The following is a 72089-nucleotide window of genomic DNA, read 5'->3' as shown; positions in this document are numbered from 1 at the left end:
AGCCAGAAGCTTATTCCAAAATCTTATATTCAGAGATTATAAGAAAACCTAATCTGTCTCCATTCAAAATCCCCTTCCATCATAGTGGCCACACTGCTTATGCAGAATCATTTACTGCCAAATTCTATGTACATGCGAGTAGTTGTGTAGACTCTCAGCTGTTCGCCTTTGAACTAAATATGGTAAAGCTAAAAATAAACCTGTATGGTGGAATTGAAATATTAACAGGGTCTTTAAAAAAAGGAAAAAAACTCATTGCATGTAAATATGATGCTAAAAATGGTCTTGCTAAATATAATATAATATTAAACTCTGGTCTATGATCAAGTCAACCAACTCAAGGTATGAGGTAAAAATAGCCAGCCACTTTGTTAGAAACCTGTCACAGCTCCTAGTGCTGCACATAGCTAATAGTAAATACTATCACATACTAGGATCAAGAAGACATGGCCAGTCTACAGGTAGACAAGAGTATCTCAAACTTTATACTCCTCTACTCTCCTATATTCCCAGTGTAAGTACCTGAACTACCTTCCTCTCAAATCTCCCAAGAAAAAGTCATCAAGGCATTATTCAAGGCCATGAAGATGACTTCTTTGGCACTGGATAACAAACCATGCTGCTGATGGGTCAGAATGACACAGGACGTGTTAGATGTCCCTACTGAGGCTATCCAATAGTAGCCACCAAACAGGCTTTGTGCCATATGAAAAAAGGATAGCAAAAGTCATCTTATTGCACAGAAGTGAGTGTCATTGGATGCTGGTAATTATAAACATGTAAACCTGACCAGCACAATCTATAAGGCTATGGACAGGGTAATTATGGAATTAATAAATAAGGACATAGTTTACCTACAAACTCTTGACCTAAGCCAGTTCGGTTTTGTCAAGGGCAGATCCTGCCTCAAACCTGGCTGACTATTTTGGCAGGTTACTGAAGCAAAGTATAAGGGAAAAATCAGTATTTTGTATCAAGATGTCATTAAGGTGTATGACACCATACCATACTCAGGTATGATAGAGAAACTCTTCCAGCTAAATGTAAATCCTTATGTAACTCATTGAATAGCTAATTGACTCATAATTACATCCCAGGAAATTAGGGTGAGTGGTTCTACATCCTCCAAAAGACCTGTCACTACTGGTGTACCCCAGGATTCATTCCGTGGGCCACTCCTCTTTGGCATTTACTTCTCAGAGGTCAAAGTAATTGCTAAGTGTTTATGTCTGAAGAAGTTTATAGATAACTATAAAATGGGGACCATCATTAGCTCCATACAGGATATCATGATCTTTCAAGAAGGTCTTTCCCAACAAATAGCTGGTATTAAAACCATAAACTAAACTAAAATGCCATTAAATGTATAACAGTATCCTTCAGTAAGCATGACTCACCTTGTAGCTATCAAATTAACAACGCCCCCTTGAAAGTTTGTCCTGCAGTCAGGGATTTATGAACGTTTGCAGACAATGAACTATGTTTGATCAGCATGTATCCATTATTCTAAGGAAGCTCTTTCTCATTGCTCATTTTATATCTAAAGAAATGGTGTCCAGGTCAAAAGATGCAATTATTCCATTGTAATCATCTGTCATTATGCTGACCATTGAGTATAATGCCCATTTCAGTATGTACCTGTCCAAAAACATGTCACAACTGGAAATACTGCAACTATTTCTTACTAAAATAATCAAGGGTCTAAATCATAAAATCTATGTAGAGTATCTTAAAGCTTTGTCTCTCTTCTTAGTATCATACAGGCTGCTAAGAGGTAATCTCTGCCTTGTGTATAAAGACATAAGAGACTCTCTCCTTTCTGATTTATTACAAATTCACAAGTCTAGTGGTAGCATGAACACCCAAATGGGGATCTTAATCTCTTTTGCAATATAAATAGGACATGTTGGAGGGATAGGTATGCATGACAGAGAATATCAACTCTATGGAACCATCTTCTACTCAACATAATAAAGTGGTTCTCCTTCTCTATTCAAATGTAATTTGTTCAAATGGATGGGAAACTGCAAATTTTCCCCAGTTTAAAACTTATATCTCTCATGGATAGAGTCAACCAGTATATGTCATAATGTATACTTGTCCTGTACACCTGTGGATTGCTCATGCATTAAACACATGGCCAGAAAACTGCCATGGGAATGTGAGGCTAGGCTCCTTAAGATCCTCAAAGAGTAATAACCTAGTAAGCACCTATAAACCTATGAAACTATCCACCTATGAACATATTCAGAATTTAATTAAGCAGTAGGTTAGAGTTTGTTGCTAGGCTTTCATTTTTGTTTGCAATATTATAGTCATGAACTTGAACTTCTCGCTGTCCTTTATTATGAACTAGTTTGTTCTGGTAAAGTATTCCAAGCTTAACTTTTAAATGATGCTTTGCTGGAACATAATAAGATATAATAATGGTTAGAACTATTTGTATGACTATTAAGCTTTGGTATTGACCAGTTATATACATATTTTCTTTCCCACATTTGTATAATGGTAGGTACTGGTATATGTCTAATCTCTTTAATTTATATTTATGCAGCTAAAGACATTGCAGTGATTAATTTTAATTTCATTTTATTTTTCTTCTTTTCTTAACTGGGTTAGTGACCTATTTATCTTGGATATTTTTAAACATTTCTCAAGCAAAAAAAGGTTTAAATGCAACATCAACAGACATTTTAGACTAGACAATCAAACAGCATATTTCTGAGAGTTGGGTGGACACTAGTCTATTGGAAAACAGACAAAGGGAGTATATACAGACTCCACACAAACAGTGACCAATGATTAGGCCTGAACCCTCAAACACCTCAGCTGTGAGAATGAGATCTTAACTAATAAGTTACTTAACTTATCATTTGTCAGTATCACTGCCATAACTTGATACGATTGAAACGACATAAATAAAATAACTCGATAATAGCTTACATGGAATAATGCATGCAATTTTGCAAGTTGAAATCCATGGCAGTTTTGTACTTGGTACGCTTGTTTGGAACAAAAGTGTTCAGAATCTGCTTTTATTACCCTTATTTTTTATTAGTTATAGAATTCCACAAATGACAGGATTTCATATGCCACCAGTTTCAACTTCTCACATTGCCATGCAAGTACGATTCAGAGAAATTGATGTCAAATAAGAAATTGCATAACTACATGCAGGATTTTATGAATGAGTATAATGTGACATTAAATGCAATATTTATTCTAGCATTCATTTTCTAATTTGTAAGCATGTGTTATAAGATAAAAGAGAGACAGATTAACAGATATAGAGACACAGATGAAGAGAACAGCATGATGGTATGAGAAAGGGCAAGTATGTTATGATAATTCACGACTGTCATCATATTTAGTGATAATTTTTATATGCAGTCAAATTTTCTCTTATTCTATATTGATATCATAGCTTTCCACCTTCTGTCTCGAGAACATGCAAAACTACTTCACATAATGTGGAACATATAGGCAAAATGTAGAACACATGCTAACAACTTCACCTAGCAAGCTACCAGCATGCTTAAAATGTGTTACTTTATATTTCTTTTGATGAAATGATATAATAAAATAATACTTACCATTGATATTAGTTAAAAATAATGTAACAGTGAAAGCGAGTCAGATATTCTCAATGTGAAACTGTGTGGAACATGGGCTTTTTAAGGCTCAGAATGAGGAATGTTCCACATAATGAGATACGCTTGAGAGATATGGTTTATATGCATCTATGTATATATGCATATGTACGTGTGTGTGTGTGTGTGTGTGTGTGTGTGTGTGTGTGTGTGTGTGTGTGTGTGTGTGTGTGTGTGTGTGTGTGTGTGTGTGTGTGTGTGTGTGTGTGTGTGTTTGTGTGTGTGCATGTGTCTACATATGTGTGTGAAAGAGAGAGTTCATGCTCATACTTCAATGCATAAAATATTTTCTACATTACTATACTACAAAGAGAATGGATATAGGTGAAATAACATTATATTTTCCATAAAAAGTGCCACAGTTTTATTTTTTCAGAGCACCTGACAGCTATTTTAAAGCAATTGCTACAAAAATAATTACTACATTTCAAAATGCCTTTTGTTGACAAAATAATTTGGGGTACTATTGTATAAAAGCATAGGAGATGACAACATAATTGTAGGCATTTCACTTGACAAAATACATGTTGTTGTCTCCATGACTGCAGTCTTGTCAACAGGATAAATCCCATTAATAAAATGCTATTGACAAGATGTATTCTATATTGAAAAACAATCTCTTGTACATCAATGGTAATTAGTCATTTGGGAAAGATATAGTTCATCCACGAGACTGCTAATATACTGGTGACAAGAAAACACCTGACAGGATACAAAGATAATTTCAGAAGTTTAAAAAAGAAGAATGGAGAATGGGTTAATAACCCCTTTTTGTGAACTTCAATTATTATTTTCAAAGAAGAAACTAGAATAAATGTTTAATAGCTCTGCTTCTGGCTTAATGCAGATTCAGACATGCAGTGAAGTAGTTGAAACTTTTGTAGAACAAGCAAGATGTTCTAAAAAATATAATCCAGCCAAAAAACATTATATGTTAGTTATTAATTCATAAATACTTTTTCTGTGCATTGTTAGCATGCATCATCACATTCATGGTGCTAACATAAAATGGTTCACCTCTGTGTAGCTGAGCTCTATTTCTCTATGGTGTGAACTACATGTGTAGGTCTCACCATGCTACCTATTCCTTATGGAGTAAACACAGCAATTGAACAGATCTCCAAAGCTGGGACATTCCAAGGAAGCCAAAGAATGGCCTCTGAAACCATGAGTAAAGTTGCACTAGCCATGCCTCTCACTACCTCCAGCACCATGTTTATACACAAGGTGAGAGTGCTACTAGCAAATGTGGAGTCAGCAGGGTTGCAGTTGGGGCTGCAACTCACTGTGCCATCAGAGCAGATGCAGTCACCTCCCTTACTGAGAACAATACACACCGATACAGATGATGCAGGAACCACCCTTTACTGTGAACCATATGTGCAAACAGAGTGGATACAGTCATCTGCTCATCTGTCTAAACTACAAACATTGAACTATCCACAGCATGTATTATATGCAGTGTGTCAAATAATTGTTCATTGGATGTTGAGTCTAGTCCAAAATGGGACAGAACAGGTGGGCAGACTTCAAGAGATAACCAACAATATATTTCAGATAGGGCTCAGTAAAAAATGTATTCACTGAAGATGAAGTGCTTTCCCTCCAATATTCAGGCTTCATCAGAGTCTGCCAAACATTATTCTCTGGAGCAGATAATTTCAACAAAAACATGACCTCTGGACAGCAAACCAGAGCACCAAAAGCTGTATAAAAATGTGTTGTGTATTTCATGGATCCAGTCAGTGAAAACATAGTGAAAGAGAAATATATGTCTATAGATGTGAGGTTTCTGATACCTTCAAAAATAGAGACATAATCAAGTAAAAAAGAAAGCTAACAGTGAAAGAGGTGTAGGCCAACAGTTAGACTGTGAAAGGAAAAGCCAGCAGTACTTCTGGTGCTCTGGTTTGCTGTTTGGAGGCCATCTGCTCCACCAATAACTAAGAATAATGTCTGGCAGATTCTGCTGAAGCCTGAGTATTGGGGCAAAAGCAATTGATCTTCAGTATATAAAATGTTTTGTTACTGTACCATACCTGGCGTGGAGGTTGAGAATAGCTTGTAGACTATTGGCTTTCTGTTATTCATTGTATGTGTGTGTGTGTGTGTGTGTGTGTGTGTGTGTGTGTGTGTGTGTGTGTGTGTGTGTGTGTGTGTGTGTGTGTGTGTGTATGTGTGTGTAGGTCAGTGTGTGCCCACACACAAGGAGTAGTAGTAACAGCACAATAGGGCAGTTCTGTAGGTCAAAACTATGTTGGTATGGTACATTTGTATATAAATATGCCTTGTAAATAATGTGACCTATGGAAATTAAATAAACAGGCAGGAACATGAGGAAGGGTATAGTATGTTACTAGTCATAGCAGGAAGATGCAAGAAGGTGGAGTACATGGGAAATTACTTCTCTTACTTTAGTAACATGGACTTACTATATTGCGCCTGCTGCTACTAGTGCAGACATGTACAACTTGTATGATATGTAATACATATAGTAATTGCAAAGAGATCAACCCCCACGATATGTATGCATGTTGACTACACAAAGGAGAAGCATTATGTTGCTATCTCATTCTGTCACAAGTGTAGAGTATATGTGCTGTAATGACAACTTCCATGGCTAGGAGGAGCTCTATTTCCATATCTGTGTTGACAGGCAGACATACCTGGTGCTCTGGTGCATATGCCATGCACGTGGCTTTATACAGGTGGCAATGGGTTAATTAGCAGATGGCTTTTTCAATTAAACATTCTCTTTCAGAAAGACACCTGTCTTCATGCTAACTGATGCTGGGCATGCTGTCACAGTATTATCAGTGCAGTGTACTCTTTGCTTACTCCGTCTGTTATGCAACATCCTTTTGAGCTGGGCTGTGATTAGGGGTCTTCCCTCCTCATGTGCAGTACAACTGCAAGTGCCAGTTGGAAAGTTACATGCTATATAATAATTTGTTTTGCATTATTCTTTCTTATGTTTCATCCACTTTGGTTCACCGAAGCCTACAGCACGTATCTGTACTGCCCAGGTAGCAGACTGACAGAATGCATTACACTGTCAATCAGGGATTAATATGTAAAGCATTTCAAGTGCATGTTCAAGGTCATCAGAAGATTTTGTTTGGTTGAAAACTTTAAACTATACTGCAGGAGAAGCATCACACAACAGCTTAATGTGCCTGTGCTACAGTCACAAATGTCTTTCATTTTTATGTAAGCATCACTATTTTGATGTACATATGTTAGGTAAATCATCAAAAGTCCAGCACTAGCCAATCATGTAGTTTCATATTAGTTTTGAAGGGTTACCTTAGTGTCACTGTATTTGTCTCTGTGCTCTGAGACAGCAGAGTTCAATATTTTGATAGCCAAGCTATCCAATTATAAATGCATAAATAATTTCATTATGTTGTAGAGTCCAGTTAAGATGAACCGATAAAGGCAATGCTATATCACTGTAAATGCTCCATCTTAAATAGTTAAACGTTATGAAAATATATGCTTATATGTTATAAAACAACCTTCTGTTTATAAACTATGAGTTAGCATATTAGTGAAGCAATAAATGTGATGGTAATGACCAGTCACAAACTCCTGCCTGCTTATTTTACTCTGGCACTATGGGATGTTGTCCAGGCATTTCTGCATTGTCACAGCACTACCTGGGATGTTCATGTGCAGGTGTGTGGGACTTCTGAAGAAAATGCCATGGCCTTTTTGTAGACTACTGTTTAAGAGAACTGCCTGCAAGCAAACTATAGAAAAGTGGTATCCAATAGTACACATAAATGAAATGTATCCATGCAAATGTGTGTGTGTGTGTGTGTGTGTGTGTGTGTGTGTGTGTGTGTGTGTGTGTATATATATATATATATATATATATATATATATATATATATATATATACACATACATATATATATACACATACATGTATATATAGGTCTGCTTCAAAAGAACAAAACCCATCCCAAAACAACTTAGTTGAAACTGCAAAAGATTGGAAATTTAAAAGTTCAAATCTCACATAATCAAAAATCCGTATGTCTCTTACCAATCATTCAAGTTACCATCTTATAAAAAACAAACTAAAAACCTTCCAATACACTTGCGGTTTAATTAACTCACCCTAAACCACAATCACAATGTCCCAGTACAGACACATCCTATAATTTTAAATGAACTTAAAGAAACATTACTATACACTCATATACTCCTGCACTATGTACCTCGCAGACCTGTTTGCATAGCAATGTAAGAAGCATCAGTAATTAACAGACTAAACAAGACTGTCATGGTAAGCAAAAGACTGCAATTATTTTTATCCTTCATTTTATCAGGGGGGCAAGCCCCCCTGCAGAGCAAATATACCAACTCCAAGATTGCACTACCTTGATGAAAGGCATGTTTATATCTAGTTTTACAGTGCGATGACTAACTACACATCAGTAAGTTATTTTCGTTTAGGTGAGATTCAAAGTTTTAAATTTTGGATAAGTCATCTTGGTAATGTGGGATTCATTCTTATGGGTTTTTCTTCTTTTGAAGTAGGCCAATGTGTATATATATATATATATATATATATATATATATATATATATATATATATATATATATATATATATATATATATATATATATACTCAGCTGAAACATGTGAAAGTTGTTGGGCAGGAGATCACATCTAAGAAGCAGCACGGGTTTATGGGCAGGAGATCACATCTAAGAAGCAGCACGGGTTTATGGGCAGGAGATCACATCTAAGAAGCAGCATGGGTTTATGGGCAGGAGATCACATCTAAGAAGCAACATGGGTTTATGGGCAGGAGATCACATCTAAGAAGCAGCACGGGTTTATGGGCAGGAGATCACATCTAAGAAGCAGCACGGGTTTATGGGCAGGAGATCACATCTAAGAAGCAGCACGGGTTTATGGGCAGGAGATCACATCTAAGAAGCAGCACGGGTTTATAATCTAACATTAAGGCAAAATTGCAACCAAAATAAAATGGAATACGCAGCAACCCAGAAGAATTGCTCATCTAAACAATCATGCACACTTTGACACCCACCACAAACAAACGTCACCCTCCCCATGTTACATAGTTTGCATAAATGCTGCATGTAACTACATATTTAACATACTGATCAAGTTATCAGAATAACTAGGCACATAGGCCCATGAATGTTTGTAATTATCACATACCTGTGGCATGTGTCCTGCTCCTGCTTGTGTGATGTGAAGAACCCACAATAGCAATGCTGTGCATTATTTTTCTGTATATGTTAACTCCTTAATCTGTTACACTTCCAAACTGTTATGACAGAAGTTGCTGAACAGTAAACTTCAGATTTGCACATACATTTTAGTTACTAACATATGAACAATTAATTTGACTTGTATTATGTAACAGGCCGTAATGAAACTAAATACAAACGCACACTCTGACTAGTCCGCACATATATTGGCAGCTATATAATAAATAACACTAAAATACGTAAATTAACTTCAGTGCTTACACATCACATTCACCTGCAGCAAACAAGTCTGTTCTTTAAAATAACCTCTGGGGCAACAAGAAAATGAAAAGAAAAGTCATAAGTTACACATACAATATCACCATATATACACAACAGGACACTTTAAATGCCAGTCTGCTATTACTACTATGCACAATACATTTCAAAGTCCACTTCTATGGACTCTTCTTCTTACCATCTTAAAAGGTTGGGGATAGAATCCCTGCAGGTTGCTGTACTGGTGCTAGCACTACTTACCTAAGTAGAGTATGCTAGTGGCATCAGACATGATCTGGGCCAAACATTCACTTTACATTAGAGATCTTCATAGGAGTACTCAGTCATCTGCTACGGGTCGTCTCTTTTCAGCAGGAATAAAAAAAGTCTTGCTTTCCTCATTCATCACCTTGAAGTCCTGCAACATCAGTGTCTTTTAAAGCCATGACCATTCACCAGGTCATATTCCAGAGAACTATGTCTGGGGTCTTGTGGTCATGCCAGTTTAGCTTGTCTGCATGCAATGCACAACATCAGTCAGCTAGTTAAAGGGCTAAGTCATGGTGCCACCCTTGCTTAGTGCATGAAACAATGGCATCACATTATGGTTTTGGGATGTAAATACCAGCATGAAAAATATCACTCAGCAATTCCACGCTGAAATGGTTCCAATCCTACCTGTCCAATAGGCAACAGGCTGTTCTATGGCAGGACAAATTATCCACATGCCTACCTGTTACACTTGGAGTTCCCCAAGGATCTATTCTTGGCCCTCTTCTCTTCACCATCTTTGTTAATGACCTGCCCACAATCACCCCCCATGCCACATGCATTCAATATGCAGATGATCCGACCATCATCAGCACTGCCTCCAACCTGGCAGACCTCACTGCTTCAACCCAAGACACCTTCAACCTAATAGAAAAATGGTTCTCAAGTCGTCAACTAGTTCTCAACCCCAACAAAACAAAACTACTTACTTTCTCACCCACTAACAAGACTCTTCCCCCCACCTTCTCTATTACATCCTCCAATGGAATAACTATATCTCCAGAAGCTCAGACAAAGCTATTAGGTGTTACCATTGATAACTCCCTTAAATTTGACACCCATTTCAATCTAACCATCAAAACCGTCAATAAAAAGCTTGGCTCTCTCTATAAAGTAAAACACTTTCTCACTCCTCACGCTAAAATTACAATTGCCAGCACACACCTACTATCAACTCTTTTCTATGCCTCCCCCCTTTTTACAAACCTAAACAAGACAACCCTTAACAAACTTGCTTCTTGTTACAATCACATAGCTAGATTTGCCACAAATTCCACCTTTAGAACGCACCACTGCACTAACTTGAAGCAACTAGGGTGGTTAGAGTTTTCCAGCCAACTCCATTTCAACCAACTCAAAATGGCTCACCAGATACTGTATCACCCAGAGAAAATACCAGCTCTGAAAAACATCATTCACCCCTATATTAACCTGCAATCTTTACACTCCTCCAATAAGATCTTAGCTCAAACTACCAAAGCCAATAATTCTGCTGGGGATTCTCTATTCTCAAACTTTGTAGGTAAAATGTGGAACTCCCTACCGACCATGCTCACCTCAGAACCTTCACTCCTACAATTCAAAAAAAAGCTTAAACCCCATCTCAATACTCTCTGGCAATGTCCCTGTTCCAAACCTGATTAACCACTATCATTTACCCTTCTTTTACCTCACTATCCTTAACCGCTTTTTAACAAGGCGCCTCACCTTTGTAACTGACCTATGTTTTTTTTTATATGCTGCTGTTATTTTTTTCTCAAGATGTAATGTATCTTTATATTGTATTTAGAACTTAACTATCTTCCTTTTTTTGCATTAACAATGTTCATATGTCTGTTATGTACCTGGAGCTTTTCTCCCCGGGCCTCCGCTGAAAATGGACATGTATCCAGTCGGACTCTCCCGGTTAACAAATGTAAAATAAAAATAAAAATAAATAAATAAATAAATAAATGTGCTACTTACAGAGTAACTAACTTTGCAGCTTTGCTGCACCTGATCATAGGTGCATAGGTATATACTTGACTAATGACCATGGTGCCTTTATAACCCTAGCCATGCATCCCAAATGTATCCTCCAAGTGTTTTTTCAGTCTTAGAGGTTATTTAAAGGGGTATATGTAAGCTAATGTATGATTTACAGAATGCTGTCCATTAGAGCCATAGGTGCTAGACCTGGAGTTAATTTCAGATTTCCCATCTCAAGGTCCAGGTTACACCTGAATAGGATGAGGGAAGAACACTGCTTCACATGGATTGAAAGCCTGTTCCAGAGGAGGGGAGGCAATTTTCTGAGACACATACCTGCCCCTCCAAAATACCCTATTTATGTCACAAGGAAAGTTCAAATCCCTAGCTCAAGTAGTTATGATGCTATTGGTTTTATAGATGTGCATAAGATGCATTGAAACAGGATCCAAAGGATGGCTTGTATTCATAGTCTGTAGCAAACCGAGTATAGAGACAGGGCTTTGAGGCAATCTGCATAGGACATGTTGTTTACATCTTGTATTCTTTTTGTGAGGAACCTCTGCAGAAGTTCCAGTTGCTGATTGTGCCTGGTCACATACAGTACATACTGTTTGTACTTAATGATCGATCTAATGTAAATGTATACCCCTTACAGAACCCACATGGTTAGAATAGCTGGAGCCATGTCAGACTCCAAACCAGTTACAAGTGGTGTCCCACAAGGCTCAGTCCTGGGACCTCTCTTGTTCGGTATATATTTATCGGAGGTACAGGCCAACACGGAAGGACTGTGGCTGACCAAGTTCGCAGATGACTGCAAACTGGGCGCCATAATCGACTCTCCAGCCGACACAAGCATCCTCCAAAAGGGCCTCATAGAAACAGACGACTGGTGCCAGAGCCATGGCCTGAAGCTAAATGCCAAAAAGTGTATAGTCATCCCCTTTGGCAAAAACAAAGTGCCCACAAGTTACCACATAGGTGGTAATCCATTAAGTACAGAAGAAGTAATTAGGGACCTGGGGACCCAAGTTGATAGCAATCTCTCATTTGACAACCACGTGGCCAAAGTGGTTAGAAAGACATTTTATATAGCCCACCTAAACATGAAGGGATCCACATCTAGATCAGGGGAGATCATCGTGCCTCTTTACTCATCCCTAATCAGGCCCATAATTGAGTACAATGCCCCTTTTGGGATGTACCTTACCAGACACCTGCAGCAACTGGAAAGACCCAAAAAGTACCTCACCAAGAGGATCAAAGGGCTCAAACAGATGCCATATGCTGCCTGGTTAAAGAAACTCCAGCTCTACTCAGCGGCATACCGCCTGTTCAGAGTCAATCTGTGCCTGACGTATAAAGCCATGTCCAACCCGGAATTAATGGACATGCTGCACCTCAGAAAATCCAAATCCCATCGAGCTACGTGCTCGAGAGACTTGAACCTCAGCACTGAAATAAATAGGACATGATGGAGGTACAGATTCATAACCCAGAGGCTCCCTTAACTCTGGAATAAAATCCCAGTCCAGGTTAGGCAGAGTCCCTCATTGACTCTCTTCAAGAGGAATCTTGATGAGTGGATGGGAGATCGTAGGTTTACCCCGGGTATCACTTCTGTGTCACTGTTAGACAAAGGCACAGTATACTAACCTCGAAAAAGGGCATAGCAATATAAATTTAAAATGGGTGGCGAAAGCCAAACACATTCTGGCTAGGCTTATAAATGCCCTAGGGCAGATAACCTAGTATGAACCTATGAACCTATGATAGGAGCATACAGAGGAATGAGGACCTCCTTGGACCAAGAGTCTATGCCTTTGCTTACATGTTGAGTGACACAGAATGATTTCCTTGCTACCTTAGACACATGTTGGTCAAAAGTCAGGTTACTATCCACATATGTCCTCAAATCTCTGAGTACTGGGTCCAGTCTTAGGAGAGTACTGTCTATGAGGTAGTTTCCAGTGGTGGCTGGCATCCCAAAGGGTACTGTTATGCATTTCCTGGCACTGAGTTTTAAGCCATGACTTTGGCATCAGCCATTTGTCTGTGTTAGTCCTTCCTCCAAGATGTTATTATCTTGGGAGATTCTATGATCACTCTTAATTTGTAATCAACTTCAGACTTGGTCAGTCAGAGACCATTAACTTTAACTTTGACTTCTAAGAAGCAAATGAAAAAAAAGGAGTGGGTCCAGCACACAGGCCTGAAGGACTCAGCTATTGCCTCTTTGGGCAGGTGACTCCATTATCCTAACTTTCTAGGTCCTATCTGAGAGCCAGATGGCTATCCAGCAGGTAACATGAGGGCTAATTCTTAATTTGATGAGTTGTTTACAAAGGCCGAGTGGGGTATTGCATCAAATGCCTTTGCCAGGTCAAGGAAGGCAGTATGAACCATTTTGCCCTCATCTGTTGCCTTGATGACTTTTTCAAAAGAAGTCCAGTAGATTGGGTAGGCATGATCTGCCCTTGACTAAGCCAAATTGAGTTGGATCCAATGTCTAAAGGTTTCCTATGTCATTATTACTAATACCCATGATAATACTTTCCATGGCTTTAATCAGACTTATGGTTCTGTATTTTCCAGGGTCTGGTAATGGGTCCTGTATAGGATACAAAAGTATTATACATTTAAATACTTTTAAATGTATAGGATACAAAAGTATTTCACGTTTATCCACATTTCTGCAGGGGTCATTGACTTACCCAGGCATGCTCAATGTGACTTGCAAGTATTTCTGCGAGTATGTATGGGTGGGCAAACCTGTTAGTGTGTTGTGGTTCATTGCTGCAATGAGAAAATTGTGTGATTCAGGCACACTCATTAGGTGATACCTCATTAGCAGGATTACTATGCTAGATGGCTTGAAATTGTACAATATAAGCTCTTGCATCTGCCTTGGGTATCATTATGCTACAACTGATTGCTTTAGAGTAACTGTATGAGCTCAAGGAAAGTTTTAAAATCAGGACTTTTAACTGCAGCTTTTGCATTAGAAAAATAATCCTATCTGAAGTTGATTTCAGGTACTGGCATGCATTTATCTCAGCCTGAGGATTTTTCTAAATGTAAGTACTTGTACAGATTTTGTTTCTGTTATTTCTTAAAAGCACATTCATGCTATCAGTAGGATGGGTGCTAAATTACTTTTTCTATACAGGCTTCCATGTAAGGATTTCCAAAAATGTCTCATTTTGTACAGCATGGACCCACAATGCATTTGTTATTGTTATCTGTGTATGTGCAATCCATGATTACCTATAGGACAAGCACAGAGGCATTCAATGTTTTTCGGTCTGACATTGGTCCAGGTCTTGTATATTTTTTAACTCCTGCAGCTCTTGCTTTACTTTATTGTGTAATGCTTGCTGCTGTAGGATGGTGGTATGTTCTGCTTATGGAAAGAATAGCAGGTTATATACCTTGTGGACGGTATTTGAAAATAAGGCAAAATTTAATTGTAAGTGTCTGTGACTGGTTGCTAATGTCCTTTGTGCTTACCCCTGGTGGAAAGGTGGTCAAATACCTGTGATAGGAACTATCGACTGTATGAAAGGTTATGCAAAGCACATTTACGGTCTGCATATTTGTGATTGCCTCCCCCCACAACACACTTTTATACAAATGAAGCCAACGTGTTTCTGGTATCTAGCATGATATCTTTGGTATTGCTGACATCTTCCTGGCCTTGGTAGGGTACACTTTAAAAAATATATCTTCATGGAGTACATTACTGTGTGCAAGTAGAGAAACATGTCTATGACTACACCAGTTTGCTGTAATAAACATGTCCTGAGTGCATGTTATCCCATTGGAATGTGTAAAAATTATTAACTCAGCTGTGGAATATTGTGAGAAGCCATTACATTTCATCTCCATGTGGATGCCACGCTTTCCTTCCTTTTTTTTTTGATGGGGGTCAGCTAACAGCTGAGGAAATGCAGATACCCATGCATTCACCACATCTGTGTGAATCTACCCTCATATGTTTATCAAGCAAACATAGCCCATCTCACACCAGCACCTGGTAGTCTCACTGTGCATAGCCATATGTTAGGTTAGAATACGAATGGTCTTATATTCAGGTTTTGTTTGCATCACACAACAGTCTGTAACAGTGTGGTAAGAAGATTTTCCCATGCAGGAAACGACATCTTGCTACATGCCTTTGATCTTCATGGTTAGTAGATGACCAGTCATGTCAAATTCATCTGGATCCTTCATGATCATGTCTAGTGGGACATAATTAATGACAGTGATCAAAACAGGATGTTTGATCAAGACATCAGATCACCTACTTGATAACAAACACAAAAGGTTGTTCTACTCAAATAACATAAGGACAGAAGGCAGTGGGAGGTTGCCGGCTTAATAAACCATCACTAGCAGAAAAAGAGGAGTTCCATGTATCTATACATAGGGATCCAGGCTCTTCCACAATCCATGTTTTTTCCTGGATCTTAGCAAAGAGCTCAGACAGTCTTCTGGAATATATGTTGGTGATGCCCTAGGTGGATATTTCCTAACATGGACAAGTATATACCACTAAGGGCAAAAATCTGGTATGCTATAACTTAGAAGTATAACCACTTCTTTGCATAGGAACATTATGACTGCAGGTGCTAAGACCACCAACACAATATATGTTATATATTAATTTATCATGCCACTATGTCATACAGTATTTATTCATTCACTTGACTTTAGGTACGAGTGAAGGGTCTTACTTAGTCTGGATGACTTATTTTGGTGTCTTCAAAGGTTCAATTTATCAGTGTCCTTCTTCATCAATATACAGCTGTCTGATGCTAGGGTAACTGTCCAACTCTGAAAATGGCAACCATATCCCTGCATTGTCAGGGGTAATGGTGTCACTGTTGTAAACAAGCAATGTGTTGTTCATATCCAAACACCATTCCATGGACATAGCCTCTGAGTCTGTGCAACCACGCCACAAACCCAAAAAGGACAGACAAGAGCAGGAAGATACAGACACATCGACCAGTGAAGGGATGTCTTCATCTATGGCACACTCCCCATTGGTTGCCACCAGCTCAACTTAGCAAGACAAGAACATGGGTGGACGTCATTCCAGTAGCCAAACACATCATGGGCACCATCCTCTATTTGAGCTAAGTGTGTCTCTGGCTGCAACACAGCATTTGTGCAGGGCCATAAGACAAGGTCATGGGGAAGTCAATACAGGCTTTCCTAAGCAGGTAATTGTAGTATGTGATGACCTCCAGGAGTGCATGGTCCACATGTGCAACCTCATGGACATGTGGCGCAGACAGTTTGTCTGCAGTGTGTACCCTCTGTGTAGAAATATATCATGGCTGAAATTCTTCACATGGCAAGTCCACCTCCATCTCCAGTGGAGATGTCTGCCATGTCAGAGGATGGCCATGGTCAGGCACATGTAGCACCACTATCTCTACTCAACCATCCCATTCTTAGCAACATGATGAAACCTATGTGTGTAGAGTGTTTGTGTTGAGCACAGCTATGGGTCACTGCTGGCTGTCTCAGAGCACTCTGTCTTTCCAACTTAATGAGGACTATGCCTGTGATGTTCCAAGGAGAGGGTGCAGCCTATGACAAGGATATGCACAGTCTGCTCATACATCTCTTGTGAGACCCCTGAACCTGTACTTCAGATCTTAGTACTGCACTTCCACATCTGCTGAGGCTGTGTCCCAACAAACACTCACTCAAACTTTTGTAATGGACACCACCAGACACTACCACTGCAGTTAACAAAGCACCATCTCCCTAGCCAGTGAACCCTTGTTCTCCCATCCCACCAATTCATGTCTTTAACACACATGCGCATGCACCCACATGCGCGCACACACACACACACACACACACACACACACACACACACACACACACACACACACACACACACACACACACACACACACACACACACACACACACACACACACACACACCTAGTATTGCTCACACTCTGTACCACACAAACTTGCACACTGATAACATGACATCATGGACCCCTTACCTACACATATGATAATAACTCTGCCCTATACTCTATATTTTATTACTTGCTGAATTATGTACAGCATGGTCAGTATATGTATGGTATAGCACAGCCTGGGTGGATAAACATATTTTTCAATGTTCTGCACATAATTATAAACCCAGACCATCGCTTATCCAGTGTCATAGCATACTGCACCTGCACCTATCTGACATTATCATCCCCTGCAGTTTTCTCCTCCACAAGGTCATCATCAGGCACCTCTTCCACTGTTGAGTCTGGGATATCGGATTCCTTTATGGGTCTGCCTGCTGTATCTGCTTTCATACAATGATGTTATGTAACTTTGCACAGCACTGATAATATCTTACTATATCTGCCAAAGTCATACTGTGAGCCACTACCAGATATATCCTGATTGTAGAAGTAGGTTTGCAGAAGACAATATAAGTGTTTGACAATGACAAGGATCTGAAACAGGGCACAGTGCTAGCAATTCTCTGCCATGGTCTGATGAACTCTAGTAGGTGTTATTAACCATGGCTCCACCGCATATCTGGCATCATGAATGAGATGCCCCTGGTTAAAATTAGCAAAACAAGCTAATGATACAACAAACATCTGTGCCACATTTCAGTTATGAGTGATATGTACTTAAATGGCCTATAAGCACACTGTGTATTATACCATGTGTATTACATACCACCTGACAGTTGCTAGAGTGGAACCCCTTATGTTTAATATACTTGTTTCCCTATTACTGAGTTTGGGCTGTAATTGCAATGTGGGTGCAGTGCATGACCTCTGGTATATCAGGAAAATAGGTTACATCATAAAATTCCCATATGGTGTTGGTTTTCTCCTATGTGGCACACAGAAACTAGATATGCTCCCACACATGGTGCAGCAAGGCATAGAGGAACTGGTGAACTGTCCTTGAGAAATATGTGCCTTGCTGGTCACTGAAAGGTTCATGTGGCTATTAATTATTCTCCTAACTTGGTGTCGACAGAGATAGGTAGTCCACCCATCCCATGGGCCTGCATATGTTGGTGATCCATCTTGACCAGCTCCTGCACGGTGAATCTGTCCAAACAGCAGCTGTCTACAGTTTCAGTGACTTGAAGGGCATGATATGCTAAACATGGATGGCTGATACAGCACAGTAATCTCTTTTAACATGCTGAAGGGGCAAGTATGCCCATGGAAGTTTACCTATCTTATTATTATATATTGGTTTACCAGCAGTTTCTAGAGCCTTATCCTTGTTTGAAGAATTACTGTTGTTAAACTGGTCTGTCATAATGGAATGGATAAACAGTAATCAATTAAATCCTGTATGCCTCTCATGATGAATTAAATAAAGCATCTGAGAACCTCACTTACTACAAGTACATTATATGTCAGCCAGTCCTGGAACCAGATATATAGATAGTGATCACCAATGACTGTCTAATGGCTATCTGATAACTAATGCTGTGCGTCTGGGTTCAGTCAAAAAATCTTTATGCAGCCACCTTTGTGTATTCACCTTCACAGCATAAAGCTTGGAGGTTATGTGAGATAGCAGTGAACTATCAGAAAGAAGTGAGATGGATTAATACGGAACAGACCTTGGCAATGGAATATTGTCCTTGCAACATGGTATGCCATCTAATTGGTGAGGAAATAGTTAAAGCCTGAATGAGAGAATGAAAAGTGGCACCTAGATTAATTTGGCCTTAGCAGTACACAGATCTTTGGTTCTGGGATCAAGCTTCTTCAATAGGGGTAGTCTTTTACTCACCCAAAGGAAAGGGCCAAAAATGGTAACAGGATGCCTACATGCCCTTTGGTGGTAATGTTCATTTCGAATGTGTGCCAGTTAACAAAAGTGTTGTCACAATTAAACTTCAAGTTACAGAAAGGGAATTTCTCTTTTCTGTGCATATACACCTAACAACTATTAGTATTATTTCAACATAGTCCTGGCCTACTGAATAAGCTACCACTACAGGTCAAATAGCGTACTACCTTGGCTCCTGGCCTACTGAATAAGCTACCACTACAGGTCAAATAACATACTACCTTGGCTTCCTATGAGGCTAGTTTTGATAACTGGATGAGTAGTCTAACATTTACACCATGGTTATCCTGTACAGCCTTGCTAAATTTGATGGGTGAGCACTAAGTATTAAAAAAGGATCTGCTTAAAGGTGTATACGGCTAGGCATCTTATAATCCTCATGATCGCTTGCCTCATCTGTTCCTATATTCAGCACAACAATGCTCAAGAGAGTATGTGGTATGAGAACATCAGAGCAAAGGTTAAAAACTAACTTTGCCATGACATCATTAGACTGGAGGCTGTATATTCTGGCCAATCTGGTTAAGAGAGATGTCAGTTGATCACATTTTGATATTCAGTTGAATCAGATGTTTTTAATAGTGTTTGGACAGGTGCATAAACCATAAACATTTAGCAACGGTGCCCTTAGAATACCTAGTCAATATCTCCATGTGCAATGGGTTACATTTTCACCTTTAGAAGACCTCCGTCTACATACAAGGGAAGGTCATCAACTTGGAGTCTGAAAGGATCTTGCTGAAGACCACAATAACTGACAATGAGCAAAGTGGGCAAAATGTGGCCAGTAATTGTCATGGAAGTAAGTCTAGGACCTGCTGATAGACACCAGCTGTAAGAGAAGTTGGCAGGTCAACTGTCAGAGTGTTATGTAAGCTCTTGACTCCTGAATGATTTGATGAGAAAGTTCATCCTAAAATGTTTTACATAAATCATGTTCAGAATGCATGTCTCAAATTCTTATATCAAAGCAATTATGACTTACTAAACAATATAACACAACAGATTTTTATAAGACATCTATAATGTTTATAACATCAACATGAGGATATTATATTTTATATTTATTACACAAAATTATATTTTTCCTTACATAGACAATGAATATATTTAGAGAAAGGATATAGCTCTGTAATCTTACATAATAGATGTTTAGCATTACCATCAAATTTAGATATCTGGAAACTTTCCAAAGTTACATGAAAAGATATTGTTGCTCTCTAGAGTTTGAAAATGTTTCTCAAAATATTAATATATTTTACTATACTTCTAAACAACTTGTGACATACAAGATACTGTACTTATTAGATGCCAAGTTGCCAAGTATCTGTGCCCATTTGCTTTATCACAATGCACTTTGGAAAGACATTTGTTCACATGCAGCTGACACAGTTTTGATAATATTCAGGTTGATGTGAAATGATTGTTCATATCTATAATTACTGATAAAAAAAACAAAACCCTCTCTGAATGAGTTCGGGTTCATACCAACAACCTCCTTGACTTATTTTCTCAACTACCCCATGCAGGATTTTTTATTGGAGTGTTAGAGTCACACTCAACTTTGATCCTAGAAAATCAGAAAGCTTTGAGTCAGGGTAACTGTATTCATTTTCCATTATTAACACTGCAGTGCAACATAAGAAGTTTACTGCACTACAGATTGTGCTAGTCTGCTTATCTGTCATCCATCACATCGTCATATCTTTACCTACTATCTAGTATAACATACTACATTAACAAATGAAAATACCTATAACCAATATAGCAAAAACAGTTGGTAGATTTGAGTCTTGTATTTTACACCTTTGATTTGGAGGGCTGTACATACAGATGTTCAACATTTTGGCACATACTTATCTTTTGTCCCATGACTGACCACTGATCAGCTGAATGCACAGTTATACTATTGATCTTTACACAAAATAATTTTAGCAAATACAATACGCATACCTACCTGTTGTAGTGAGTAACAATTGTCAGTCTTCTCTCCATAGCAAGTGTCAGAAGTGCTCTGCCCTATGTTCTGCTCATTCATGTGGCAGCACAGTTTTCCTAAGAACTGCATCATCCATGCACATCTACATATGTGAAGCAACTATCAGCCATTACAGGCAGCATGTTATATGAGGTGCGGTGCTCATGGTTGTTGTGCCATGACACATATGTTTGTGTGTGAACCATTGCACATTTGCTGCATGTATCTAGATAAAACAGATACTACTGCATAGGTATAGCATATCTCATCATGAATATAGCAGGTGTGTGTTGAAGAGAACCACCTGCTCTCTTCTGATGTATTTCAGCATTACATGATATAGATAGTCACAGCCAGGGAAAAAGAGATCTAGCAGATTGTGGTAATGGCTGTCAATATGTAAAAGGTCAAACAGGTAATTGGGACCATACCTCTCGACTGTACAGATTTTCGCAGAATGTCCAGATTCTTGCCACATATTTTTTGGTCTGCTTTTCATAAATTTCTGGTTTTCTGATAAATAATTAGCAAGTCATTAAAGATTAAAGTCAGAAAATAATGACAGAGCTTTAGGTTTCAGACTTCATACTCTTCTGAAAATTCATGCTATGCAAAACCTGCTATGCTATCAACTTTTAAGATTTTAAGAGCAATATTTAAAACATGTCCATATCTTTGGGCCTTTGTCCCTTATTATTTATGGCTTTGTGCAGATTTCTTGCTCTAACAGGTTAAGATGTATGATCGGAATAGCCATACATCATTTAAACCTGGAGATCTCTTACGTGAGGCAGCATATGTAGCTAGTAGAAGACATGATACAGAATTATACAGTGCCAAAAAACTGCATTATATAAGGCACTGCAACACCACACTGACCAGTCAATGCATTAAAATCTCCCAATAATACTGGTCCATCATCAGTAATTCATATCCCACATTCATTACTCATGAACAGGTTTTTGTTGAAAGTATTTGAGTGCTGCTAGTCCTAACTGGAAGAATTCTGATGTAATGGTGTGGGGGAGAGTTTCCTAGGTAGGTTCATATATAGTGGTTTTATCTGCTTCACTATTGTCTGTTTCAGTGTGCTCCTTAGTAGAAGTTACATGAACTGGAAGAAGGTAAACAGTTGATACCAGATGGCATGGGCTGAATTTGTTTTTGCTTCTCCATGTTGCCTTCTCTTGCTGTTTTGCAGGGATCTATGTGGCCTCACCTTATATGCTCATCTTCACAAAAGATATAACTATTCTATTACCGAAGAAGGTGCTGCATGAAGAATTCTGACCAGGATGTTTGATTGTAATGAGCTGAAAGAAGAAAAATAAGGGGAAAAGAAAGATTAGACAGCTACTTGTTAGTTACCCAAGTAGCTCCCCCATCTTTATACATTTACAGAAAAGTAAAGCAATTTAGTTTAGTAGCTGGCCATTTAAGCAATAACCAACTTGTTGGTGTGAGTATATTGAGGATTCAGCCATGATTGGTGTGGCTTGATCATGAGGGTGAAGTCTGATTGATTAAACAAATCCAGCTTGTGGGTAAATCCTTATATACTCCTACCCACAAGTCAATTATTGCTATTATACAGTGACATAATTTAAGAAATCAATTCATTGTTTTGCGTTTGTTGATGTACTTCACATGAGTATGGTACTTACATTCCCATGCTTGCACAGTACATCAGTACTCTTGACAACAAGCAATAGAGAAAGGAAGATCTCATTTTCTCTTTTTTTTAACTATAAAATACAGACAGCTTCGACGTATGAGAAAGACAGGGCAGAAATAGGTATGTCTCTTTAGATTTGCAAAAATGTACGTTATTTTCCATTTGCTCTGCCATTCCATAAGTACCTCTCAAACTCTTAGTTCAAGAAATGTGGACAGAGCCTTACATAACAGGGAACAAAGGCCCCAAAATAGGGACTACTTATAAATGTTGCTCTTATAAACTTAGAAAGCTGCTAGAATCGCAAGAATTGTCTTAGCGAGCATTGTCTGAAGGATATGAATTCTGAAATTGAAATGCATTTCATTATTTAGTGACTTCAGTCTTAGAGTGATTTATCAGAAAACCACACATTTTATGAGGAACAGACCAAAGGTTTGAGGCAAATATCTGGCCATTTTGTGAACTTCTGGACTATTGAGACATATGCCTCCGTAGCAGATACCAGTAGAATAAAGTCTAACTAATCAACGGTACTTCAGCAACTGGACTTTTTTCTGTTGGTATACTCTCAATTTACAGTGGGCACTGGGTAGGCTGACCAATCAGCATGCACATTTGAGAAGAATAATGAGCTATCATTGCATAATTATAATTGAATTGGCTGGCACATTGGTGTAACAGTTAGTATTGCTGACGAACATTGCTTGATAGTTTAAATTACCTCCTATGTGGAATTTGCATGCTATCTTAGTATCTCCACAGATTTTTACAGTGTCTCCAGGTTCTTCTAGTCTGCAAAGACAGGTAACTGAGAACGTGGGAGGGTTTATATTCCTATCTAGGTGTATTTGTTGTGTGACTGTGGATGTGAGTGTCATGTGATGGATTATCATCTTAACAGGATGGATTCCTTTTATTCTCTCTGACGTATATTAGGGAAGGCAGCAGCTGCCCATGTCCCTGAAATGGATAAACAGGGAATGAAAATGAGTGAATGTTGAAGTGAAAGAATAAATGAGTGAATATGAAGCTGGTGCCTTTATTTCTTGCCATGCATGAATCTTCTGTGTGTGTGTGTATGTGTGTGTGTGTGTGTGTGTGTGTGTGTGTGTGTGTGTGTGTGTGTGCGCGCATCTGTGTGAGTGTGTCTGCATCTGTAATGTCTGTAATCCCACAATTTAAAATAAAAATAAAATAAAAAAGGTTTTTGGCCCATTCTCTGACCTGTTCATAGGTTCATAGGTTCATACTAGGCTATCTGCCCTAGGGCATTTATAAGCCTAGCCAGAGTGTGTTTGGCTTTCGCCACCCATTTTAAATTAATTTTGCTATGCCCTTTTTCGAGGTTAGTATACTGTTCCTCTGTCTAACAGTGACACAGAAGTGATACCCGGGGTAAACCTACGATCTCCCATCCACTCATCAAGATTCCTCTTGAAGAGAGTCAATGAGGGACTCTGCCTAACCTGGACTGGGATTTTATTCCAGAGTGAAGGGAGCCTCTGGGTTATGAATTTGTCCCTCCAGCATGTCCTATTTATTTCAGTGCTGAGGATCAAGTCCCTCAAGTGCGTAGCTCGATGGGATTTGGATTTTCTGAGATGCAGCATGTCCATTAATTCCGGGTTGGACATGGCTTTATACATCAGGCACAGATCGCCTCTGAGCAGGCGGTATGCCACTGAGTAGAACTGGAGTTTCTTTAACCGGGCAGCATATGGCATCTGTTTGAGCCCTTTGATCCTCTTGGTGAGGTAATTTTGGGGTCTTTCCAGTTGCTGCAGGCTTCTGGTAAGGTACATCCCAAAAGGGGCATTGTACTCAATTATGGGCCTGATGAGGGATGAGTAAAGAGGCACGATGACCTCCCCTGATCTAGATGTGAATCCGTTCATGATTAGGTGGGCTATATAAAATGTTTTTCTAACCACTTTGGCCACGTGGTTGTCAAATGAGAGATTGCTATCAACTTGGGTCCCCAGGTCCCTAATTACTTCTTCTGTACTTAAGGGATTACCACCTATGTGGTAATTTGTGGGCACTTTGTTTTTGCCAAAGGGGATGACTATACACTATTGGCGTTTAGCTTGAGGCTATAGCTCTGGCACCAGTTGTCTGTTTCTATGAGGCCCTTTTGGAGGGTGCTTGTGTCAGCTGGAGAGTCGATTATGGTGCCCAGTTTGCAGTCATCTGCTAACTTGGTCAGCCACAGTCCTTCCGTGTTGGCCTGTACCTCCGAGAAATATATACCGAACAAGAGAGGTCCCAGGACTGAGCCTTGTGGGATGCCACTTGTAACTGGTTTGGAGTCTGACATGGCTCCAGCAATTCAAATCATGTGGGTTCTGTCCTTGAGACAGTTTGCAACCCATCTAGTGACATAGGGGTTTATATTTAAGCTGGTGAGCTTATCTATAATGCCCGAGTAGGGTACTGTATCGAAGGCTTTTGCGAGGTCCAGGTAGGCTGTGTGGACCACCTTCCCCTCGTCAATGGCCTTGGTGACTGTTTCAAAGAAATCAACCAGGTTTAAGAGGCAGGATCTGCCCTTAACAAAGCTGAACTGGATAGGATCCAGTGTCTGTAGGTTCCCAATATCTTTATTTATGAGGTCCATGATGATCCTTTCCATAGCTTTGCAGACCAAGCTAGTCAGGCTTATGGGGCAATAGTTTCCAGGATCCGTTGAGGCACCACCTTTGTGGAGAGGGACCACTGTTGCTGTACACCACTCTTTGGGTACATATCCTGTAGTAAGGCTATGATTGAACAGTAGTTTTCTGTTTGGATTTAGCTCTTCTTGCAGTTCATGTAGGATGCAGCCCGGGACACTGTCTGGTCCCACTGATGCTGTGTTTTTTGCTTTGGAGATGGCAGCTCTTACCTGAGCATCTGAGATGTCAGGGGGGCAGCACTCTGCTGAGATAGATATTTGCCCTTTTGGTGGGGGGGGGTTTGCACTGAACCTGTCAGCTAGGATGTTGGCAATGTCTGTGAGTTCAGTGTATTTTTGTCATTTTGGACTAATTCCGAGCATATCTGGGAATTTCCACCCAGGTTCCTAACATAACTCAAGAAAGCCTTGTGGTTATCCTTAGTGTCCTGTGCAATTTTTCTCTCGAAGCTGGCCTTAGATGATTTTATGAGTGCCCATAGTTTTTTGCTAATACTGATCAGAGATGTCTTCCCTTTTTGGGATTTTGCTCTATCATGTAGTAGCTTCCTCCTTCTATTGTATAGTTTGTTTATGGCTGGGGTCCACCAGACAGGACGTCTGCCTTTGGAGGATTGGGTCTTGGTTTTATTTGGGATTGCATGATCCATGCATTCCTGAAGGTGTTCATAGAATATGTTTATAAAGGATTCTGCGGTCTGAGCCGTATTTTCCACAGGCCCAGGGGCTTTGAAGGATTCTACCTCGGTTTTGAGGTGTGTGAAATTTGCTTTGGAGAAGTTTTTCACTGTGGTTTTTAGGGCAGGGGTTGGAGTCGGGATGTGAATATCCAGTGAGATTAGTTTATGGTCTGATCTTACCAGTGAGGGATACACTTCTGGTCTGGAGCATAGAGTCCCCATGTTGGTGATGATCAAGTCCAGTATGTTTTCCCCTCTTGTGGGAGTGGTAACAAGTTGTTCCATGGCATTTGAGTTGATAAATTCTAGGAACCTTTGGGCTAGGTGTTGGAGCTAGAGTAATGCTCCCAGTCTATTATTGGGTAGTTGACGTCGCCCAATATAATGGTGTTTGGAGAGACCTTCATATTTTCCAGTGTTCTCAGGAAGGCTGAGTGGGGTTCCTGGGTTTGGGAGGGTGGTCTGTAGCAGGCTATAAACTGGAAGGCAGTTTTACCCACTGTTAGTTGCACATGGATAGTCTCTGATGCTTCATGCTGTGCCACCAACCTGGAAGTGTGGGTATCTTTGATGAATATTGATACTCCCCCTCCTTTTGTGGTTCGGTCCAAGTTTTGGGGCCAAAAAGCATGGTATGAGGTATAACCTGGTAGTGCTGGGGTCCTCTTGGGAGCCTTGAACCAGGTTTCTGTTACTGCACAGATATCAATGTTCTCCATGCTAAGGAGAGTTTTGAGTGCATGCATCTTGAGGTTTAGACTTCTGGCATTGAGTAGCATTACTCTTAGTTTCTTATCCCTTGTGATACCTATGGAGGTGGGATTGTCTTTTGAGCCTTGCCTAAAAAAGGCACTATGGGGGTAGTGAGAGCTTTTGCTAATATCCGAAAGCCCAGAGGTGACAGGTGCAAGCCGTCCCTAGCGAAGCATCGTGGCTTGTCGAGCATGTCATCCCAGGCTGAAAGGCATTGGATCCCCTTTGAATGACACCAATACTTAAGCCAATTGTTGAAATTGATCATCTTGTCTTCATATTGTAGCATCATTCTTGGTGAGGGTAAGATGCTACTCAAGGTCAGGGTCATACCGGCCTGGGCTACATGCTCAGAGAGCTCCTCTATGTCTCTTTTCATGTAGTCCAGGGAGGTACGTCTCAGGTCATTCACAACAGCATGGACAATGACTGAGTCATATTTGTACTTGCCTTGGAGTGTCCTGAGTGCTTGTGTTATGTGGTGGATCCTAGCACCCGACAGGCAGCTCACCGTGACCTTCTTGTTCAGCCTGGTGAGCGGGATGTCAGTGTGCCTGACGATAGAGTCACCTATTACAAGTGTATCAGGTGTGTTGTTTAGCCTTAAGGGCTGTGACTGTTCGGCACACTGGCTTTGTGAGCTATGTGTTGCACGTGTTTTGTTTTGGGGTAGCGGTTGCTTGGGTGTCTGCTTTGGAGGTCTCTGCTGCTTAGGCAGATTTTTATTTAGAGCCTCTGAGTATGTTTTTGTGTGTTTATGTGTTTGGTTTGCTGTCGTGGTAGGTCTATGTGAGACTGGAATTGTAGTGAGTGTGGTTTCCTTCTCTTCCTGACTGGTTTTGCCAGTACTGAGTTGAGAGAGCTTAGCCTCCAGTATGGCTATATGGTTGCATCTCTCACATGTGTTGGAATTTGTTGGGAGGAGGAGAGGGTTGTCTGTGTACATGAGGCAGTTGTAACATTGCCTCAAGATTTCCAGATTCACCAGCTGGACCAGAGAAGAGATTGACAACTGACCTTTGGACATGCTAGAATAGTATTGGGAATTCCTTTATAATTGAAAAAAAAAGAGCCTATGGGGAACAAGGTACTCAAGGGGAGTTTGTGAGGGTGTAGTGCTTTTAATTTTTTAGTGCTGACTTATATAATTGCTTTAGTGAGCAAGTGCCAGGTAACTTAAATGCAATGTGTTACAGGTAACTTAAATGCAAAAATGACAAACAGTAACTTTCTTTAAAGTGAAACAAGGAAATAAGTACAGTAAGCAATGCAGATATCACTAGGGATCCACAGAAGCGCTGAAAGGCCGCGTTTAGGTGGAATTAGCATTTCAGGGAAATAACAAGCAAACAAACAACAAGCATACAAACAAAGCTAGATTCAGCAGGTGTGGATCTATTCTATGCTACAGCAAACAAGGTATACCAATTTCAGTAAGAAACAGTTCAAACATGCAGGCACTATAAGCCTTTAACCAGAAATTCCCAGCTCAGAAGGGCAGAGTCCAGCCTCTCCTCCCACAAGAGCGCAGACCACTAACCCTTTTAATGTAAAATAACTGGCCTGAAGCCCAAGTGCTTAAACCAGAATTAATACACTTTTAGAATAACAGACACTGAGCCCTCAGTCAGCAGTTCCCAACTTAGAAGGATGTAAGCTACCTGTCCTGCCACCACAGTGCAGGCCACAAACCTTCCTAATGTAAAACAACTGGTCTGAAGCCCAAGTGCTTAATCCAAAAGACTTAGAATGATAGCTACACTTTAATCAAGTTACTACCAAGCAGTAATAAATACAATTTAATACTTTAAAGAATGCCTGGATTAGTGCTCAAGTTATACAAACAAAGCTAGATTCAGCAGGCCTGGATCTAGTCTATGCTACAGCAAACAAGGTGTACCAATTTCAGTAAGAAGCAGTTCAAATATGCAGGCACTATAAGCCTTTAACCAGAAATTCCCAGCTCAGAAGGGCAGAGTCCAGCCTCTCCTCCCACAAGAGTGCAGACCACAAACTCTTTTAATGTAAAATAACTGGCCTGAAGCCCAAGTGCTTAAACCAGAATTAATACACTTTTAGAATAACAGATACTGAGCCCTCAATCAGCAGTTCCCAACTTAGAAGGATGTAAGCTACCTGTTCTGCCACTACAGTGCAGACCACAAACCTTCTTAATGTAAAACAACTGGTCTGAAGCCCAAGTACTTAAACTAAAAGGCTTAGAATGAGTTACACCAAGCAGTAATAAATACAATTGAGTACTTTTAAGATGACGCAAAAGCAAAATAAAGTAGGAAGAAACACGAATACAGTAAAAGCAGATAATTTTTGAGTGAGCAAATGAGATGGGCCCAGGAGTTACAGGACAGAAACAAGTGCAAATGCAGGCCTTTAAATCAGAAAGTTGAGAGAGATGGAAGACTGCCCAAACGGCCAATAACTACAAATTCTGGGCCAGAACCACTCCTTATGTGGTAGACATGTTACCTAGTCTTACCACTCCCACTGATAAGCTAGAAGGCTTCCCTCCAACACAGAAAGGCTTGGGGGGCTCAGAAGCTTACAAATAGTCCTGGATACAGCAAATCTGTATCTGGAACACTAATTACAGGAAAGGTAGGAAACAGGCTTACAATTTTTTTTCTCAGAAAAGTAGCAAAAACAGTAGTAAAAACAATTCACATGCAGTGCAGGCTGGCACACTTGAGTACGTAGCAATATTAGTCCTCACACAGTTTGAAAAAATGTAATTAAATTAAAAAAGGACTAAAAGCAAGTGCAGAAAGGGTTTTTTAGGTAGAATGCGGTAAAGAGATGGGACTGGGGGAGTGTCCTAGATCAAATCTACAGTGGGGCGGGCACTGCAAAAGCCACCAAATTTAAACTACAACCAAGAAGAAGGAGGGGGGGGTTTCAACAGAGATGTGAGGAATCAGAGTGCAAATTATAAAACAAAAAAAATATATACTGATCTCTGTATATTTGCAGATCAGTAAGACAACAGATATCTAAGCAACGATTTAGCTCTATAATACAGAAAATATACCCAGCTCTATATATTTGCAGATAGTCTTGTAAGGCTGTCTCTCAACACACAGGTTCCACTTTAAATGCAGGCTGCTGCTATTAAGTCAAATTAAGGGAACCTTGAGTTAACAACACACAAGCAATAGAAACCAAAATGAGGGGGGTGGGGTGGGGAAGACAGTTTCAACAGAAATGTGAGGAATCAGAGTGCAAATTATAAAACCAAAAAACATATACTGATCTCTGTATATTTGCAGAACAGTAAGAGAACAGATATCTAAGAAACAATTTAGCTCTATAATACAGAATAATACAGAAAAATATATGTTGTTTCACCTTTGCTTCCTGAGCCTACTTTGATGTTCCATTCCTCAACTCAAGGCGACAAAAAAAAAATCTGAGTTATACCACGCACAAAGCCAATTGTTTACTTCAGTGCTGACTGCAAAATTATTATTTCTGTACATGCATTCAGTAATGCCGGTATAGAAATGAATGCAGATCGTGTCTCCTAACATCTTTCACCTGGGTTGGCTGCCCCCTTCACCTCAAAAAAAAAAAATTGTGGAACAGGTTTCCTGTCACTTAATAACAGAATAATTGATTTGTGATCTGACTGTATTGTAAAAATTCCAAAAATAAGTAAAAGTCCTTGCCTATGTGAATGCCTTTTTTTTCTTTAATAAGCATCACTGTACTGGATATAAAACAAAAGGGACTATCTATAGTATTGAGCATTCAATGGAGAAGCGCATATCCTATGCCATAAGGTGAAACTTCAAAAAACAGCATCAACAATTTATCTACTAAAAAATAAACAAGCACATCAGCAGATTGATTCAAAGGTTTTGACTTTTAAAAATGTTATTTCCTGTTCTTTTCCCCATCTACTCAGTACATCTTTTTATAACAAATGATATAAAAGTTTTAGCATGATTTGTATATTTGAAAAGAACATGTTATAATGGGTAAATGAATTGTGCTTTCATTTCAGTGGTTCTTTGGAGATGGAGCCTAAATTTCAGATTTTTGCCTTTGTCTCTGTAAGATATAAACAATGCATTGTTTGCTTCTGCTAAGTATTGTACTTCTGCTAAAAGTGTTTCTGTTAGTGACTTAGGCCTACTTATTTCAATCTTTTCAAATCCTTCTCTTGAATAACAAGCTGAATCATAAAGAAATCAAGTGAATTTTTATTAAAATAGAAAATAAAAAATGCACGTCAACCAAGAATGTCAGGCATTAATTAAAATTGTAAGTACTTTTCTCCCTTTAGTAATATGAAACTTTAGTAGAAAACATTTACAATAGCCATGCAATGCATAAAACAACAAATCATTTAATTTCTTTCTTAAAAAATGAAATACAGAATGAAGTGCCTAAAAAGTGCATTAATGGTAAAGGTCCTCTTAATGGCATACAGTATTTCATACAGATGATGTGACAGTTTTCTACTAGTTTTCTTGATCTAGGATGCCTGCTATGTAGTACATGTTACAATGTACACAGCTCCCATAATTATTATTAAAGTTTTCTTCTGTAACTTTTCTATTGTTTTTTGCATAAGTATGTCTTTATTTATAAATCTACAAAATCTATAAAATCCACACAGGGGGTGATATACATAGTTGAACTGTTAGCATACATTTCCTTATCACTCCATCTTCTGACAAGCATTTTGAATTAAAGTTCATTTTTGTCTATTCAGGCAAGGGAGTCAACCAGTTACTTTTGCGCAATTGATTTCTTTTGAGTATCTTGCATTTATTCTTTATTGTATTCTTAATGTGGTTTGAATCTCTATTAAACATCATAGAACAAGCTGAATGAAAGTTTGCCCTTTTATTAGAATGATAACCTCATAAAAACTTAAAATGCTATTCATGATGGAAAGGTGGGTATGCCCCTCCTAGGAAAGGTAGAGGCAGTGTCAGGAATGTGCAAATGAAGTACGTAGAGATTCCACCCAGTAGCAGATTGGAAAAAGGGTGTAATGCTTTTTTTAGAGTGGGTGAGTGGCTTACCAATGTCATTTCTTTGTGGAAGTGAGGAGTGGTTCAGTGTGGTCTGCCCATTTCATGTCCAACTTACAGGATATCCCAATGCTGTCATGGAGGAATGGAACACAGTGGGGATGACACTCCCATGGTAGCAGTATGACATGGACCCAGGATGTCTTGATCTACTTGCTGGCCCTAACCCCTAGTGGAGTCCAGAAGAGGCAAGGAGAGCTACTGGAGTTCATTGATAGTCAGTTGTGTGGGAGATAAAACAGTTAAGAAATAAAGTTCTTGGTGTCTAATCTTGGGCTATAATTGAAACCTTTTTCTGTTAGATATATTTAAAGATATCTTCTACAAAAGTAGTTTCATAACTCCTGTCCAAAATAATGTTTTGAGTTTAAATAACTATTTGGTAAAGGTTTCTTCAGTACTGCTTCGCCTGGCCAGCCATATAGCTTGCCCTTTGAAATCTTTTCTTTATATTACAAGGGTGTCTACTATCTGTATGCAAGTCAGCATTCAAAAGTGGTTGCTTCCTGCATGCTTTAAAACACAAATATTTACTCTCCTTTACAGCATAAATTATTTTCTGTATACAAAATAATCCCCTAGAATATGTGTGAATGACTGTAAATGAAAAATGCAATAGTATAGTTCAAGTATTTCTTGCTACACACATAAAATATTAATAATTACTCTCCTTCAATGTAGATTTTTGTGTATAAGTATAATCCTCTAGACTCTGTTCAAGTATCTGTATGTAACAAAAGAAAAAAAGAAATAGAGTTCTACAAATTTAACAAATACATCAATAGCCTTTTCCACTGTCCACACAAACAAAATAAATAAATTATGAATGATGTTTATAAAAATTGTATGTTGCCTGAAAATGGACAATAATCAATATGTTTTACCATTCATCTAAAATGGTAAATACTGTGTCCACAATATCCCCATAGCCTAAACCTGCTCCTGCAACTATTGGTAAAATTAGCATTTATTAAACACAAATAGAATTAGTTGAAATATACTTCATGAATACACATGAGTCTCCACTTCTCTGTCAAATAAATTTGATGAATTGCTAAAGTAACTCATTAGCATATCAATCCCTTCATTTTGCAGAATAGAAGACTACAACGTGACTGCATTTATAGGTGCAAAGGAATATCAATCTGATCATCTAATTTTTTTCATGTCACTTAAATCATTTCAACTAATTGATGCATCTATTCATTATCATTTTAAATCCTGAAAGTATTTCATCTGGTTTAGTTTTACCCCTTGTACAGAATCAGTTGACCTAAATGGGGTGTCCCTTGTTCATATAAACTTAGTATTCAAAATAAAGGCTATAGTCTAGAGCTGTTCACCTGGAAAAAAAAATTATTAAAAAAAACATATAAACCCAGGTTAATTTCAATAGTGCCCAACAGTTCCACAAAGTTTAAATAATTAGTTTGGAATGGTGATTAATCTAGGTGCAAGATGCCTGCCTTTAAGATCCCGCATGTCTGTTTTGCCTTTGACATATATGCAACACTCTGCCTTATAACTAGCCCAACACCTTTGCTCATACATCTCAACTGCTTATTAACTCTTAATTCTTTTAAGTGTTTACATTCTTCTGTATGTAAATTAAAATGAGAATATTTAGGCCAGTATTCATAGTCTGTATCTTTACAACTGTGCAGCAGTTATGTGTGGACAGCAGCACTGCTTGGATATGTAAATAAGGTCAGCAAAATGCAGGTGCAATGAATACAGAAAATGGAAGCAATTTCTGTAATCGTGTCCACTTTTTGTAAAGGTGTAAACTTACAAAGTTTGTCTTTTCATAAGTGCAAATTATTTCACAGACTTGTAAATAGTATATGCTATGGCATACTGGGGTCTATATTATACTCTCGAAAGCCGACAATGTCGAATCTGACATTGTCGACACGAGAATATCAAATGCTCAGAATCTCGAGTGTGTAAATGGAAATCTCTGTAAGGGGAGATTTCCATTTACTGCAATGTAGTGTGGTCTCAGAGTTGGTATATTTAAGTAGCGGGGGGGTGTGGGGTATGCAGGGGGGCTTGCCCCCCTACTTAAACCCATTAGGGTACTTTTTTCTTTTGTCTTTTTATAAGGTCGATGTTTGAAGACATCGACCATATGGTGTGGATCATATGTTGTTCGATGTTTTCAAACATCGATCTTATAATATAGACCCACATATTGCAGGCAAGCATGGCTGAACTGGGTCATTTTGAAAGCATGGTGGAAAAGCTGATAAAGGAAAGGGGTTATAACTTTTTCATACAAGGGTATCCTTTTGTGGATACCCTGATGGTTTCATTAAAGAATAGAAAGGGGGAGATAGGACATACTAAAAAAGGAGAGACAAAACAAAGAGGTGAATGCACAAGGCAAACATTAGGAAGGCTATCTAATAATGCATTAAATCTATTACTAAGTGTGTTCACATCAGTTAAAGAAGGTAATAAATGCCCTCCTTCTTGGAAATACACTCAAATATCACCAATTTTGAAACAAAATTAAAAAAAAACTGATGAGTGTACCTCATAGAGACCCATAAGTTTATGAAATATAGATTTTAAAATATTTATGACAGTTCATGCAAACAGAATAAAACAAATATTGTTGTTATTGATAGAGAACAATCAAACAGGATTCATTAAAAACAGAAATACACAGGACAATATAAAAAGAATTGTGTCCCTTAGTGATTTCATAAATAAAACAAAAAAATAAAATGAATGCCATTTGCTTAGATATTAGCAGTGCATTCGATTCTGTGAATTGGGATTACCTTTGGCTTGCATTGGTGGAGTATGAATAGATCTTCAGCATACATAAAAATAGGATCCTGTTTGTCAGAGCCTATTACCATTACAAAAGGTACAAAACAGGGTTATCCATTTTCTCCTTTGTTATTCATATTAGTAATAGAACCATTAGCAAATGTCATACGTGCAAACCCAAACATTCAAGGAATTCAACTAGATACTGACCTTAAGTTAAAGATCCAACTATTTGCAGACAACATTTTCTTGACTTTAAAAGAAGATAATAACACACTAAAAGAACTATGGAAAGTAAGAAAACAGTTTAAGAAGATTTCTGGACTATCATTTATTTAAAATAAAACCAATATGTTACTGATAAATATAAATAAAGAATCATTAGATAAAGAATATCATAAATATATATCTAGAAATGATACACTCAAATACTTAGGAGTTAAAATTACAAATGACATATACATACAGCAGCGCAACTAAACTATAAAGAGATTTTGGATAATATCAAAGAACTCATATAGAAATGGAATAAGTTATTTTTTTACCATGGAGGAAAGACTATATATAATTAAAACAATTATATTCCTGAAAATTTTGTAATTTAAACAAGCTTGCTCACTACCTCCACCTAAACCATATTTAAAACATTTTGAAGGGTTAACAATAAAATTCTTATGGTATCCTAAAAAACCCAGAGTTGCCCTAAGACATCATTTTGACAAATGGGAAGACGGTGGAATAGGCTTACCAGATTTAGAAGGATATATATATATATATATATATATATATATATATATATATATATATATATACAATTGTCAGCTTCAAAAACAGTTTCAAAGAATATACTTCCAAATATAAAATAATATACACAAAATAATATTATAACTCAGGACTTAGTAACAGTTAAAACAGTAAGAATGGTCTAATTTACTGGCATCAGTTGATAAACACTAATAAAGTACTAATGATAGAGCAAATTGTTAATGAGTTCAACCTTGAAAATAACATGTGGTTAACACTGCAGGGATTAAAACAAACAGTTTTAAACCAACAGGCAATAATGCAGAAGTCTGTTAGGGAAAAGGTTCCTATGTTCATAGAGCAGTTAATAATGCTGATGAAATTTCCCACAAATGGGAAAGGAATTTTATCAGTATTGTACAAATTAGTTAAAGAAACAAGAGTTCAGAATAAATAAAATATATGGAAATACTATGAAACAATTAAAAGTAAAAAAACAAATTCTTATATCACCAAAACTAACATCTTTATCACTATATTGGCAGGTTTTCACATGGCAATTTATACATAGAACATACTTAGCACCACACAAATTAGAACTAGTATATAATAAAGAAAATAGATGTTGGAGGTGTAAGTCACAATCAATAGCCAATTGGCAACTCATGTTCTATAAATGCGATTTACTTAAACAATATTGAGAAAGTATTAACTATTTGTTACAGGCACTATTCACTGATAATTTTCAACTTACAAAATCTCTAGTTTTGTTGAATAAACATGTGCCATCTTGTGTTCCAAGGCAAAAATATGTAATTTTGTGATCTCTCCTTGCTATTACAAGGAAAAATATTACACAAAACTGGAAAGCTGTAACTCCTCCCAATTTTAAACATTTCAAGAAAATGGTTTTATTAGTCTTGCAGTTGGAATTGAAAACAATTGAGGAAAGAACAGAACAACCTACTTCCTTAAGCATTTTCTGGCAGAAAGTAAATCAAGTGCTGGAAACAGAAGACTGTAATAAATTATAATCTTATTCAAAGATACATTCAAGAAAACAAAGTTTTTTCAAGTATAGACATCACTATGTAAATAGTTGGTTTTGTAATTTTTGTTTTTGGAATTGTTTCCCCAATTTAAGCTTTGACTATGTAAATATTTCTTTGATATACATACTGTATATATGTTTATGTTTCTGAAAATCAATAAAATGTTATTCAGTAAGAAGGTTTCAGCTGGAGTAGGTGGAAGTGGACGGGCAGTATGTTTCTGTTGGGGGATAATCCCCTATTTTTTCAGAACTTGTTATAACAGGGTAGCGAGGGTGGGGAATAGAGAAGTGGGTGAAGGAGAAATGGTAAGAGTAAAAGAGCTGTAGAAGTACCATCTGTAATCCCAGTTCACCGAACCTCAAACATGTCTACTGCCAGATGGTGTAACAGTGGAGGACCTCAAATGTTGAAGGTTAGGGGCCTGTGTTAGTATAGTGGTCAGCACCAACTGAGTGAGCATGCCTTCTATATGCTGAAGAGGGGCTTTGACTGACTGAATTCTTCTGTCCACTACCTCTCCCAGTACATACTCAACCAAACATGCCCGAGTACCTGCAGGACCAACATCTTACATTCCCACCCTGTGTGGACATCCCCAGATGGACAGAGGGTGATCTGTCCCTTTCCTGAGAGGTACATGCTTGGTCTGCTCCTGAGGGATTTGAACCTGTAAAAAAGAAAAAAAAAATGGGAGATAAGCCAACAAAAGGGAATGAAATGCATAAACAAAATAAGAAAAAAGTGAAAAAAAAATAAAAGAGTGGGGTGAGAGAAAGCAGGAAAAACACAATAAATCCACACAATACTGTTTTAGTTCAATGTAACAATATAATAAAACACTGCAGAAAATATCTTTATTGAAGTAAATGTGTGCATGTGAAGTGCATATGCTTACAACTGGGGTAATGTTTGGGGAAGTGTTCATGCACCTGTGAAGAATGTTTAAGAGTACTGCTTAAGAATATTGGTGATGCATTGAAATGGCAAGGGCTTTTGTAATTCTGCAGGGTTGTATTTTTAAATTATGTACTTTACAAACAGAGTTTACAGTTCCCAGACAACAATCTGAAAAGAAGACAATATTAATTATTGCAGTTAATCAAGGTAACAAATCAAGAGTATAACACATTTGTCTTGATCTGTGAAGTTTTTAGTTGCATTTGTTTCTTTCTTCTGTGAATGTATAACAACATTGTCTACAGATGTATTATTGAAATCAGTTTTAGTTTTATTACTCTTCCTGATACCCTGGATTCCATATAATAATTTGTACTATGCACAGTTAAGCAATAAATACCCTTTGGACACCTGGATAACTTGATGGGGAAAAGAAAATACACCCTGGGATTCCATCTGTGTCCGTGCTGGACATGGGCATTGGGTGCTGACTTGTTGGAACATGGGCTAAATTCTTGGCTAGGCTTTTAAGGGCCTCAGGGCCAATAGTCTAGTAACTTCCTATGATACTATGACATCTGTTATACTTACAAGAAGACTCAACCAGACATTGAGTTGGTCTTCTGTTGTTGGCTATTATACTGTATCTCTTCCTCAGCAGTAGGTAAAAGAGAAAAAGATAATCGTGTTTATCTGTATTTGAATTTATTCCACATATAAACATAATTATGTCTTATATTCTCTGTAAGCATTTCTTCTTTCTCTTTTTTTTCACATTTCAACTGTTTTATACATACACGTGTATGCATTATTACAATACTTTACTTAATATTCTATTGAATTCTGGAAGATAGTAGAGAAATATGAAATGATTCTTGTTTTTGGTTTTAAAAAATTCACATAACACTCTGTGGAATAGCTGAATTGCAAATGTTGAAATGTATCAATCCAAAGAACTGTGCATTTCCTTTTCTGCAGAAGTGTGTCTGATGTATAGTAAGTAACAGTGAGGTAAAATAGCATGTGCTCTGAAAACTTCTGTGATGTTTATTCTTTCAGCAAAGCACCTCCCACTCCCCTCCCCATCATGCATTCTAACTAGGGTGTGATGAGTGTCATTGCAGCCATATTGTAAATGCAACTAGAAGTAAACTTATGAACATACAAGCTAAGCAATCATTTTTACTTGCATTTAGGTATCTGTCTTCATGTAATATTTATCTGTTACCATTTTTTCCTTTTTTTTTCAATAATAAATCTTATTCTTTTCCAATTGTAATACAATACTACAACATATGTACATTATATACATGAATGCTTCCAACAGTTACATAAGATCATTATACATTAAGATAAAATTCTAAAAAGGTATTAAAAAAGAAAAAAGAGAAACAAAAAAAGATCTAATGTCAATATAAGGTTTATCTATACTAATCTCCATATTAAGTATGTACTTCCCGGGGAAAAGTGGATTAGAACATTAAGCTAACACAATGTTAAAGATTTGCTCCCATATTTTAGTATTATTTATATTTTTCTTATGATCTTTAATTAGTAATTTATGTGCTAAAATATGTTTTATCGCTACACTTTTAAAGTTTTCCCATGAAGTCAAAGATGGATTCAGCCAATTTGTAGCTATATAAAGCTTCATTAACAAGAAAATATTTATGAGTATGATCATTTGGGATATGTTCAAGTTATTCGGAGGAATATGAAGAATCATAAATTCCCAAGAAAGTGTGGACTGTTGATAACCCATTTCTTGTAATTGAATTTTTAGAGAATTCCAAAGTTTGAATATACATTTACGGCTCCAGAACATGTGTAAAAGGTCAGAGGTTTGATCGATACAATATGGACATTTAGGTGAATTTTTCGAGTTGAATGTATGTAAGCTGAGGTGAGTGTAGTAAGCGTTGTTAAATATCATCAGCTGAGTAAATAATAACTTTTGAAGCAATACTGATTTTAAAGTTAAATTAATTGCTTTCAATATTTTTTTGCTTTCAATATTTTATTATCATCAATCAGTAATAGTTTATCCTTCCAGTATTTGGATAAAAGTATTTGGTTATTATATTTCACATCTTTTATCAAATTATATGAAGCCGTTATATATTTGAAGTCCTGCATAAGAGTTTGCCATAAATTTGAACAAATGGTTAAGTCTTCTTCTTTAATTTTAAAATTACTAAAATAAGTTATTGAAAGATCCTTTAATTTTCTCATTATAATTAAATAAGAGTTAGGAAGGCTCATCTCTCTTAACATGTCGTGTATTGAGATACCAAGAAAGGGATATAAATCAAGTATGGTTAGATCAATTATAAGTGGGAACTTTTTAAGATCTATCAATTGATTACCGATTTTCAAATTCGGGTTCTTGTGAAATGAATGGAAAGTCATCATATACTGTAAGAGATTTAGTGGTTTAAACAGGTTTTGTATTGATATTATATATAATCTAATATGTTCCATCAAAGCGTATATTTTAAAGGTATCTTTATTTAAAAAAGGTAATGCCTTAAAATTAATACCCAATTTAACAGCATGTTTGTAATTCAGAATCAACCACTTGGGTGACCATTTAGTACTGGACTTGTCAAAGTTAACCACTCTTAGAATTCTATTAGCATTTATTATTAAATAATATGCTTCAAAATTCGGTAATTCTAAACCCCCCCCTTATTTTTCGGAGTCATCAGTTTATCATAAGATATTCTAGTTTTCCTAGGTTTCCATACAAATCTACCTAATTCTGTATGAAGTTGTTTAAAGAATTTCCTAGAAATTGAGACTTGAGTAGCTCGAAAAATATATAATATTCTAGGGAGTACATTCATTTTAATAAGTCTTTGCCATTATTGGTAATTTCAGATTATTCCATCTTTTTAAATCAGACAGCATATGATCCCAAATTAGCTTAACATTGTTCGCATAAAAGTCTCTATTATCTGTTGAGAAAACTATACCCAAATATTTTATTTTTTCTTCGGATTTAAGCTGACCTATCAATGGTAAAAGCGAGAAGGGTGTAGGCGTCTTTAAGGGAAATAAGTTGTTTTTTTTAAAGTTTATTTTGTAATTAGATATTTCTGCAAAATCTTCCACTGCCTTTAATATTTTCTTAGTATCTGAAACAGGCGTCATACAATAAATATTAAGATCATCAGCAAAAGCCTCCATAGATATTTTCGTACCATATACTATTGGAGCATTATGATAAATATTTTGCTTAATATGTAAAAATAGTGGTTCTAAATATAAGTTGAATAATATAGGAGATAGCGGACATCCTTGACGGGTACCATTCTTAATTTGTATTCTTTTTTGAGAAATTTTTATTAATATATAAAGTTGTATAGGGATTATTATATAACTTTTTTAATGTTCAAATGAAATCTTGGGGTATATTAAAATATGATAAAATATCAAACAAAAATTTTAAATTAACGCTATCGAAAGCTTTTTGAGCATCAATTATGAGTGCGTAAACATTAAGATTTTTATGAGTGGCATAAGAAATGAGTGTATGAAGTGATAACGTATTGTCAGTAGTTTGTCTGCCATTTATAAAGCCAGCTTGTTCATCAGATATTATTAGGTTTATTACCTTCTTCAATCTATTGGCTAAAATAGATGTCATAATTTTCATGTCTATATTTAAAAGTGAAATGGGTCTATAGTTATCCGGATTTTGAAGATCTTCATTCTCTTTAGGTATAAGAATTGTTTTCGAAGCATTAAAATGCGGATCATTCATTTTATTATTAATTATATAATTAAATACATGTGGAAGTATTTTACCCAATATATCACAAAAAGTTTTGTAAAATTCAGAAGTCAAACCCTCCGGTCCTGGAGCTTTATGTGACTTCAAATTATTAATTGTATCTGTTATCTCCTCAGAGGAAATTGGTTTGATTAAACTCTCATGAGACTCATCACCAATTTTCGGAAAAATAATCTTCTGCAAAAAAATCGTTATTACTCTTATTTATAAGTAATTCCTGATGTTTGCCATAAATTTGAGAGAATATTAATTCAAAGGTATTCATAATGTCTTCAGTATTGGTATATCTTTTATCATTAAACTGTATTTCAGAAATTTGAGAAGGTATTTTCAATTGATTAATGATACGAGCTAGTGCTTTTGATGGGGTCTGAATATGATTAGCATATTTTACCAGTATTTTCTGTTCATAAAATGACAATTTACTATTTTGTAGCAAAAAAAGATCTTTTTGACATTTTAATAACTCCGTTTCAGTTTGTTTGCTATAGTTCCCAATTAAATCTTGATCTAGTAACTTAATTTTCGTTTCCAATTCTTGTATGTCTCTGGTTTGTATTTTCTTACAATAAGTAGCCTTTTGGAGAAAAATTCCTCTTATTAGTGCTTTGGTCGTTGCCCATTCTATATCAGATGAATGCCGGTGTTTAGAAAGATTAACTAGTAGATGATTGCAGGTCTCTTGAATTTCTTTAATTATATCTTCTTTATTTAATAAATACGGATTTAGAGACCGATTATAACCTCTATGACGCCTACTATTTCTAGTGTCTTTGTTAAAAATTAATGTGATTCTAGAATGATCCGATAAGTGTCGAGCTTGTATAGATACACAGGGATCTAACGTAATTAGTACATCTGAAATTAGAAAAAAATCAATCCTAGACCACATTTTATGACAACTTGAATAAAATGTAAAGTTATTTGAATTTATTTGATTGTTTGTGTATTTAAATGGGTCATATAATTTAAAATCTGTTTTAAGTTCCTTTAATGCTATCACTGCTTGATTATTAAAGGACCTGTGTGAACTTGATTTATCTAATTTGGGATCTTGATATGTATTCCAATCACCTCCTATTATTATATAACAATTATTACATTGATTCAGGATAAAATAAAGTGATGCTATAAAAAGTTGTTGATTGGTACATGGGGCATATATATTAATAAGTGCCACAGGTTTATCATAAAGTGTAGATGAGAGAATCACATAACACCATCTTCCCTCTTTGTCTATTTTAAAATCTAGAATTTTCTCTTGATATATGATTTTTAATGATAATAGCCACTCCTGCACTATTAGTTGTCCCTTCTGAAGCTACCACCTCTCTAATCCAGTTCTTACCTTTAAGGACAGCACATTGGTCATTGGTCAAGTGGGTTTCTTGTAATAAGATAAAATATGCCTTTGATTGGAAAAATAAATGAAAAAATAATTTCCTTTTTTTCATTTTCTGGAGCCCTTTAGTATTCCATGAGTCTATTATCCACATACTAAGATCTTTAATTCGTTTAAGGATATTTTAAAATTGAGAAACAGTACTAAATTCGAGTATAATAGTACAATATATATTGTCTGGAAGCAATCTTGACATCCCATCCCTAACCAGTGCCTATCCACTATTCCCCTGGACCAGGACATACATAGGTTTTTTTACACTGTTAAAACTTTTATAGTTAAATAACTTTACTAAACATCTATTCTTTAACTTAAAAAATATAACATCAAAAACATGCAAAAAACCTATAAAAGCTACATCTAACTCTACAAAGCCTAACCAAAACATTCCCTAATAAACACTGATGAATATCCACAGCTCTTGAACACACTATATAGTTAAGCCTATCAAGTAAATGGTCTTCATTACACTTATATTTACTATCATACCTCACTAATAGTTCTCATATAATATTGCTTATACTAATTAGTTGTATCTCATTAAGTTACCTAACGACCATATTTAAATCTAAAATAGTCAAGTATGTGGCACTACCCCTATTAAACAATAAGATTATTAAATTAAAGATAATTCACCATATGTACTGTTAATTAAAAGAGAAAAAAAAAAACTACGGAGAAAGCAAATGTTTAACATTTAAATATAATATTAAATCTGACTTTCTTTATATAGCCTAAATTATCTAAAATTATCATGTCAGCAAATAAGGTGAACAAAAATAGGACTCTAACTTCACTTTACTGGATAATATAGTTAAATTTGTGAAATGATGACTGAATAACACAGTTCTCTAAACAGTCAGAACCATATGCCAGTACATAAGCAAGATAACCTTCACATTCCTGGAGAGCCCACAATATAATATCTCATGGTCTCTTTAACTAGTATTTATCCCAACACTAAATCCCCTTATTATCTAAACATTTGCAGTATTAAAACACATCAGTAATACAGGAAAAAGAAATAATAAAAATATACTACCAGGTTATTAACACAACAATATTCAGTATAACATACCTAAGGAAAAAGAATAACTATGGTAAAGCTATAATACTTCTAAGCAATCAGTTAAATGACACACTTTAAACCAGTACATTATTAATTCAATTATAATCATGCCTGAATGACTTCACAGTTCCCTTTAAACCAGTAAAACATATAACATACTTTAAATGTCCACGAATGCTTGTTTTACAGTCTAAATAGCTTCCACTTCCTCAACAGAGATCTTCCTACTTCCTGAGCTTATAATCCTGTCTTCGAGGTCGTGACGGGGGAACCATTAAACGGATGGACTTCCAGATGCGCTACCTTGAAAGCGGACCCTCTGCAGCACCCAAAGGACTTCCTGTTACTTCGCGAAGGGGCTCAGTTCGTAAGAGCCATAAAAGTTCGGAAAATCTTCGTGGATGAGCTGGAGCTGTAAAAAGAAACTAAGTAAACATTTACCAAGGGGCCTGGTAAAGAAAAGAGAACAAACAAAGGATTTTGAAGCCTCGAATCGTAGTAAGCATGGAATCCCAGTATCCACATTGCTGCAAACAGACTGGATGGCCAGATCAAACTTCCGAAGCTGGAAGGGACTTAAAAATCTTCAAAAATGTAACTTTTGCTTCTTTTTTTGTAGATATGGAGTATTTGGAGCCATTGACAGTAAAAATCAATATGTTAGGGTATTTCATTTGAAATTTGATGTTCTTTTCAATGAGGAACTTACAGTATGGAGATAATGCTTGTCTAGCTTGCCTTATTTGCAATTGTAAATCCTGGGCCATAGAAACTTTATTATTCTGCCACATAATATAACCTCCATTTTTTTTAACAGTTAAAATTATTTTGTTTACGTCCTGGTAGTTGAGTATTTTGACATATACTGGTCTAGGTATGTTTGAGGCTTGTGCTTCTCTGAGAGCTCTATGGGCTCTTTCTATAACTATTTGTTTAGCTATGTCAGAGTCATTAAACAACATTTCAAGTATTTGTGTAATGGTAGAAATTAAATCATTGTATTGGATAGATTCTGGAATTCCTCTGATAATTATATTGTTCCTTCTGGATCGTGCCTCCAAATCCAGAATTTTATTTTGCATAGACTGAATATCCAGGTCATGAATGCCTGTTTTTTTTGCAAGCAATGTTATTCTGTCCTCATTTTCAGATATTCTGGCTTCTGATTTATCTATTCTTTCAAGAATTTGAGTGCATGTGGCACCAAAAGATTGCACCTGGTTTGATAGTTCTTTTAAAGCTTCTTGGATAGGTAACAAAGCAGTTTTAATATCTTCCATATTAGCCATTTGATCCGGTTTATTTTTCATTCCAGCTTTTGAAAGTTCCTGCTGTTTTGTAATCTTCTGCCTTTTTGTTGTTAAATCTTTTTCTGGTGACTGAAGTTCTGATAATTTGGTTTTTGTTGTTGTTGTTTCCATACTTTTATCTTCTTTTGACATTGTGGAGCAAAGCAGATCTTTAGTATAGCTGAATGATAAATATCCAAGGTTACTATTCAGACAGCTCCTTTGTTTACTACTCTGTTCAGAGTCAGTCAGTCAATCAGATCCAATCCTGTTAATTTGTTTATTTTCCTCTGGTTCCTTCTCCTCTCAGATGATATTTAGTTGTAGTAGATTAATTTTAGCCAACAATTAGTGTAGAAAAACTTGCAGTATATCCTCAGGGTTAATTTTTATTCCGAGTATCTGAAGAGCTGTAGATATGCAGTGTCTACAGAATGGCGGCCATCTTTGAATCCCTTTTACCATTTTTTCCTGAAATGGTAAGCAATTCTTTACACCTGTACCTGCAACTTTTATTTCAGAACTGTATTATAGTCAGAGAGCATTACTGATGTTTGAACATTTCAAAATATTTTCAGTTACCTATACAGATTATTATTCTCATACTTTTACTAGCATTTCTATTTATTACTGTTATCTGTTAACACATGCTACTAAATCCCATCTTTCTACAAAAGTTGGATACCTAATTATAGAAATGTCACTAATTTCTTATGCATTTCATAATATCACCTCAAGTAAATATTTTCAGCTCAAGATATCTGTCTGTAGAAGTATGTGTACTTATGCAATTTTTTAAACCCCTTTTGTATTTGTTTTATATGCATAGTCAAGCTGGACTCAGTCTTATGAGGGCAGTGGACAGGGTACTCTTCAGACATATGGGGGAAGATCAAATGATACTAACACTGGTTCTGAAGACATTACTGGCAGTATTCACAGCGGGCAACTGCAACATGTTTCTCAGAGGCCATGGCAATAAGCATCTAGTCCTAGGAGAACTTCCAGGTCAAGGTCATGGTCCAGCAGCAGTGTCAGGTCACACATACTCACCTTCCTCCTCTGTATAACATCATCAGACTAATTTACCTTACAGTTCTCATGGTAGCCATTCCTCCAGATCAACTACACCATCACCAGGCCTATCAACAGGATAACTGTATCACTTATTTGATATGGAACTCCTGTGAATTGCATTCATTGAGAAATTGTTACATTTATTTGAAATAAGGTTTTGTTGGTGGTGGGGGGTTACATATATGTGGATTTCTTCTCTTTACAAGTTCACCATATTCTAATAATTACAATCATTTAACTCTCTGTTTAATTGGATTTGGATTGTGGGGAGGAGGGAAGTTTATGCACATCTGTTAAGTACCAAAATGAATACTGGGCCAAAAGGAATGATACATGGATTACCATTACTTCTGGTTAAAATTACATAAGAAATCACAATTGAAATAAGCAAACATTTCAATACATCATAAAGAAATGATTCATTAAGATAATCATCCTGCCATATGCACTTAACTGCTGCCAGTACTCCCTTATCTCTGTACAAATGATTATAGTTTCTGAAGTCATAAATATTTTGAATGACAGCAAACCAGAACTCTGATGTGTACTGCAGCATAATTCATTACACAGAAATGACATATGTAACTCAATGTGCCATTGTTGCTAGTACCACTTTCTATTGCATAGTGAATGAATAATTAAACCAAAAGTTATTAAATATAGCAGGTACAACTGTTGATGTATTTATTGATTTGGTGCCTTTCAGTATCACTGAATAGGAATCAGTGAGCACTCAGGCAAACAGGTAGAGATACAAAACTATTTTAAGATGAGAGAGAATGACAGATGAATGGTGACTATAGACAAAGCACCCCACAGCATAGCTCAAAGGTATCAGTGCATGCATCAGTTATACTCTATGTGTATTTTTACCAAAAAAGGAAACACTAACCTGGATGTTCTGATCCATAGCTCTGGACAAGATGGTGCCTATCAACTTGTGCTGCCACATGCCATGCATGAGTCTGCTGCATGAGGTCCTTTACTACTGCTACTGCCTGGTTTTCATTAGTCAAAGTGGGACTAAAAGTGGGAACTGCATTGACAACATGGGTTCTTCACCATCTGACAGGCGCATAATCATATTATGCAGAATGTAACAGACAGTGACCATCCTATGCACAGTACATGAGTCATACTGAGGAGCACCCCAGACTCATCCAGGGACCTGAACTGGTTCTTCAGGAGGCCAAATACCCTCTCAATCACAGTACAAGTCTGGGACAGGAATGTGTTATATTTCTTCTCTGCACCCCCAGAAGGATTTCTCAACAGAGTCATGAGCCAAGGCACCAGTGAATATCTGGCATCCCTTTTTAAATAAAAAAAAAGAGAGAGAGAGAAGAAAGTGGAGATAAAGCTTGAAATAAAGATTAATATACAGCAATTATATTTAACATGAATAACTACTTAGTGAAAAAAAAATCAGCGTATCAACAGGATGACCACTGAGCATCCTACCTTGCAGGAAGAGGTAATAAAGTGAGCTAGTGTACCAGATATGGGAATCATGTGCACTACCAGGATGCTGGGCAGAGACACAGGTGATGCACCCCAGTGCATGACACACTACCTGGCAATTGATGGAATGGTAGCCCTTCCTCTTACAGTACCACTCAGACTTTGGACGAGGAGGGGCCCTAATTGCCATAAGGGAGAAATCTATCACACCAAGAACTTCAGGGAAATGGTCCAACCCATAAAAAACACATATAGTCCTGACCTGGTCCTGAGGTGACAACAGGAAAAAGATGTGCTGATCTGCATGTGCCAAGAATACATCCAGGAACTGCTTCAGTATCCTTGAGGCAGAAACCTGTGAAATCCCCAAAGAGTCATCAATCTGTCTATGGAAGGTCCCTGTAGCAAGCATAGTGAAGACTATACATACTTTGGTATCTACAGCAACAGAAAGTCCTCACATTTCTACACTGCCCCTATTGTGGTCAAACATCCCCTCTAAGACCCTTATAATGCCCCTGTCCACCTAAACCTAACAAGGATTTCTTGATTATCAAGGTCATAATGAGTTAGCCTTTGCTTATATTTTCTCCAAATGCAACTCTGACAGAATTGCCAATGCTTCCCATTTAATAGCACATCTGCAACAAGAACGGGAAAGTGGGAAAAACTGACTATGAGTTGCAAATGGTGTAAAATAGTTTTTACTATAATGCAAACATTTACGTCACACCTCATTTCCATCTCATTAGCTGCTCATTTGCATAACTACATTGAAGGACACCTTGAACTGGCGTACATGGCTCTTATAAATCACGGCTCAGCTGCATCTGTTTGTGCTTGCTCCTGCATTTCTTAACTCATTTGTCTATCTGACTATGAATATTGGCCTTAGTGGGGATTTGAAATCAGAGTATGGAAGTCCTGTCAACATATGCGTTGAGGCATCCCTAAACAGGGTAGTAATGTCAGTTTAAATGCAATGGCCTTGAAAAACACATTGCCTGTTACTGCTTCAAGGCAAAGAAGTGCAAATTTAGTTTTCAGTCATATAATGTAAAACCACAGATTACTTGCAAAATGTTTGTACACCTGTTTTGTGTTTAAGTTAAGACACTTTTTCTCATATTAAACTGTTCAAAATTGAAGTGAAATAAGCTTAACATTAAAATATTAATATCAGCAGCATTAGAATTAGGATTGTTACCTTTAATAATGGTTTCCATGTTCAATGTCCCAAAATCTCCACACAGATCCTTTGTGAAAGGTCCTGTCTCACTTGGTGAGTGTGGTATCTCCTTGCTTTCCAGTCTGCATTATGTTCCTGATAGATTTAAAGTTCTTTCTATCCCTGATTTGTCTAGAGAAGGCGTTTGCCCTGATTGAGGTATATTGTGTAGTTTCTGGCACAGCCATGCTTTGTCCCACAGTACCAGGGATCACCACTGGGTAGAAAATCAAAAAGTCCTGAGTATTAGAAATTGTCCTGGAGGAAATAACTTTTTACTAACTTTAGTACTCTCTGTGGTAGAGTAAGCAGCTCCCTTTCAAAAGTCCTGCAAATTTCTGACAAAGCTTCTTGCTGCTTCAACATGCTTTCAAATATTTCAGACCTTCCACAGACAATCTCAGAAACACACACACACACACACACACACACACACACACACACACATATATATATATATATATATATATATATATGTGTGTGTGTGTGTGTGTGTGTGTGTGTGTATGTATGTATAGTTGGGCTAGAATAAATCAGTAGTGATAATAAGATGGTAAGTCTCAGATTCTGACTGTAGCATTCTGATTTGAGTATCACTATAACATATCAAACTCTATTTAATTTCACAACCAGCATGATCAAACAAATTCACCAGTTATTTAAATGTAGCACTCTTGTACTGAATACCATAACCTTAGACATGCTTGTGCATAGCTCACTTTAATACATTTTTTTTAAGAAGATTCTATCCCATTGCAAATATTTATGCATTTGTAATTCCTCTCATGAAGTTTAACCAATTCTGCTAGAGTACAGTCTTCAACAGTATAATCCACTGCACCATTTAAGTCAATAGAATGCAGACTCTGAGTTACTAAAAAGGTTGACTGGTCTTTCAAAATTGTTTGTAGATTATGGTGGAAGAAATATTCTGTCCCTCACAAACAGTATTAACAGAGTACAAAACATCTTCGGCATTTATGTTAGATGCTTGTATATTTCCAAGATGATTACTTCTTCCATTATTGGAATGACAAGCCTCACATCAGAGTTGGACCCTCAATTATTATTAAACTATTCCTTTGTTATTATTGATTGAAAGTGTAAGTGTAACAACATTGGTGTCTTTAGTGTAAAAGATTCAGAAGGCTATATAATTCCTGGACAGCACAGAACTTAACCAAGCAAAGAAAAATATAAGGTCAATCCTAAACAAAATGGATAAATATTTACTTAAAAAAGACTAAAAATGAAGTGAAAATAATAATTAAAGCTGTAAGTGGCTTGCTTCCCTTAATGCATAAAATTAATGAAAAATGAAGAACATGTTTTAAATTGTTTACTTAACTATATTAAAACAATTGTGTGTAATACTGAAACAATAAATCAGTTCCCTCCTTCTACAGCCTTGAAAGAATATACAAAACAATCAGTTCTTTAACTTACTGTAACCTTAATGCTCTTATTATACATGAGCAATTGTTAAGCCCTGACAATTTTTTTTTGTTCTCAGTCTGATTTGTCTTTGCAATTCCATATATTCCAGCAGAAAATCTCAAGGTCCTGCTCTGATATCTGAAGAAAAGCTGTTAACAGCATAAAAAGTAGTTTTTAAATTATCATTCATAGTAGTATAGCCATAAAGTACATTAGAACTTAGTAGCATGCAAGAATGCATGCATATATTGGGACAGTTTATGTAGGTCACCTCATAGACAGTGCATGTTGCAATGCCCATTATTCTATTGGAATTACAATTAAAATATCTTTTCAGACTGCAACTTCTTTTCACTGCATAAATACCTGTATATCTACTAACAAATCAACAGAATTTACACAATCCACAGGATAAAGTACCACGCATACTTAAACTGCTAACATAACCTTCCACCAACCTCTCCATTTTCAAACACACCTTTTAAATGAAAGTTCCTATTATCTAAAAAGAAGCAGGGAGGCTCTCCAGTAAAAGGATATCCATAAAAAATTTTCTTTAATTCTCTAAAACATAGCAGCTATACATAACACTCTAATGCACACATTTGTAAAAAAACATTTAACATTTCTAGCCTGGTATTTATTGGATGGATCCAAAAAACATTTATTGATAAGCATGGTTATGTAATTTTGAAAATTTCTAACTCTTTCGCTTAAAAAACTGAGTGATTTTGTGATTTACCACTGCATCTGGTAAGCAGGTTATATCCAAGCCCTGAATATGAGTCATGTATCCTAAGTCCATCTGTTAGTTCAGATTCCTGTTGTACCTGGTGAGGTTGAAGAGAAATGATAAGTCATTAGTCCACTTGCATCTTCCAGGGGTCAGAAAGACTGGATATTTGCAAGAGGCATTGCATATTTTTGAGCCCTGCTGGTAATACTACAACCATAAAAGGACATGTGGCTAGTATAGATGGGTGGGCAAATGAGTGATGCAGCACCATATAGTTAGAGACATTACCTTTGTGGCACCATTGTACAACCACCTAGATGATCTTAGTCCTGCACATCAGTGACAAGCAGCTTGTACAGAAAAAAAATCTTGAAGACCACAGTATAATGGTTCCTCACCAGGCCCTGTCACATTATTGGCACATGGCAGCTTACTCTCTTTGGAATGTTGAAGATTGGGGCACCACCATTTATACTGGTTCTGCCAGAAAGGAGATCCAGTTGATGTGAGTCACACTATGGGGTGGTCATGGGTTGAGGAACAAAAAGGTTTGCATGATTACTGAGATGTAATTAGAGTAGCCTTAGGTTAGCGCTGACAGAAAAACTATATAAACACACACACACACACACACACACACACACACACACACACACACACACACACACACACACACACACACACACACACACACACACACACACACACACACACACACACACACACACACACAAAGAGCAATAAGTCTTTATACCTCTGGGTGGATCCAGCAGTAGGATTATAGTCTAATTTTATATTATTACCTTCAGCCATGATTCTCGTCCAGAAAACAGCAAAAATAATATAAAAAGAGCAAAACCACCAAATGAGAATCAGAAGCACATAAAACATAAAATATCAATAAAAATCTGGGCCAGAGGCTAGAATGTACTTGTAAACACTTTAATAAATAAAACTGGTAAGCGCTTTCATAAAAACGTCTCCAGACCATGTCAAACTACACAATTCAATTATTAAATACAGATTTAGAAAAGAAGCAGCCAATAAAATATCCAGTTCTTATACACATGATGCAAAACAATTAAAACCTCCTACTCTTCAATTTAGGTTTTAAAGAAACTTTGTCATTTAATCCGAAAGCTTTATCAGCTTGCAGATGTAGTATCCAAAACAATTCACGGCTTTCAGTGTAATCAATAATATCACCAAGTCTACCATTTTCGCTTATTATCTCAATAACTATAAATTAAAGTTATATATATATATATATATATATATATATATATATATATATATATATATATATATATATAGTTTACACATGGGGCTGTGATGGGTTGCGGTACAAAGGGACATAGATGATCAGTGACGTGAATTAGAGGAGCATGAGATTAGCGCTGACAGAAAACAATCTATCTGTCTATATCTGTGTGGATATTGTATATGTATATATGGTTTACTATTAGAATTCTGATGACCACATGCTAGAATTACATTTCAATGAGCTCTGAATGACAAGTCACTGCAATATTAAGAACCATTATAACAAAGTCAACATCATGAGAGACCAGTTTTTGAGCTTTTGCATTCAATACTGCATGCTCAATATTTAATAAGCCCTGCTAATACTCAGAAGTGGTCCATCTGAACGCACATCATGAATTGTGAATGCACTCATTCCAAGCATCTGTTACAGTAATAAAGATGATAGTGACAGAGATTAGAAACCCACAGTGAACGTGAAGTTACACTTTTCTTATTTTATACAGACAAATACATCTGGAGAGATACAGTGACACATTCAAACTAAAGATCACAGCATTAGGCAATATTAGAGCAGAGCAAGTCAGTTATGTAGCTCACATATAAGTGATCCACAAACATTCACAACATAATGTGCATGTTGGAAATGTGAAGTACTCTTAGTAATGTAAAGATAACAGTCATACTCTTCCATTGCCTGTTGTCCAATGTAAAGATCAAAACTGAAAAAGGAATTGTAGTACAAATGTAGTAGATCCACAGTGGTATCCATCCATACTTGAGGAAAAGGCATCGCTCCAAACATTGTAAGATTCTGTGTCAGAAAATACAGGCAGACATTTTCCCTTGCTCATTGTCTTTTATGAACGTGCGCACATACAGTGCTTGCTTGTGTAAGGTGTGCTGTTGCTATAACCATACTCAGAAGCTATCTGTTCCCATAGCACATGTAACAACGTATTTTAGCTACTGGCCTATAGGTTCATAGGTTCATAGGTAGGTACTAGGCTATTAAGATACAAAAGGTTGTGTTCTGTCAATGTATCTCTCTGTATAGGCATGGGTGTGAATGAGTATGCCCCAGGTGAGATTATGGAAAAGTACATGTTGACACATTCTCAAAAAGGTAAACACTTCTTGAACATGGATGGCTTTCTATAAAATTTTGGAAACAAAAAAAAAGAAGGATGACCACTACTATTGGTGCTCCACAAAGAAAATGTCTTCTAAACGGTCAGTGTGTAACTGCTGGTTGTGATTATGCTGAGATGTTACAGGAAGGTAGACATCACCACCATAGAGCAGATCGAATGCCTCAACATGCGCAAGCCTAAACACATAATTAAGAAATGTGCGCTTGTGCAGACCCTTTCAGATTGTAGCCATTTTCTTTGCATCTACAAGCAGTGACACAACTACTTAACACAAAAAAATTTGAACAAAGCAGTAGACAGAAGGTTTGCAGTCAGAGAAAATGATCTCCTGAATCTCACTCATTTGACATCAGACACAATACCTATCAAATGTGATTCATTCATCATTCAGAGATCAGATTATGTTACTAATAGGCATCCAGTGGTAGTAATTACCACTTTGAGCAATTTAGGTACTATCTGCCTATTACTTTCATCTTTATTTTTACATCTGAATGCAGACAATTGTACAGCATTCATGGAAGTGTGGGATCCCAGGAAGACAGTGTGGTTCTACTGGTACACTGCAGTATACTGCCTACAAAATCAGAGTTTGGTTAAAACACCTTCTGATCTCTGGTTCTGGGCTTGTGTAAAAAGGATGCAGTAAATGCCATTACAAACCCTTTTCCAAATAGTTTTGTGCAGGGCTGTTTGGTTTCATTCTTGTCAGATAAATTGGCGGGATATATAAAAACAAAGTTTGGCATCACAACTTGGCATTAGCATCTCCTTTGCTTTTCTTTGTAAAGCATTACCAGCCTTTACCTTTGTACATCCCAATGATGTTGTAAAAACATTTCAGGTTACCACTCATGACATGCCTAAATATGTGAGTGGCTTATGTGCATTTTTTGGGGTCTAGCTATATTTTGCAATGCCTCAGAAAATATGGAACAAGACTTGCAGCCAGTGGCTGTGTTCCACTAATTTTATCCACCTCCTTCTGGAACCACTGTGAAACAGCTTCACAGGGTTACCGCAGGCATCAAACTGCTGTTAAGAACTGGCATGGGAAACTGCATAGTCTAATGGTAAGCCTGATACTTTGGGTAATTGAAACCCTAAAAGCCATGTAAATGGAGCAACATGACATGGCTGATCGACTGCCACATCTACTCTTTGGAAGGCACTCATTGCCCAGATGCAGACATCTTGTAGATACAGAGGCCATAGTAGGTAAGCTACTCAGTTGGTGTAAAGAGTTTACATCTAGTTGTTTGATAGAGTTCTTTTTCCAACATTTCTCTCTTTAACCATTAGGATATTTCTTAACAGTTCGGTAATTGTGGTTCATATAATTAATTTCTTGGGAATGGCCATAACACTTACATGAGGCATGCTGGCTGTTACATTGTACAACCTATATCTTGCTAACATATCTCTGATGCCTTGTTAGCAGCAGAGAGTAACCTTGTCAAAATGGACATGGCGCATTATCTCATGTTGTAAAGAGTGCTGAGGCACAATGTGCTTTCATTATTGTCATAGGAATTGCATGCAGGGAATATCTGCAAAGTTTCTGTGGTGCTGGAACTGTAATACTATTTATGCAGGGTGTTACAGGATGGCAAAATAAAAATGTGAATACCGAAATTCAGTATGTGCGATATTAAGGTCATTCTATACTGTGTGCATTGTCATTCTGAGTTTGATTCATTTCAAGTCTAGAGTGTGATCATATTCTAATAGTATACATATATTATTTGCAGCACTGTATTTTATTTATTTAACATTTGTTGACTGGGAATGTCTGACTAGGTTCCACAGAGCCTGTTTTCAGCGGAGGCCTGGGGAGAAATGCTCCAGATGCATGTCTTTGGAATGTGGGAGGAAACTGGAGTACCCGGAGGAAACCCACACGAACACAGGGAGAACATGCAAACTCCACACAGAAGGCACTCCGGCTGAGAATCGAACCGAAAAAAACTCTTGCTGTGAGGCGACAACGTTAACCGCTGCACCACTGTGCTGCCCAATTACTTACCCCTATGAATTTCAGTTAACATACTACAGTGAAACTATTCTCATTATTATTCTCAGAACTCATAGATCTCATTTTAGCTTCATTTTATTACCAGAAATGATTTAACTTAATGTATATCTAAATCTTACATTACGTATAATCAGACTATTTTCTCTAGGATTCTAGTGCAGTTCTATATTAACACGGAGTGTTCTAAACTTCATTTTAACTCTTTCAAGGTATACTTATGCTTCACTGAGGGGCACTGGATCATTTGTCTTGTATTTTGTGAGTTCTTGTTTTTTTTTTTTTTTTTTATTTATTTTCTCCACTGAGGTATAATGTTGGTGCTGGTATATAGATTACGTCTTCTTCTTTTTCTTATTGAACCGTAAGCTCATCACTGCCATCTTCTATAGCAGTGTAACTTGTAAATGACAAAGCCATATTTGTATTTAGCTGTCAAAGCCAGGAGCTGTTAAAAGTGGGACACTGCCCCCCCCAAAAAAACTGTATAAATCAAGCAGCCTAATTATATAGTTAAGAGACAGCCAAATAGATAGCTTTCTTCTTGTTAGACCTTGATTTAAAACCTTTACGGGAGAAGAAGTAATCTCTAGGCTAGGCACAGCTTTTAGGAATTGGCTAGCTGCAAAAGTGAGACAGCAAGAGAGTCTTCAACTATTAAAAAATAAATAACTAAAATAACACCTGTAATGTAGGGAAACCCCCTTTCAAGTACTTTCAGTCTTATTTTTTCTTATTTCTTTAGGCTATTGCTAGAATCATGATTTTACAAGCATAACATTTATCTTTCTTAAATTTATACTCAGAATCCATTGTGTGCCGTTTTCCAAAACATTTGTTGCATGCATTATCTTTGTTACTTTTCTTCCTCTTGGAAATACTTTTCATTTCAGTTTTTCTTCATTGTTACTTCATTGCAGTCTATCTACCTTTAAACGTTGCACCTTTATGTTTGCTGAGTATGCTTCCAAAACAATTATTAAGGCATTTTGTATGTTGAGATTTAATTCAACAACAAATTTCTCTACATATGTTTATCATATGTTCTACATAAATTCTTCTTTCAGCATATGTCGTGAGACCCCCAATGATTTATGTCTATGGATAATTTTATTTTCATTTTAACCACGCAGTCATATTTTTAATAATTATTTTAAACTTCAGTTATTGATTTGTTTACAGAGTTTAGTGCTAGCTTTTGGCAAGCAAGAATGCCACATTTTTCTTCTTGTGATACATTTCTTGTTATAGTGCAAAGTGCAGAAGGCTTCTTTTTTTTTCTTTCTTCAGTTTCACCGAGAAAACAAATCAAGAATTTCACAAAAGCCTTTCTATGTCTTCATTTTCATATCAAATGCAGGTTACCAAAAGCTCCATTTCTGACTTATCTGCTTCAACAAATCTAAAACCTAGCTACCAGATATGAGGAGTTACAGCTTACATATAACGTCCAACAAGCGTAATAGCTTGCAAACTGAATTACATAATGATAGTGAGCCATTCCATTCTGTTAACACACTTTCAACAGATAAAAGCAAAAGCCTACAAACCTACAACAACAAAATAGTTTTGTGTATATATTCAAACGCCTTTACCCTAACAAAAATAATGAAGCCTGCTCCATTAAAATGTAGTTGCAGGCATTGAAAGACATGATCAAAGTAAAAAAAAAAAGTATACATGACTTATGCACAAACACAGAAAATGCATATAACACAATCATGATCTTAGGTATGTCTCCCAGCATAATTTAAAGGAATAAAATCCAAATGTGTAACACCTATAATCAACAAAATAAGAAAGCCATGAGTTGCATTCTATCTAGCTTGAATGCGCACATGCAGTATTATACACTGAAGACACAACCTCCAGTAAATTACAAACAGCCAGGATATAATCATTCAGTTATCCATATCTGATATATATGTTTTAAATAAACATACAGTGTAATAGCAATGCATCCTGCTGGAGTATATGAAATTGTGTTCTTCTACTTAACACTTTTGGTTTCTCCTGTAGGGATAACTCACACTGGCATAAATAAATGTAATAACCCTAAACATTCAAGTGAGATTTATTTCTTAAATGTTATCCAAACTCATTGGCAGCAACAACAACATCACAATACCAAAAATGTCCCCACTTAATGATTTTTGTTGTGGTTTCAGTAGTTATGTACCACTTTGATTCATAATTCTATAGCGCTAAAAACAGTCTTCCAATTACTATTCTCTCCATTTATTTGAATGATAGGACATTAGAAATATAAAGCTAGTTTGCCTTATCATAGTTTCTTTTTATTCCTGCTCTGTAGCCCACATCTCCTGGTCAGAGCATGCAGTACAGGTCATAAATGGTAATGACAGTGGTAGAGGAGGAGAGAAAGGGTCTCTGTGTCTGCAGAAACAGCTTTGTCTGTTTTGGTTACCTATGTAGTCACTACATATATATGCTGTGGCAGCAGAATTAAGTATGTAATATGAAATTGCAAGGGATTTACCTAATTTATCTGAACAACATCATCATGAGCCTTGCCCATCCAACAGACAATTGTTTTATGGTTCACTGATCTTCACCAAGTATTCTAATGACAGCATTTCCAGCATGAGTTACTTTACCTCTCCAACAAGAAGGGGTGAGCAGGCAAAACTACATAATTCCACTTTCCCCCATGCCAACTCCTAAATGTGCCTAAACCACTACTTAAACCCAGGATGCCTAGGTCACAGTGAAAGCTTTATCCCCTGAGCTATAGCAGCAGCTGTACTATTACTTATTTTCATTGCCTTGTTTCACCCACACACTATCTTTACTGGATACACAGGCTAATTTATACTGACCACATCCTTCTGCCATTCTTTCTTTCTTTGTGGCCTGAAAATGAAACCACTTTCTTGGATTAGAAGCAAGATGTCAGCATGTTTTTATATGCTGTACCACATAAAGGATATTGTAGGGAAAATAGCATGTTATAAATAATTGTTCACAGTCTTGGTTTGCTTATATATTTTCTTAGCATTCTTCACTTTCTGTCATTTTACTGATGCTAAGGTCTCTTATCCCTTTCACTTTGCTGCAGCACACTTATGATTATCCTAAACAAGATTAATTATCAACTAATAGCTTGTTAAAGAACACCTTCTTTGTCCCATGATGACCATGTAAGATCCCTCAAGGCTCTAAGTGCTCTCCCTTTTAGCAATAACTTCCTTATTTTTGGTGATTTTAACTACCATTCAGTAAATTAGGGCACTAATATATCCAGCGTAGGATATATCCAAATATTCTCAGACTTAGTAAACAAAAATGGTTACCTATTACAAAATTGAAGTTACGGAACTTTGAAAACCTTAGGGTCAACACCATATGATGGAAGTTCTGTAACTTCGAAATCCCTGATAGGTTAAAACAGGGGGGGCAAGCCCCCCTGCATGCGCCCCCACACCTCCCACTGCTTAAATATACCAACCCCCGAGATTGCACTTTAATGCATTACATTGTGGAAAGGGAAGATTTCCCTTTCCTACACTGTAGCGCGATCTCGGAGTTGGTATATTTAAGTAGTGTGGTGTTTGGGGGTTGCCCCCCTTCCTACCCCCTTTACTTTTTTTTTTTTTTTTTCAGTGTTGATTTTGAAGAATTCGAATTTTCAATTGTTCGATCATTAAAGGTCGACCTTTACTAATTCAAACAATTGAAAATTTGAAGTTCCAATAGGAACCCAACAAAAATACCCTTGAGCAGTTGCTAAGTAAACCCTCTAGAGATGTCAGCATTCTTGACGATTCTTATAAATATGTCTGCCTGTTGCACTATTGCTCTAGTACCTCCTTCCTCAGTAAAGTTGGACCATAAACTTGTGACCTTGTCTCTTATATTATCAAAACCTCCTACAACAAATCTCACTAAATTGAAGGACCACAGGCATGAAAACCTGAAAATATTTTGTGGAGAAATATAAAAATTCTCTTTTGACTTCAGCTCCTATGACATTAATACAGCACCAAGCTTCATTAAAAAATTCTGTACAGTTTAAAAAAATTCACAGAACTAGATGTCCTTACTGAAACCAAGAATCAAAAGTAAAGTAATAATAAAAAAAAAAAAAAAAAAAAAAAAAAAAAAAAAAACATCCTGGTTGTCCTCCACCATAAATAAACTCTTGAACTAAAGAAACAACTCCTTACATCTTTTAGTATATCCAAACCCGTTCTTTGGAAGGGTAATATCAAAATCATTGCAGATTATAAAAGTCATACATTATACCTCTGCACAAAGGAGGAAATTCAACAGACATTACTAACATTAGACCTATAGCAAAATTATCCCCCTTTCCAGAATACTTGAAAAAAATGTATTAAAAAATGCTAACCTATCTCCAGCAGGAAGAACTCCTACCCCAATATAATATGGCTTCCGGCCTTCCCATCATACTAACACTGCACTTCTAATCTATAAAGATACTATCATTAAAGCTACAGATAAAGGAAAACTAGTCCCTTCCATACTTATAAACTCGTCTATGCTAAGGCCTCTGATACAGTTTGTCACAGCAAACTTCTACTTCAAATGTTGTCAGTAAGTCTCGCTAAGCCCATCCTTCCATGGTTCAAAAGCATCTTATCCAATAAGCATCAGTTAATAAAATGATACTCCACTCTCTCTCCATACCTCCCAGTCACCACCAGTGTAACACAAGGATCAATCCTTGGTCATCTCCTCTATAACATTATCATCAGCACCCTCTACACATCCATAAAGCAGACACCCCAATATAGTATATAGATGACTTCACACTCATTTGCACATCTGACAACATGGCACATCTCCAGAAAATTACTCAGGAACCTTTATCAGCCATTGAAACATGGCTTTGTAACTCACTTTTTCTGGAAATCCCTCGCTTATAGGGAAAAAAATTAAAGCACTCTCCCCTGACAATATGACCATTGAAATCACTTCTCGTAACAAATTATTAGCAATGATGGTGGACGATAGTCTAAAATTTGACCTGCATATACAAAATTGCACAAGAAAAACTAATAAAAAAATAAAGATGTTTTACAGAGCCCAAAACTTTCTCACCGACATAACTAGAACTCTACTTGCCACTACTTATCTCCATCCCACACTTCTTTATGGTCAACACATCATTACTAACCTCCAGGCATCACAACAATCAAAACTTAAGCAATGCTATAACTATGTTGCTAAATTTGCAGCAAATATCCCTTTCAGAACCCACCAATTTATAGCACCAAAAAGCCCAAATTGATTAGAACTACCCCATCAACTAAAATTTTCATGCCTTCTTACCAACTATAAAATTATCTAGAATCCATCTGCTTGTCCAGCACTAAATAACATTTTACAAAACAATGTTCCCAATCCGTCATTATGATCCAGTGGCCAAAAACTTCCATCTGTCCATAAACCTATCAAATCTGCTGATTGCCTATGCTCGTACCATGTTTCTAAGGTCTAGAAATCCTTACCTGTACCATCAGGTCAATACACTCTATAGCATCCTTAAAATGCATTATGAAATACATATTAGCCAAAAGCTCTTCCTATTCTTGCACAACACTAGAATAAACTACATCCCTAAATGTGAACAAGTACCTATTCATCACTTGCATCTCTTTAATCTCCCATCTTCACTCACTTCCTTACTTCTACCACTTTTGCTCCTCTTGTTTTCTTTCTAAATCTGCCAAAAGCCTGCTTTTCTCTCACTTCATATTGCAATTTCTGCTTGTATTATACTAACTTACCTTCAATTTCTCTACAAACTGGTTAACATTTCTCTAAATACTAAATCATCACCATATAACTTGTATATATTCTTAACTGATGTATTTATATTATGTGTAATTTGGTTTAATTATTTAAACTGTAGTTGTCTTTTGTTTTATTTTTGAAGATTAAAAAATTATTGTTTTAAAAATGTTTTGTAATACTTTAGAGCTTTTTTCCCTGATTCCACTGAAAATGAGCTCCTATTAAATTGGACTTTCCTCAGAATCAAATGTCAATAAATAAATAAATTAATTAAAAAAAAATAAAGAACAATCATGTCCATGAAAAGGACCTGTGAATTGAATTATAATTAATTAATCTGGAAGGGGAAATGTGTAAAGTGTACTGATATACCGCAGGCAAATATGACGAGTCTAGAAGGCACTTCCAACATAAATCCTGCAATATTGTAGAAAGCCGTGGCTAAGCTATTCCATGTCTCAGCCTTATACTGAGACTTGTTATAATCCCCCTGCTGCAGACTATGGTTGTAGAGCATCATGAGGAGTGCCACAGATACCCTGGGCTCTTCAACACCCCATCCTTGTGCATTAAATTTATCATCAGTCTCTTCCTCACCAGCCATGTCTCCAGTCTGAATTGGTACCCAATTCAGATCTCACAGGTAATTGTGCACAACGACATGCAGCCTTTACAAGTGCATTTGCAAAACTGAAAACAAATGTTCTCCTTGGCAGACACATTGGCATTACTTGCATCACACATCAGTAAAGGTGTGAAACATGGCATTGAGCTTTGCCATGTGTGATGCTCAAACTTTTAATACAGATTCCAGTGTTCAGCACTGCTTAATGCATGGCTTTTACTCCGTGAGGTTTGGAAGAAGATAAAGGATTAATTGTGATATATTGTGATGTCGTGGCTTAAACAATATTAAAGTAGCACACAAAAATTGACACTTAGCTTATTAATTGACATTAACACATGAGATCTACTTTTCAAGCATGGAAATTCGAATTATACTAACTTGGAAAGAATGAGGTAACACTTCAGAGTGGCCTGTATGTGTGTGATTTTAATTAGTCCCAGGAATGCATTCCTATGTAAGTGTCATTATTTTTATTTCTAAATAAAATTCACATGGATGCAGTTGAATGACTTGCCTAATATAGGTCGGGTATGTTACATATACAACTCACAAGATATAACTGGCCTAAAAACTTATTTTGGGGATGTGATGAGTCACGATGATTATAACAAAAGTATTGTGACCATCATACATATGCAGGTAAATGTTATATTAAATGTCATCATTGTCATGTTTAAGAAGCTGGACACACATTAGCTTGAAGTTATATGTGAGACATTAATAATATACGCCAACTAGAAAAGTTTACTTATGCAAGCATTACTGTTACATTGATGTGCTTTCCTGTGCAGTTTAGATAATACTGAGTAAAGAAATTCAAGTTGTCACACCCTCAGCAGGCGTACATCAAAGGGGGAGACTGTGAAAGCTGATTGTTATGAAGTCAGATAAACATAGACACCTACAAGTCATTAGCAGGGAGCACTTCTTAGTGCTTGTCCTTGCTTTGCTAGTGCATGTGCATGTAATCCTGTATGTCCTTATACCATATTTATATTTCTACATTTAGTACAGACTGTGATATTCAGGAATGCCAACAATTTAACTCTTTTGCATACTCATAGTACTCAGAGGCCTGACTCTGCACAATATAAAGGTAATCATGTATCTAATGCCCTAGTATCATATCAGGGAGACTGTTTTGATCCAGAAATCTTGATACTGCTACAAAACACAACTTTTAGAAAATGATCTATTTTCCACACTGCTGTATTGTCAAGCTATGTTACTGTTTCTTGCATAACGCTTTTAGTTAAACATTAAAAGGTGAGTTGCACTGATCTGTGAAAAGCATTTTTTTTATTTTCTTTATCCTTTTCTTTTGACATAGCCATGTCTGCATTACAAAAAGCATCGACAGAATGCTACATGACCTATTTTTAAATTTCTATTTAATTTGATGTTTGCACATTTATTGCAGATGAGTGTAATCTACTTTAGTAGAAGGTCTGACATTTTTACCTGTATTAGCAGAAAAAAAAATGTGTTCTTTTAGTGGATTTCTACCTGACTGTTCTCCACATCAGTGGGTATGACACTTAAAATAGTTTTGTCTTACATTTCCATTGATACTTTTTGCTATTGTTAAAGCTACAATGCATTATACCGTTAAACCTATGTTACCTGCATCAAAGAAATGTTATATATTATTTATTTATTTTTATTTATTTACATTTGTTTACTGGAAGTTTCAACTGGGCATAGGTCATTTTTCAGTGGAGGTCTGGGGAAGAAAAGCTCCACAGAACAATAAATGAGCAGTAGAGTACATGAAGAACAATTAAATATACATACAATAGCAAATAATACATACTGCTGCAAACATTAGATATACATACAATATGAAACATAGTAATGAACAGCTATACCGATATCTAGCTAAAGACTAGGAATAAAAGTAGGATGTATATACAGATAGTACTAAGCTTAAACATATACTGTTCTAAACTCATATACATAAATCTTATATACAAATATTGCACTAACCTCAAGCAGATATAAAGCAGAAGCTCCATACAAAGGTGGAACAAGCTAGAAGGGCTAATGAAATGGAAGGGGAAGATAGAGGGGTAAGAGAGGAGACTGAGTGAGTAGTATACATGGTAGTGAGAGGAAGCTAGGTGTAAATCAGTTGGATATGTATTTGGAGTTCAGATGAAGTGAGGTAGTTAAACATGTTATAACAGGTCTGAGAGAGTGAGTGAGGAGGGAAGGGGAGGGCCAGACCCTGCAGAGGAAGAAATGCAATGATCAGACAATGATCAGACAATCTGAGGCATGGTGGCTAGGGGAGGGGAGAGGAAGGGAGGTAAAAGGAAGGTTAATAGTCAGAAAAAGATACGTATGTTTTTAAAAATTTTCATTTTGTGGCTCACTGCTGTTTTTCGGCTGTAATAAACATTTCTGTAGTGTTTATTGTCTAAAAGAGTGTAGGCCAGTAGCTGTATTATTGTTCTCCACCCTCTCTCCCTGTTGGCGCCTTGCTGTTATACTTGGTGGCTTTGCAGTTGCCCGCCCCTACTGTAAATTTGATCTGCGACACTCCTCCCAGTCTAATTTCATTAGCTCATTCTACCTAATACAGAGAGAGAATTTGAGAAGGAGAATCCACTTAGTTTCCTAACCTTGAATTATCTTCTGCTTCTCCCTTTCCCTTTCTCCCTTTCCTTTCCAAAAAAAAAAACTTTGCTAGAATCTCCATGCGTTCTGCTTAACTGAAACAAATAAATTAAACTTGTTTCCTGCCTTTACTGTAACTAGTCTAGTCCAGATACAGATTTGCTATATCCAGGATTGTTTGTAAGCTTCTGAGCCCCACAAGCCTGCCTCTGTTGGAGGGAAGCCTGCTAGCTTATCAGTGGGGATGGTAAGCACTAGGTAACCTATCTACCACATAAGGAGTGGTTTCTGGCACAGAAATTGTAGTTATTAGCTGTTTGGGCAGTTTTTCCATATCTCTCAACTTCCTGATTTAAAAGCCCACATTTGTACTTGTTTTCCCCCTTCCTGTAACTAGTCTAGTCCAGATACAGATTTGCTGTATCCAGGACTGTTTGTAAGCTCCTGAGCCCCCCCCCCAAGCCTTTCTGAATTGGAGGGAAGCCTTCTAGCTTATCAGTGGGAATGGTAAGCACTAGATAACCTATCTACCACAAAAGGAGTGGTTCTGGCCCAGAAATTGTAGTTATTGGCCATATCTCTCTCAATTTTCAGAAATTGTAGTTTTTGGCTGTTTGGGCAATTTTTCCATCTTTCTCAACTTTCTGATTTGAAAGCCTGCATTTGCACTACTTTCTTTCCTGTAACTAGTCTAATCCAGATACAGATTCTTAGTTTTAGCACTTGAATTTGCTTATTCATGCTCAGCACGTGTTCAGAACTTGTTGTAAGCAGTAAACAAGCATCAAATTACTACAGCATTCAAACTACCTCATTACCTAGAGGAAAACAGTTTTTGTACATACTTTCCTCACTTGCTTAGAGAAAAACAGCTCTTGTACTCATTTTCCTCACTTGTCTAGAGGAAAATAGTTTTTTATTCAGGCATGTCAAAGGGTCAGCTCCTAGTGTTCTCTCCTGTCTATCTGATGAATCTGGGCATCTTGGGGCAATGTAGCAATTGCCTCATGTGCACAGGCAACCCTCTCCTCCTGCCACCCAACTCTACAACCTGTGAGAGATGCACTTATCTAGCCAAACTGGAGGTAAAACTCTCTCCAACCAAGACTGAACTTGATAGTCAAGAGGAGAAGGTAAACACTTGCACCACACCATGCTCATCACATAGTCTCACTAAACCTACACCACCAAAATCCACACATAGAAACACAAAAACATTCACAGAGGCTCTCAATAATAATCTGCTCAAGCAACAGAGACCTCCAAAGCAGAAACACAAGCAACCTCCATTCCCCAACACAACCCAAATGACACATAACCCACAGACTCAGTATGCCACTCAACCACAGCCCATAAGGCAAAACAACGTACGCAAGACACTAGTCATAGGTGACTCTATATTCAGGCACACTGATGTCCCACTCACCAGGGTAAACAAAGAGAAGGATACTGTCAGCTGCCTGTCGGGTGCCAGGATCCAACACACAAACCACTCACTCAGGTCACTCCACAACAAGTACAAATATGACTCTGTCATTGTCCATGTTGGTGTGAATGACCTGAGACATACCTTCCTGGATTACATGAAAAAAGATATTGAAGAGCTCTCCAATCTTGTAGCCCAGGCAGGTATGACCCCAGCCCTGAGTATCCTGCTATCGTCCAGAATGATACTACAGTACAAGGACAAAATTATTGACATCAGCAATTGGCTAAGCTTCTGATGTCATTCTAAGGTGGGCCAGTATCTGTCTGCCTGGGACAACATGGTCAACAGACCACAATGCTTTGCCAGAGATGGCCTGCACCTTTCACCCCAGGGATTTTAGATACTGGCTAAGGCTCTTGCTGCCCCTATAGTGCCTTTTTTAGACAAGGTTAAAATGAAAAATTCACCACCATAACAGGAAAAGGCAAGCATAAACTGAGGGTAATGCTACCCAATGCTAGAAATCTAAATCTCAAAATGCACTCACTCAAAGCACTCCTTAAAATGGAGAACATCGATATCCATGCAATGACTGAGACCTGGTTCAAGGCTACAGAGAGCAACCCTGCATTACCAGGCTATAACTCATGTCACACTTTTCAGCCATCTAACCTGGACCAGATCACCAAAGGCGGAGGTGTGTCCATATTCATTAAGGATATCCACACCTCCAGGCTAGTTGCTCAGCATAATCCATCTGAGATTATCCAAGTGCAACTAACTCTGGGCAAAACTGCAATCCATATAGTAGCTTGCTCCAGATCCCCCACCATGCCCCGGGATTCCCACTCCTCTTTTCTTGATAAAATTTCTCCAAAGCCAACTTCATGCTTCTTAAGACAGAAGTGGCGAACTTCATGACACCCATACAGATGGACAATGCAGTTACGACTGCTGAATCCTACAAAAATGCACTCTATAAGCATTTACACAAGTGCATGGATTGTATTATCCCAAACAGAACTAAGATGCTATCCTCTAAAAACAGGAATCCAATCTGGTGGTCCCCTGCCATAAACAAGCTCTACAATAAAAGGAAGAAACTGTTGCAAAAGAGAGTAAACTCCCATGAGTGGAGGATCTCCCTGGTCAGCCTCAGTAAGAAGCTGAGATCCCTTATAAGATCCTCCAAAGCTAGCTGCGAAAACAAACTCACCACTGATTCTAAGGACAAAAACAAAGCATTCTACAGCTATGTCAAGAATTTCAGTGGTGACACCCAGATATGCTCTTAGTTACAGCACAATGACATGAAAATTACAGAAACAACTGATATTTCCAACATCCTGGCAGACAGGTTCAGTGCTAACTTTACCCCCCTCTCACCCCTAAAAGGCCCATATCTATACAGGAAAAGTTCCGAGTCCCTGCAATCACAACTATGCAGGTAAAATCTGCACTCTTTAAAGCCAAAAACACAGCATCCATGGAACCAGACAACATCCCAGGCAGTGTTTTATATTAACTTCAGAACAAACTGGCTCCCCACCTAAGCACCATGTTCAATCATAGCCTCACATCAGGCTTTGTGCCCACTGAATGGCACGCAACAACAGTTATCCCAGTCCACAAATGAGGAGCCATCACTGATCCCATGAACTATTCCCTGTTAGCCTGATGAGTCTAGTCTGCAAGGCCATGGAATGTATCATCATGGAACTCATAAACAAAGACATTGATAACCTCCAAACTCTGGACCCCACCCAGTTCAGGTTTGTGAAAGGCAGATCATGCCTCCTGAACCTGATCAACTTCTTTGAGGTAGTCATCAAAGCCATAGACAAGGGTAAGGTGGTTCACACAGTCTATCTTGACCTTGACAAAGCTTTCGACACCATCCCCCATTCTGGAATTATAGCTAAACTCACTAAACTAGGTATAAATCCCTATGTCACAAGATGGGTTGCCAACTGGCTCACTGACAGAACCCACACTGTAAAAGTTGCAGACTCCAAATCTGACTTCAAACCAGTGAGATGTGGAGTACCACAGGGTTCAGTCCTGGAACCTCTCCTGTTTGGTATCTACTTCCCTGAAGTACAGGCTAACACAGAAGGCCTCTGGCTAACAAAGTCCACAGATGACTGCAAACTAGGAGCCATAGTCGAGTCCCCAAATGATGTGGACATCCTACAGAAGGGCCTCACTGAGACATATGCCTGTTGACAGAGCCATGGCCTCAAGCTCAATGCCAAAAAGTGCATTGTCATCCCCTTTGGTAAAAACTGTGTACCCATGAACTACCACTTAGGCGGCAGTCTACTTAATATCAAATTTGTAATAAGATACCTAGGGACCCAGGTGGACAGTAGTCTCTCCTTTGATAAATCACATCACCGCAGTAGTCAGGAGATCCTTCTACATGGCACACCTCATCACAAAAGGGTTCTCATCCAGGAAAAAAGAGGTCATTGTTCCCCTCTACTCGACACTCATTAGACCCATTATAGACTACAATGCCCCTTTTGGAATGTACCTCACAAGACATCTGCAGCAGCTGTAAAGGCCACAGAAGTACCTTATAAAGAGGATTGCTGGCCTCAGACAGATGCCCTACACTGACCATCTAAAAAAAAACTCCAGCTTTACTCCATAGCATATCGCCTACTCTGAGGTGATCTCTGCCTAACATATAAAGCTATGTCAAACCTAGAGCTGTTGGACATGCTACACCTAAAGAAATCCCAATCCCTCCAAGCTACACACTCTAGGGACCTAAACCTTGTCAATACAATAAACAGGACATGCTGGAGGGATAGATTCCTGTCCCAGAGACTTCCCATACTCCGGAACAATCTACCCATCTATGTCAAGCAATGTTCCCCATTAGCACTCTTCAAGAAAAGTCTTGATGTGTGGATGGGAAATAGGAAATACACCCCAAGGATCACTTCCATGGCTCTGCTCGACAGGAGCACAGGAAAATAACTTCCTTGGGTGGTGTATGCCAGGGAACCTTGTTGGCTATGCTTACTTAGGCCCTTGGGCCAATAGCCTAGTACCTACCTATGAACCTATAATGGATTATGGCTTGACAATTGTTTTAGATCGATACTACTAATGAATGTTCCAATTCCTGTATCTGCAAAAGCCAAACATCAAAAGTGTTTTACCAAAACACTTTCATTGCTGATATTTGATTTAGAACTTTTTGGGCAGGTTGCCCTCAGTTTTTTTTTTTAAAGAAATGTCTTTTTATTAATTTAACATTTTTACAGTATATACACAGAAGAAATTCAACATCATATAATGCTATATAATGTTTGGAATACATTAAATTCAAGGTAATCTTATAAAATTGACACATTAAGAGTCTTGGTATTTCAAAAGCAAAATTTCAAGGCTATCCCAACAACTGAAAGTCTTAGTAGGATTTATAGATCTTATTCTGATCACTGCTTTTTCAGTTTTAAACAGCATTGCTGTTAAACATAAAAAATATATTTGAGTGTAGGAACTGTGCGTGATTTCCAATTTTTTGTAATAACTTTTCTAGCAATTGCTAAAACACTTTTGATGTTTGGCTTTTATAAGGATTTCCATACCGGATGTGTCATGGCCTGGGTTAACAATAACCTCAGAATAAAATCCAAAAAACCAGAACCATAAAAATACTGGTCAAGAAAGGAAACAGTCCGTGCAGCTTGCAATAGCAAAAATAAAAGGCACAAATAAGAATACTGTGCACTATAAGGGCAAACGAATGCAAAGGTAAAAACCACACAAACCAGCAAAATAGCGTAATAAATTTTACTCAGTACGCCTGAGTAAAATTTATTACGCTATTTTGCTGGTTTGTGTGGTTTTTACCTTTGCATTCCTTTGCCCTTATAGTGCACAGTATTCTTAACAATAACCTCCACCAGTACTGTTAGCCAACAGGGTGTTGGTGAAAATTAGGCTACTGTTGGTCAAAGCAGAAGAAGAGGGGGAAGGCATGCCCAAATGCAAGAAGAGAGGAGGAAGGTTAGGAGTGTGGCAGTGAGGGTAGGAACTTTGAATGTTGGCAATTTGACTGGTATAGGGAGAGAGCTAGCTGATATGATAGAGAGAAGGAAGGTTGATATACTGTGCATGTAAGAGATAAGATAGAAGGGGAGTAAGGCCAGGTGTATCAGAGGTGGATTCAAATTGATATATCATGGTGTGGATGGAAGGAGAAATGGGGCAGGGGTTATCCTGAAGGAATTGTATGCCAAGAGTGTTCTGGAGGTGAAAACAGTGTCAGACAGCATGATGTTTACGAAGCTGGAAATTGATGGTGTGATGATGAATGTTGTTAGTGCATATGCTCCACAAGTTGGGTGTGTGATGGATGAGAAAGAACAATTTTGGAGTGAGTTGGATGATGTATCAAAGGGCGAGAGAGTGGTGATTGGAGTGGATTTAAATGGGCATGTTGTTGAAGGGAACAGAGGAGATGAGGAAGTGATGGGTAGATATGGTGTTAAGGGGAGGAATGCAGAAGGTCAGATGGTAGTGGATTTTGAGCAAAGCCTGGACATGACTGTGGTGAATACATATTTTAAGAAGAGGGAGGAGCATCGATTGATGTACAAGAGTGGAAGAAGATGCACACAGAAGAATTATATCTTATGCAGGAGGGCCAGTCAGAAGGAGATTGGAGACTGTAAAGTGGTGACAGGGGAAAGCGTAGTTAGGCAGCAAATATGGTGGTCTGTAGGATGAACCTGGTGATCAAGAAGAAGAGGAGGAGAGTGTAGACACTGCCAAGGATCAAATAGTGGAAGTTCAAAAAGGATGATTGTGAGGTGGAGTTCAGGGAAGAGTTAAGATAAGCACTGGGTGGCAATAAAGAGTTGCCAAATAGCTTGGTAACTACAGCAGATCTGATAAGGGAGACACCTAGAAAGGTGTTTGGTGTGACATCTAGACAGAGGAAGGAGGAGAAGGAGACCTGGTGGTGGAATGAGGAAGTACAGAAGAGTATACAGAGGAAGAGTTTGGTAAAGAAGAAGTAGGATTATCAGAGAGATGAAGAAAGTAGACAGGAGTGCAAGGAGATGAGATGTATGGTGAAGAGAGAGGTGGCAAAGGCTAAGGATAAGATGTATGGAGAGTTGTATGAAAGGTTGGAGAATAAGTAGAGAGAAAAGGACCTGTACTGATTGGCTAGACAGAGGGATCAAGCTGGGAAGATGTGCAGCACATAAGGGTGATAAAGGATAAGGAGGGAAACACACTCAAAAGTGAGGAGATTATGTTAAGGAGATGGAAAGAGTACTTTAAGGGGCTGATGAATGAACAGAATGAGAGAGAGAGAGAGAGAGAGAGAGAGAGAGAAGGTTGGATGATGTTGGGATAGTGAATCAGGAAGTGCAATGGATTATCAAGGAGGAAGTAAGGACAGCTATGAAGATGATGAGAATGGAAAGGCTGTTGGTCCACATGACATGCCTTTGGAAACATGGAGGTGTTTAGGAGAGATGGTACTGGAGTTTTTAACCAGATTGTTTAGTAAAATATTGGAAAGTGAGAGGATGCCTGTGGAGTGGAGAAGAAGTGTATTGGTACCAATGTTTAAGAATACGGGTGATGTGCAGAGCTGTAGTAAATATAGAGGGATAAAATTGATCAGTCTCAGCATGAGGTTATGGGAAAGAGTAGTGGAAGCTAGGTTAAGAAAGGAGGTGATGATTAGTGAGCAGCAGTATGGTTTCATGCCAGGAAATAGCCCTACGGATGTGATGTTTGCTCCAAGGGTGTTGATGGAGAAGTATAGATAAGGTCAGAAGGAGTTGCATTGTGTCTTTGAGGACTTAGAAAGCATATGGCAGGGTGCCTAGAGATGAGTTGTGGTATTGTATAAGGAAGTCAGGAGTGGCAGAGAAGTATATAAGAGTGGTACAAGATATGCATGAGGGTAGTGTGACAGTGGTGAGATCTGTGGTAGGCATGATGGATGCATTCAAGTTGGAGGTGGGATTACATAAAGGATCAGCTCTGAGCCCTTTCTTATTTGTAATGATGATGGACAGGTTGACAGATGAGATCAGACTGGAGACCCCATGGACTATGATGTTTGCAGATGACATTCTGATCTGCAGTGAGAGTAGGGAGCAGGTTGTTGAGACTCTGGAGAGGTGGAGATATGCTCTAGAGAGGAGAGGAATGAAGGTCAGCAGGACTAAGACAGAATATATGTGTGTGAATAAGATGGAGGGTAGATGAATGGTGAGGATGCAGGGAGCAGAGTTGGCGAAGGTGGATGAGTTTAAATACTTGGGATCAACAGGTCAGAGTAATGTTGAGTGTGAAA

The sequence above is a fragment of the Protopterus annectens genome, chromosome 3.part0 (genome assembly GCF_019279795.1).
Source record: "Protopterus annectens isolate FY-2018-M chromosome 3.part0, PAN1.0, whole genome shotgun sequence".
In the NCBI taxonomy this organism is placed as follows: Eukaryota; Metazoa; Chordata; order Ceratodontiformes; family Protopteridae; genus Protopterus; species Protopterus annectens.
Note: the sequence above shows the minus strand (reverse complement) of the source record.